General features: G+C 30.0%; 2 protein-coding genes across 6 annotated transcripts; one reads left to right on the top strand and one right to left on the bottom strand.

Annotated features, from left to right (window-relative positions):
• Nucleotides 1-17257: 17257 nt before the first annotated feature.
• On the bottom strand, nucleotides 17258-23109 carry LOC129302245 (uncharacterized). Of its 5 annotated transcripts, none has more exons than XM_054940975.1 (4): nucleotides 22472-23109; nucleotides 20586-20737; nucleotides 19280-20086; nucleotides 17258-18701 (listed from the first exon to the last, which is right to left on the bottom strand). In XM_054940975.1, the coding sequence occupies exons 1-4, from the start codon at nucleotides 22737-22739 to the stop codon at nucleotides 17316-17318; spliced, it is 2613 nt and encodes an 870-aa protein (XP_054796950.1). In that variant the 5' UTR covers nucleotides 22740-23109; the 3' UTR covers nucleotides 17258-17315. The 5 variants fall into 5 exon arrangements, with proteins under 5 accessions (XP_054796950.1, XP_054796951.1, XP_054796953.1 ...); XM_054940976.1 differs by lacking the exon at nucleotides 22472-23109 and adding an exon at nucleotides 20884-22434; XM_054940978.1 differs by lacking the exon at nucleotides 22472-23109 and having other exon boundaries at nucleotides 20241-20729.
• Nucleotides 23110-51553: 28444 nt separating this feature from the next.
• On the top strand, nucleotides 51554-59622 carry LOC129303946 (cytochrome b561 and DOMON domain-containing protein At5g47530-like). Its single transcript, XM_054943541.1, has 4 exons — nucleotides 51554-51984; nucleotides 54174-54500; nucleotides 56826-57083; nucleotides 59119-59622. Exons 1-4 carry the CDS (start codon nucleotides 51580-51582, stop codon nucleotides 59440-59442), a joined length of 1314 nt encoding a protein of 437 aa, XP_054799516.1. The 5' UTR covers nucleotides 51554-51579; the 3' UTR covers nucleotides 59443-59622.
• The last annotated feature ends 12467 nt before the right edge of the window (nucleotides 59623-72089 follow it).

Genomic DNA, 72089 nt, shown 5'->3' with positions numbered 1-72089 from the left:
CATGAATGATGCTTGTTATTGTATCAATGTTACTTCTGTTGTTACTTATAATCACAAATAATGTGTTGTTGTCAAAATTTGAATGATTTGTTGTTTATACAGGGTGAATACTTTTTTCATTAGACTTATGCTATCAATCATCAACAAGTATCCATTCACGTTTTAATAATAACTCATCGAAAATTGTTAACCATTCAAACTTTAACAAATTAAAAAAATTAATAGGATAAGCTTAATTATACAAGTATTAGTCTTTCATCAATAAGTATTCATTCAAGTTTTAACAATAACTCATTCAAAATTAACAACAATCCATTCAGACTTTAACAAATTAAAAAAACTAACAATATAAGCCTAATGGAACAAATGTTCATTCTACATAAACAACAAACCATTCGAGTTTTGACAATAATCAATTTGTGATTAACAACAATTTATTTTAGTTTTAGCACAAGATAGAAAAACTAAATTTGGAATTAAAAATGCATCGCTATATTCTAAGAAATATGTATCTTGGAACCAAATGTATTACCTATATAAATATATTATTTTAATTACATTTAAATGTCAATTAACAATTAATCAGAACTTGTAAAATAAATGAATTTTTAATGCACCCAATTTGTAATTAATCATGTCAATTAATAAATAATATTAATAAAATAATAAGTGTTGTTCAAGAATTAACAACTCATTATTATGTTATGATATAAAAGTAGTTTAAAAACTTGGATTAACACACACACATATTTTACCATATATGATTAAATGAGTTTGGAACCTTTTAAGTAGCTAAGAGGTTATGAAACTAAACCCCCCTTGATCACCTTGAGAATTAATTTAAATTAATTGTCACAAGCACCAAAGCTCTAATGATGGGCGTACCACAAGTGGTGTTTTGGCATATGGTATGAGTGGCTCATTTTAAAAAAATATATATATGAGGAGTATTTTTTTCACATGAAAATTTAATTGCATTTTAGTCCGTTAGTCCTAAAATGATATTTTAAAATCTTTTTATCCTTAGTTGATCTTAAATCTCCTCAATGATCATTGAATAATATTTTTCCTATATGTAATGTGCAAACATGCATAATAATCCCCTGGTTAATTTTCAATTTTCTAACTACAAGAAATAAATAAATAATTAATATTCATAGAGCTAGGAGCAGAGACAGAGATAGATACTAGATCCAAATGGAGCAATTAATTTGAAAACTCACATAAACAATGGCGGAGAGGGGGGACTAGCAGAGGCCGCGACCCCCCAATTTTTAAATTTTTTTTTATATTGTACAAGTGTTATATATTTTTTATTCTCCTAAAATTTATGAAAACATTATAGTATATATATTTTTTTAATTTTCTCCCCTTTTATTCTTAAATTCTCACTTTGCCCTTGCATGTGAACAATACACTACTATAATCTTTTCTATGAAATTTTTGGCATTTAATCAATATAATCGATACCATTTAATGTTCAATATAAGATATAATGCAAATCATCACACCGTTCAAAATAATAAAAGTTAGGATTTAAAAATATCCAAAAACTTTTTCTTTTGAGAGTTTTTGATTTTCTCAAATTAACAATAATATATAAATACCTATTAACTTTATAAAAAATATCAACCTTTCCAATTCATCAAGTTCTATAATTAAAAATTAACAGTCAATATCAAACTATTTTAATGGATTGGAACAGTATTAGCTTTTTTGTTTATAAAATTAACGAATGCCCATGTACCATTAATATTGACATAATGAAGCCAGAAGCTCTTAGAAAAAAGTTTCTAGATATTTTACATCTTAATCCACCAAATAATATTGCGGTATACATTTTTCAAACTTTGTAAACCACAAGAGCCAATCTAGTTATATGAAAATATTCACACATTTGAAAAAGCAGTTAATTAGATGATCACATGAATTAAATTTCTTCTAATTACAAACTTTGGGTTAGTGAAGAGAAAAAAATGAGAAAGGTTCATAAAGTCAAAAGTGGACCAAAAGCATTGTGTAACTAAATTATATAAGTGAATTAATTAAATAATGGTGCATTCAGATAAAGAATATGAAGTCTAGTTAGTCGAGTCAAATAATTAAATCCTTTTCAGGAAGAATTTGGAATCGAAGTTTATTAAAATAAAAAAAAGTTTCGAAAATATATGTTTTAAGTTATATGTATTAGGGTAAGATGACACTTTAGTCCCTAAATTATAGGCTTAGTAATATCTGAGACCATAAATTCAATTTTTTGTGTATTTTCACCCCTAAACATTTTAAGCCATGGTAATAAATTTCTCCTCTACCATTAATTAGCTAAGATTTATAGAAAAGAACCCAAAGAATAGTTAATATGCAATTTAAACTTTAAACTATAAGTCCATAAGCAATTTAAATCATAAAAATTTATTTAATACATTATGAATTTTAAACCATTAAAGTTAGGACATTTTTACTATTACCATTAAAATTAAACAAACGCTAGTAGTTTTTAAAAAATGGGGCCTAATATTTAATTTTTTTCAAATGAGAATAGGAGAGAGGAGGAAATAAAATTTAATGAAAATCACACATTAGGCCCCATTTTAAAAAAAGCCAAATAGATATTGTTTAAATTTAATAATAGGGGAAAAATTATCCCAACATTATTTTATTGAGATTCACAATATACCAAATAAAAGTTAAGGATTTAAGTTACCCCTGGACCTATAGTTTAGGGTTTAAATTGCATATTAACTCTCCAAAAAATTACAAAAAACCCAAAATTATATAAAAAGGACCAAAAAATAAAATTTGTAATTTTTAAGTCATTTTATTTTTTTTAGAAATTTTCTGTAATTTTGGAAGTTTTTTTTTATAATTTTGTAGTCAGCTAACCACCAAAGTTAATGGCAAGAGAGAAATTGCCTCGATTTTAAATGTTTAGGAGTGAAAATATATTTAAAAAAAAGTTTAGGGTTCCAAAATATTCTTGTGCCTATATTTTATTGGCCAAAGTGTCATTTTATCCTATATATTATATCCACATAAAAATAATAATTTTTTCTGGTATTCTTTGACTAATTCTTATGTGTTCTTGATAAGTCCCACCAATTTTGGATAGGTTTTATTACTTCTTGAATAATTTTTACTGGTCCAATATTCGGAATTCTATCAAAGGTTTAATATTGTTTAATTTTCTAACACTGAAGATATAGAAAATAATATTTCAAATCAACGTGTTTACCATATTCTTTTAAATTCTTTGGATAACAGGCTTGTCCTTCCACTTGATTAATTTAATGTTGCTTATAGCAAAATAATGAAATAGCTTGATAAGTATCCACCTAATTTATTTGGAAAAACAAGGATATATAATTGGTCAAAGTCTTGCAATTTTGTTTATTATGGTGACTCGAATTTAATAATGATTATTATTGTTGTTATGAATTTTCAACACTTTAATCATTGATCTGTTCATGCACAACCATGATCTATATTCAAATTAATAGAACACATGTCTAATGTTTTAATTTGATTCTTCTGCTTTAAAAGTATATTCTATTTTAAGATTCAGATGTTGAAAGTTCAAGTGAAGTGTCATATCAATAGTACTATTTGAACATGTTGTCTCTAACATGATACATTTACACAATTTTTCTTTTGCTTTTTTAATTCTTCTTCTTCATTCACAGCATTTACACTTGGAAACCTCAAATTTATCTAATTCAAAATATATATATATATATAGATATATATAACGTGCAAACAAATATAATAATCTGACGAAAAAATAATTTTCCTATTTTTGATTGTTTGTTTCTTAATTATATATCTTTGAATTTTGCTAGATACAAAATTTTAGCAGTGAGGTTCGTCAAATGCGTAGAAAAGAAATATGCATGTTATTAGTATAAGAATTAATAAGTCTCTAAATAAACATATAAAACTTGGCAAACTTCCATAATCATCGGCAGATTAATTAAGATAAATGAGTAAATTAACCTCTAAACTATAAATCCAAAAATGTTTAGAAGTCTGCTATTATCTTTTGAGCAACATTTCCATTCAACTTTTGCAAAAGGTGAAATCTGACCCTTGTCATTTAATAAAAATTAACTTTGACTATTAGTTGATTAGAAAATGACCTCAAAAATTAAAGAAAAGTATCCAAAAAAAATTTTTTTGGTCCTTTTATATAATTTTTAGGGCTTTGTCTTAACTTTTTGGGTCCATTGTTATAATTTTTGAGGTTTTTTTTATCATTTTTTGGTTAACTAAAAATCAAAATTAACTTTTCTTAATGATAAAGATTGCATTATTTTCAAAAATTAAAAAAAATAGTGTAGAAAGCATGAGTTTAAGGTCTCAATTATGGACTTACAGATTAGGGTCCTCACTTACCTGATTAATTAAGGTCAAATTAAAATTTAAAGATTTGTGCATTCAACAATATACAGCTTGATAGAGATTTCTGTAAACCATAAGACTTGCTTAATTAGCAACAAGGATTGACACGTTCAAGCTTATAGATTTTTTTTTTTTTTGGGCATGAACATGTCTCAAGCTTGAAGTTCAGACACAAAAATATCTAATGTGCTTCTAAAGATAACGCAAAATATACATATGATTGGAATTATTCATATTAATTCAGAAAGATCTAAATCTTATTATTATTTTTATACAATTTAATTTTTATTTTAAAAAAAGTTTATATCAAATATAGACAATATAATCCAAATCAAGTATGCACTCCTTGCTTAGTAAAAAATGAAAGTGTTATCAATCCCATATTGAGAAGCCTCACAAATGAAGTGAGGTTTAAAAGTTTAAAGAGTTCTCCCTTCTAATAGACTAATTTTTTCATATGGCATTCTTTTTTTTGCCTGTGCTTGTAACATTAATATTTTTACTGAGAGTTTGGTGTCATGAAAAAAGGCTACCTAGAATTTGTTTTAATTTGACCAATGAGAGGCTAAGTGAAGTGCCATAAAGTGGGTCCGCAAGAGATGTTAGTCACAAGTGGCCGAAGTGAAATTTAAAATTATAAGAAGCTCTTTTTCTTCCTAATGATAAACTAATTTTTTAGGATGGGCTCTATTTTTAGATTTGTGTTCGTGTACAAAAAGTCCATAATAAGTAGAGCCAATAATTTGGGCCAAGCCCAACGAGTCAACCCAAATTCGTTCGAAAAAAGTTAAAGTCAAGCTTAGCTATATGAGTTTTTTTTAAGAGAATTGGATACTTTAAATTCGATTCAAATAAGTCTAACTCGAATAAGCCTGATCATTGAAATTTTCACCTACATATATATATATATATATATAATTGATAATTTTATCCAAGTCTAACATTGGCCGAAAAAAGTTAGGATCGATCTTAACTATATGAATTTTTTTAAGATAATAAGATACTTTAAATCTAATTTGAATAAGCTCAGCTTAAATTGAACTTGACTCAAGTAAGTCTAGCCTATCTAAATTACCGAGTCTAATAATAAGAAACCCTTTTTCAAGTCAAAAGTGATAATTGGAAGTAAACATGAGAACGTTGTTGTTTATTAAAGTGAATTAATTAACTACACAAGTGAGAGAATTCATATATAGTTTATTTGGTCAAGCCCACAAAGTTCATTCCTCACGGAAAAGCAAATTAGTGATGCATTCAGATTAAGACTGATTATATATAATCAACATGAAGTCTCATTAGTTAGGTCAATAAAATCCTTTGGAGGAAGAATTTGGAATCAAATTTTATCTAAATTTAAAAATAAAAATAAAAAACAAAACAAAATAGTCTAGATCTTATGAATGGAAGTGAAAGGTTTGGATTAGGTTATAACTCCTCAATCCATATCACTTGTTAATCTTGGTCAGATGTTTCTCACATTCAACCCATCATTTTTTTTTATTGGTAGAGATATAAATTTAAGGCTAATTGGTGTGATTATAGGTAAGTATTTGTATAATATATATATATATATATATAACATGTCATAATTGAATTATTATATTTTAATTATATGTGACATGGAAATAAAAATAATAATGTTCACCTGTTGACCTATTTGTTATTTATTTTTGCTAGGTTTTTATGGGTTTGGATAGGTTTATTTAGTTAGTTGTAAAATATTAAATTATTCAATTTATTGGCGAGAGAAACACTGTTATTTATCATATTAAGACTTGTTTGAATAGAATTTTAACCTAATTAAGAAGGGGGAAAATAGAGAATAAGGAAATGAATTCTCTTCGCTGATCCCTTTGTGTTTCTTTTTCACTTCCTATTTATTTATCATCTCTTACCGTTCAATGGGTTGTAATTCTTCTTCTTTTTAATTTTATGACTTCGCCTAAATTCATTTTATAAAGGATTAATGAGTAAATAAAATCCTGAACTATTACTCAAAAATTATTTTAAACCCTAAACTCTTAAAATATACAAAATAAACTCTAAATTATTAAATTCCTAATAAAATAAATCCTAACTGTTAACTTTTTAATATTATTACTATTTACGCAAGTACTGCTCAAGGTTTATTTTTCTACGAATTTAACCCTGACTATTACAGTACCCACGTGAATAGTAATGACATTAAAAAAGTTAATGATTAATGTTTATTTTTTTACTAATTTAAAAGTTTAAAGTTTATTTTATATATTTTAAGAGTTTAGAATCAAGGATAATTTTTAAACAAGAGTTCAAAATTTTATTTATTTATTAACCTGTTTTTAAATTAACGATCCCACATTATTTACATGTCTGTGTCTGTTTTAAGCGAAAAGAAAAAGAAGTATCAATTTTTTTTTATTTTGAAAAAGAAGATAAGATAATAGGGGAGTGAATAAATTTAAAAAAAAAACACACACACGCACACAAATAAATAATTGAATGTTCTATTTTTGATAAGTATAACATATTTTACAATTTATCTCAAATTTTATGTACAGAACCACCTCTTTTTAATTTGGGACTTATATTTAGTACTCATCAAAGCGATGAACACCACATGCTCATTACTCTTTTAGGTGATCATAGCCTTTCATTTTATCTTTAAATGATCTCTACCTTTTATTTTAAATTAATTTTTTAAATATTATATTTGTGAAAACAAAAATTTATGAAAATGATAAAAAAATTATTATTAAATTTGGACTATTCAACATATACCTAAATAGTTCATTTGCAAAAATTATAAAAAATTAAAATTAAATTAAATTGTCTAGATTATATCAATACAACTTAGAGTATAGTTGGATAGTTACTTTCTAAAAATTATAAAAAAATTATATTAAATTATATCGTTTAGATTAAATTTGTATTGATCAAATTAGTGATGAATAAATTTATTAAAAAATTATATTTTTTATATTTTTATTTTGATAAATATAAAATAAAAGTAAAAAGTTTAAATCTAAATTATCAAAATCTGGTCAAGGTCTATGAGTATCCTGTGCTCATCCTTTAATAAGTACAAAAAATAATCTAGATTTAATATTAATTTTTATAAATTTTTATTTTTACAAATATAACATTAAAAATATTAAAAAATTAATTTAAAATGGATGACACAGACTATATTTGAAGATAAAATGAAAGGTCAGAATTGTCTAAAAAGGTCATGAGCACTTGATGAGAACCGTACCCATTAATGAATTATGGCTGAAAATAGTTCAAAACCATTGGCTTAATGAGGATGAAGGCAATGAAGTCAACAAGTAGACATACTGAAGGATGGTGACACGCTGACAGCACAATAAGTGCTTTCATGAGACGTACATGACAAGCATTTCATTTGAGATTGGTGAGTCTTATTCAAATGACCTATTCTTTGATGAGGTCATGCATATCGTGCTCCAGCAGTTTAGTCTCCATGGCTTAATATCCACAATCGCTTTTTGTATAAAATATAAAAAAATTATATTTTTTTATTTAAAAATATAAAATATTTTTAATATAATTTTACTTCTTAATAAAATAATTATTTACTTTTAAATTGATAATATTTTTTTATATTTATCTTTATTAAATACCCTATAATAAATATAAAGCCATTAATTAATAGAAACACTTAAAAAAAATAATGATTATACTTCAAAAGATTAAAAATACCTTATATTTTTTAATATCAAATTCTTTAAAAAAATATTTTATATTTTTAAACAGAGTGAGTATATGGATAAATTTTATTTGCATATTTGATATCTATTTTTTTTTTCCTTTTTAACTTCCTCCCAACTTATCATCTCTACCATTAGACAGGTTCTACTACTTCCTTTTTATGACTTCACCTAAATTAATTTCATGAGAGCAACTCCACACATTTCATATCAGTATCGCATTTTTGTTATCTATAGGAATAATTCACAAATAATGTTATAGACTTAAAAACACATATACCAACTTGAGTGTTGTTTCTTGTTTTAGGCAATTGGTTTTTTTCATTTAGCCAAACCGTTTAAAAAATTGTTCCCTAAAATAATTAGAATAGGAAACAATTTTTGCGAGACATATTGCAATAGTTTTAGAATGTTGTTTATCACAAAATAAATAAATAAAAGTATATAAAAAATTATCAAAAATTAAAATATTTTTTATGTGTAAAAACAACAAGAAACATTTCATAAATGTTGTAAAAAAGAAGACTTATAGAAAATATTAATTCTTTTTGTTGCCTATTATGATAAGGAATAGTTTTGAAATGTCACAATAAAAACACTTTTATGGGAAACCATTTTATATTTCCTATTTGAAAACTTTATAGAAATTATAACTATTGGTTCTTATATGTAACATACTCATCCTAGAGGAAACCTGTTAGAATGTGTTTTGGAACTTTGGATATCCTTGAAGATAGGTTAGATAAATTGGATGAGAAAAGAAGGCTTTTTGGGTGTCTGCTCAAGGACGTGACAGTGGAAAATTACAAGAAAAATGATAGAAAAGTTTTAAAAAATTAATTAATTCAACTCAAGTTTCAAACAGTAAACTTTAAGAATTTATAATTTTATTTTTTAATTTTACAACTTCGTTATAATAAACTTATATTTTAAATTTTAATAAAAAATAAATTTATTTATTATTTAAAATGGTTGTTCGATCATTTTTTACTATGTTAGGTGCTCTAAAAGGGTGCTATATTTTTCTACCATATAGACGTGGACTAATTGTTTAAATTAACCATGTTTTAGATTTCACTATTGTGTGACTTGAAATCTGTTGTACCGTACTAGAGCTCATGCTTAGTTGATTAGTTGTTTTTTATATCATTGCAGACCTTTATAGTGTTTTCTTTGTTCTACCATGATAGGTTTAGGAGATTAGTTTTCTACCATAATAGTTCATTCATTTTCTACTATAGTAGGTAGTCGTGTTAGTGTTAGGATGGGGTTCTTACACTGTACTTTTATTGCGTTTTATATTAGTCCATATCCTTTTTGGTCGCTTCTAATCCTTTAAGTTTCATTTGTTTGAGACATTAATCCTTATCATTATTAATAAAGTTAAATCTACTAATGTGTATCTAAGACATTATTAATCTATGGTCGAGTTAGTAAAATTATGATAAATTAAATATTATATAAGTAAAATAGCTACTAATTTTTCTACCCATTACCCTAATTCCCTAACTATTGTGTCTTCTTGTAACATCAAAATTTTATGTCTAGGTCTTATGTAATATTAGGAAGAACTTATTTTATGATAAATAGAAATTTCATTGTAATTATTCGAGAAAGGAGAATTTGCCCGAAATGGATTAAATTTTACTGACTTAATTCTATGCCATAATTTTTAGAAAAGAAAGAAAATAATTAAGGTTAGATAGAATTAAGTAAAATTATTTAAGGTATTCTTCCAACTTAACATATTATAAAATATTTAAAAATTCTAATCATTGTGAATGACTAGTTCTTTCTCTAAGATTCAATTTTCATTGCTAAAAAACTAGTAAGTTGAAATTAAGCATTTTTGCAAAGAAACTAACAATTGTGTTTTTCTTTTCTTTCTTTTTTGGCTTTATAGGATATCTCTATTCAAAAAATTAATCCTTTAAAAAATCTAAATGTTATTTAAGAAATTGTCCTCTTCTAAGCCATACTCTCCATATGTACTTCCATGAATCAAATCTTGAAATGATATTTAAGAGTCTTATACTGTTACTATACGTGCCACACTCACTTTGGATCATAATGCTAAGTGCTTTTATGATTATTCTTCTAGAAAGCCTAAAATTTATTTCATTAAATATAAAATAAAAGTAAAATAAAATATATCAATACTTTAAGAACATGCATAGTATTATTTTATTGAAAATGAGTAAATCCTATTTATGACAATCATATCTTCAAGCTACTAAAATAATTACTCTATACATGTGTAAAAGATTATATATAAAATTAAAATGAAAATTTAATTTAATGTTTCATAACTTTTATAATACGCTAAGAGAGTTGAAAATATATAATTTTTATATTTTATTAAAAACATTAAAAAGTAAGGAGGGCCGTGGGCCCATGGCTCCTGTCGGTCTCCACCCCAAAAGATTTGTCTCCTCTAAGCCCAGCTGGGTCTTTTTGTTAGTCTTCATGGGCCATTTTAATATTTACCTGTTGTTTGCCACCTTATAATTTTTATTTTTTTTAAAAAAAAAACGTGTTTCGGCGCGGGCCGCAGAGCTGTAAGGCATACCCTCATTTTAATCACCTTTTCTGCAAATTGAAATGGGAGAATCACATATAGATATTAAGACGATTAATTAATTTAAATTAAATTTTAAAATATTAAATTTTAAAAATTTATAAGTTCAACTCTCAATTTTATAATTTTATGATAATAAATCTATAACTTATTTTTTAAATTTAATACAATTAAAAAATAAATAAATTTATTTTTCTGTTAAATTTTTTTAACACTTTGAGAGTTAATTTAAATTAATTGATCATCTTCAAATCTATCTGTCATTCTCTCAGTTGAAATGGTATCGCTTATTTGGCTAATATTTTAATTTCTTTTGATTTAAAGCAATGTAATGTATTAATAATAGGAAGTTAATCGCATAGTTTTTAAAATAGCAACAAGGATAAATATTCATAATACCTAAGCAACAAAATCTAAATTGTGATTTTTGTTGATCCACTTTTAGATTGTAAAACTAGATTTTAACTCCTGTGTGTTACACAGGAGCGTAATGGAGTAAAGATAAAATGTAAACATTTTAAGTAAGAATTAAACGGAGCAATAATATTGTATCAATTTTTTTTATATGCCTTCATAAAATTAAATGAAAAGGTAAAAAGAAACTTATTGAAAGCAAATGTACACATTAAAAATTTAAATGACACTAAAGTAATGTAAATGAAATTGTTATCATCTTAAACTCCTAAATGGTTATCGGTTTAAAAAAAAAAAACTCCTAAATGGTTCAATTTTCCTAAATTATAATTCCTGCGCGATGCATAGAGAGCACAAAGTATCAAGAATTACCAATAGGATTAGAAAAGGAATTACCATTTGATCATCTAAATGGAATTAAATGGATAAATTTGCAATTCTAAAGTGCTCGATGCTTGGTTACACACATTGCACGGTATAGCTAAGATATAGTGAAAATAAATATTAATAATTATTTTTAGAATGATAAGACCAAAATTTAGAGCGTTTAACTAAACTTCTTGCAACAATATGGATCATAAATGCCAAGGTAACACAATTAAATATATAAATCAAAGCAAAGACATAAATAATGTATATTATTTATCACAATTTTTTTTTAAAAAGTTAAAAATTAAAACTATTTCAAGTAGCAATTGGCATCATATTTTTCTGACAAAAAGGACAAAAGTTTTACTGACCCACAGGTAAAGGTTGCGGTTTGTACACTTTTTTGATTTAAAAGTTATTTAATATTATTTTTTAATATAAAATTACATATAAAAATTTCTATAAAAATATAATCCATTAAGTCATGTCATAATACCAAAAGTTCTTATATTTAGGCAAAGGAATATTGTTTGGTTTGGGCTTGAACAAAAAATTGTAAAGGATGATGATTGATTTGAACTCTCCTGTCTGTTCGTCTCTTTCAAGTCTTTTTTTTATGAATGCTATTCATTTTTTATTCCAAAAAAAAAAAGTTGTAGAGGAGGTAAAAGCAATAATTTAAAAATTAAATCAAATCAGATGATAGATTGATAGAACTGTCAACTAAAGCCATTAACAATTTAGTTTAGATTAAAAAATAGTTTTTATGATTGACTCGGGAACAGAGTTGAACTGTTATTGGATCAAAAACTGAAGTTGAATTACGAACTAGAACGGTTTTCAAAAAATCAAACAATTTTAAACATAATATTAAAAAAGCTTAAAAATTTTAAGAAAAAGTAAAAATTTTAAAAATTAAATCCTATTAAAAACTAACTTTATTTTTGAATAATTCACATGTATAAAATATGATTTGAGATATTTTTTTCTATAAAGATATTGACAATTATAGAGCAAATACATGTACTTTTGAGTTTATTTATATTTAATTTAATCAAGATTCACCTATATTTAATAAATTATAAAATTATAATGTATAATATTATTAATTTACAGTCATGTTATATCATTGTATTAACATATTATATATTTTTTTTCTTATATTCATTATATATGTATATTTAATATTATTTTTTAATTATTAACTTATCAATTTAACTATTAATCTAATTTAATTTAATTATATAAACAGTAAATTATTAACTTTTTTGGTTTAATCTCTAGCCTAGCTCTGAAAAAATTAGGTAAAAGTACAGCCACATATCCTGCTCCCAATGCCAGCCTAAAAATACTGACACAAAGGGGGGAAAAGAGATGAAAAAGTTACACCTAAAGAGGTTAAAAAAAAAAAATCAAACATATATATTAAAAAAGATGCCAATGGTGGAGAAGGAAAAATAACCAGACCAAAATTATACGTGGAGTACATGAGAGGGGAAAAAAAGAAATCAACTTTAGAAAAGAACAAAAACAATGCATTTCACCCAATTCTTGGCTTGCCTGTGTGTAACTCAAAAAAATAAAATAAATAAATAACAATGCATTCAGGCTGAATGACTATTGGTGTCTGGTATATTCCCTCTATTTAAAAATATAAAATATTTTAAATCAAATCTCACCTCTCAATAAAATAGTTACCTATTTTCAAATTAACCCTATTTTTTTATATTTACCCTTATTAAATACCCTATAATAAATATAAAATCATTATCAATAGGGGCACTTTTGGATAAAAAGGCAATGATTACATATCAAAAAACTAAAAATGCTTTATATTTTTAAACAATCAACTCATCAAAAAATATCTTATATTTTTAAGCAGAGGGAATAGTTGTTTTCTTCTATGAACTAAAGACTTAAAATACATCCCTAAGAGATGAATTCAAGGAAAAGGAATAATTAACCTGCTTGCACATTCAAAGCAATAACTAATTGAATTTTGAGCAAAGTATCACTTGCTTGAATTAGAAAGTAGAGAGATACTACAAACTGCACAATTTCAAGCCCCTTTAAATTTCAATTGAATATAATTGATTATAAAAATAATTAATTAATATAGTTGATTTTAATTATAATTGATTATGTTATAACGCAATATGTTTAGATACTGTTTTTTTAAAATTAATTTTAACAAAATTGAACATGTTTAGATAATTTAATCAGAATCAATTTTAATTATACAAATTACCATCAAAGACATTGCTTTTTAAAATTAAATTATTAATAAATTTGTACCTAATATTATTAAATTTGTTAAATTTTATTTAACACAAAAATAAATTATTGACAAATTATTTATTATTAATATGGTAAAATGAGAATCAAAGAAGCAGGTATATATACAAAAAAAATTGATGTTAACCTCATTAATCGATTATTTCATGTTTATGCTATTTGGGTAATTTTCTTTTAAAAATCAATTTCCTCTTAAAAAATCAATTAATGAGGTTAACTAAACAGGCTGTTCCTCATGGATAATTCTGAGCAATGATTTAAAAATTGAGCTAAACTGGATAATGGAATTGTCAATCAAAGTTGTTAACGACTTGGTTTGGACTCAAAAAATTATTTTTATGATTGAGTTGAATTGGACTAAAGTTGAGTTGCTATTGAGTTGAAAACCAAAGTTGAACTAGGAACCAAAGCGGTTTTCAAAAAACCAGATGGTTTTAAACATAATATTAAAAAAACTTAAAATTTTTAAAAAATAGAAAAATTTAAAAATTAAATCCTACTAAAAGCCAACTTTATTTTTGGACAATTCACATACATAAAATATAATTTGAGACCATTTTTTTATAAAGATGTTGACAATTATAAATCCAAATACATATACTTTTGAGTATGCTCATATCTAATTTAATTAAGATTCATTCATATTTGACAAGTTATAAAATTAATTTACAATCATATTATGTCACTTTATTAACATGCTATAGATTTTTTTGTATTTATTATATATATATATATTTAATATTATTTTTATTTAGTTATTATGTTATCAGATCGACCATTGCTCCAACTCAATTTGATCATGTGAATAATAAATTGCTGACCTTTTTAGTTTAATATTTGATTCGGTCCTTAAAATATTGATTATGAGAGACTTATAATGTACTGTATGACACACTTCAACATTTTATCTTATATTCTTCCTCATATCCTTTGAAAACAATGTTTAAACTTACCTCTCAGAAGAATGAATTTTTTCTTTTTTTATAAATCTTCTTCCATTTCCAAACAATAGACACAAATAAATAAATGAAAAATAAAAAAATTATATATATAAACAAAAAGTGTTAAATAAATTGAACCAAAATAAAAACAAATACACAAAACAAATATATCCCTATACATAATTTAAAAATATTAAATAATTGATATATTAAATCATTCTAAAATTTTTTTTAAAAAATATTCACCATATCAGAGTATAAACATTTTCAGTTGTAGATGTTTGAGATTTGTTCATGTTTGGTAGTAAAAAAAAAAAAAAAAGAGATTTGTCAATCCTCTCTCATCAAACACGAAATTCCAAAACAGAAAAGCATTTTGGATGATAAAAAACCAAATTTTCCAAAAGCATGCGGGACAAAGGTACAGATTTTCCAAAAGCATTTGGGACAAAAGAACAGATTTTCCCAAAGCATTTGGAATAAGAATACAGATTTTCCAAAAGCATTAATTAACAATTAATTTATTAATTTAAATTCAGAAAATTGAAACACGTGCGCAGCTTCACTCATATCCCCAGGCTTCCTTTTTCTCTCTCCCCTAATTTCAGCTTTTGCTTTTTCCTCAAGCTATTGTTACCAGAGATGAAGGATGGCAATGAAGATTGAAGAGGAAAGAGATCAAACAAAAATTATTTTGGTAAAACATGGCTTTGGATCCTGCATTTTACCCTAATTTTACTTTTAATTTTTATATTTTTTTAGTATTTTAAATTCTTATACTTTATGTATAGAAAGACTTAAAATAATAAAAAATAAAAGTGTAGAAATTTAAAACACTAAAAAAAATTGTAAGGACTAATATTAAAATATGAGTAAAGTGTAATAATTAAAAGTTATATTTTTTTAATTATTTTTGTCTCACACACAAGAGTATGACCCCTTGTCTTCTTCTGTTTTCTTGTTCATTCTGTTAAACTTCATCTTGCTCTCCGTCTCTCTTTTTTTTAATGACATCATCTTGCTCTTTCTTTCTTCACCCTTCCCTTTTTTTCTGGTCCTCCTCTACATTTTGGTAAAATTTTTCAATATCAAAATAAAGTACAACAAACAGTAAGCAATGCAAATAGTAATTAAAAAAAAAATTAATGAATGGAGTAAGAAGAACTTGTCTCAGTTTTACTATTGTATGATTATAATGACAAAGTTGGCCAAAAAAAATAAAAAGATTATAATGACAAATGATTTCAATATTGAAAAATCTGGTTTCTAATTTTGGCTATCTATATAAATATAAAGAAGGGGATATATCATCGGTTCTGTTCAACCACCATGATCTCGTTGTGTTTCGAAAACTCAATGTCTCTAAAAATGTGACAAAAGCATCCTTTTAAGCTTTGCCTGGGAAGTGCATAACCGAGTTAGATGCAATCTATTGGTTCTCTGATTTTTGGCCCTGTTCTTCATGACATTCAATCTCAGTCCTTTGTTGCCTTCCGTTTTTGAATGTGCTCCATGTTTCTAGCCATGGGATCCTGGGAGTGATAAAGAAACGAAGATCCATCATCTCCCAAAATCAATGGAAACCAAAAATTTGAGGAATTGTGTATATGAAGAGAAACTGATGGGATTGGAAAGAGAAACAATGTAGGTCATAAAGAACATGCGCAGATGAAGATGGAGAGGAAAAAAGTTGTGAGTACAAAGGGAAAAGGGAGTGTCATGTGGTATTGGAAAAGCTAACAAAGGGTGAAAAAGTTTGAAAGTGCACAAATAAAGAGAGATGAATTCATGGATATGAGTCTGTGAAAGCCGAGACCAAGCCATGAGAAAATGTGAAGCCAACATTGTAGCATAGAACAGGGAAATGAGTCTGGGACTGATGAAATTGTCAGCTTGCATGGAAGAGTATTGGGGGATATATTGATTCTCTTAAATTTTAACATGATTTGATTGTTGTACTTTACACGGTTTATCATGACGTTTTTCTAACCTGTGATAAAACCTTATTTTTCATGTTTACCATTTTCTGTCATCTTGTTAACATGAAACAGCTAGTTGAGATGCCTCTAAGAACCAGGAACAGATTTTGTGCAGTAAAAATGGTGCAGTGGCTGGAAGGTTTTTTTTAAACTACAGTTGGGAAGAGAGGAGTACCAAGAGAAAGTTTTTACATGCAAAGTATTCAATCAAATCACATCTATCATGATGTATAAAAACAAAAATTTATAAAAAAAATTTATATTAAATATGGACAGCCAAAAGTACATTAAAAATTAATTTATACAATTTAAAAAATTATTTAATTGGACGATTTCAATTAATCCTGTAATGTCCAGATTTTTTTTATAAATTATAAAAAAAATTATCAAACTTGATTGTGTATTTTGTGAATGAGAAATCTTTTTATAAATTCCTTTCTCTCCTACCATTAAATAAATTTTGAGGATTGCCTTACTTCCCAGCACCACTTTTACTGCACAGAATCCGTTCCCCTAAGAACCACACTAGAAATTAGATGAAACCCACAAAAAAAAAAAAAAAAGATGGAAATAGTCTTGAGCCAATTGGAACAGTGAAATTGACATTAATAACGCAATTGTCAACCTATAGCATTTACATGGTGGCCATCAACATGGCTCTGATTTTGGCTCTAAGCTCATCAGAAACATCAGTTGTTTCAGATGGTTGCGATGGCTCCCTTGAATGGCGATATGATTTGGATAATTCAACAGAAGCTTCCCTGTTAGCTCTTGACTGGTCAGGTTTCATATTTATCTCCCCCTCTTCTAAGTCTCTCTCTCTCTCAGCTTGAGATCTACTCCTATGCTTTCCAGCTCTGTGTCGGTGCCGATGCTCACCATCAGAGGAACTATAACCCCTATGCTGCCGCCGAGAACGTTGATGTTCATCGTCAGATAAGTTACTTTCTCTATGCCATCGCCCAGAGGAATGATGCTTTTCATCAGAGGAACTATCACATTTATGATAATCTTTTGAGTGATGAGACTCATCATCATCAGAGGAGCTATCATGCTTAGTCCTCTTGGCATCTTTGTCCTTAGAGGATGAGTGTCTTCTCTTGTGCTTGTGCCTGTTCTGGTCCCGGCTGCTGTGTGATGAACGATGGGACCGGTGTTTTTTTCTGGATCGTTTGTGATCCTTTTTATCTTCTCTCTCTTCCTCTTCTTCATGTCTACTGGATCTTGAGCGGTACTTGCGTTTGGATCTCCGTTCAATGCTGTCATGAAAAAGTTTCTCCTCAGACTTGGGACTTTTGTCAGAATAATCAACCTCCTGTGGAACAGAACTTCCTTCCCTTTCTTTGCCAACAAGATTCCCAATCTCAGTACCTGAACCAGATATCCCAGATCCAGGTGGCTCAGCTGATACACCTCGTGCCGGTTCGCTTTTCAGTGGTGCAGCTCCACCTTTTATCATCGCCGCAAACATTTTTGCTCGTTTCAACCTCTCCGCCTTAAGCTTCTGCTCTTTCGACATAGATGCTTCAGAGGAGTCAGCCTCACCAGCCGCAGCAATAGCAGCAGTCTCTGCAATAACCTTGGCAACAGGGACAGAAACGCTAGCCTCCGCATTCTGCTTTGACTTCTGAACGGAACTCTCTGGTTGGGATGAAAGCAGACTTCCAAGGCCAGACAGATGACCACCATCATTACCACTTGAGGTCTTGGTAAGAATTTCAAAAGACGGATATTTAATACCCCTAGTAGCAGCCTGAAGAATAGCTGCAGCGGCTGCGGCGTCCATACTCACTCCCATCTGAGGCTGAGGGTCTTTGGAAGTTGGTTCTTGTCCATCCTTCTTTGATTTGCCGATAACCATTTTGAACTTCTCTTTCCGGTCAATGTCATGGGGTAAATCAGAACCCACTGATCCAACTGAAACATTGTCACCTTCTTTGAGTGAAGCAGATCTCTTGTCCCCTGTGCGACCTACTGGATCATGTTTCTCAAGGAGGAAACCCTTGCCCATTGACTTAGACTGTAAGAAACACAAAATTAAGTTGTAGCTAAACTCTGGTAGCTACAGCCAATTCTAAAAACAGTAAGGGAGACTCAATTTTGCGATGTGCTAAGCACATTGCACAAAATAAACATGATTACTTTCATGTTAATATAAAATTAATTTCAATATTTCACAAATTAATAAAAATAAACTTAATATTACAAATATTAGCAAAGTTGCAACAGCCATTTTTATAATCACCAAGTTCCCCATTATAAGGCAAGATATCATGTATGCAAAAATTAAATAATATCAATTAGATACAAGCATGCACGTCACACTTACAAATACATAGTTGACAAACACACTCCCTAATAAGCTTAAGAATTAAGATACGCTATATCATTGCTGATAATGTCTATTGATCATAGTATTAGTCATTGAGGTGGGATAGGGCAAGAGTCACTCAATTACCCAAAAAATAGAAAGTGATTAGCCAGTATCCGTAGGTATACAAGGTAAAGAAGACCATCTGATTTCTAAGGCATTGCATGGACCACATAAACATATATGGAAGTTAGCAGAAATGAGTTAAATAATTCTGAGAAGCATACCTCTTGAGCATTTTGAAGGACTTTTACATAGTAAGGATGGTATTGATTTGATGGCAGAAGAAATGGGAACCGTCCATGAGCACGGTCCTGTTCAGCAAGAACAGATTCAAACTCCTTGCCATTCTTTAAGATGAACTCTACTATCTTCTCAATAACTCTCTTCAAGGCAGACGGAGGTTCCACAATTGGTTTTTCAATCTTAGTTGTACTAGACATAGAAGTCAATGACTTGTCTGCTGCAATGGACAGTGATCCCAAGGCATCAACCTTTTTTGCCTTGGTTGTAGTTGCAGCCTTCACAGTATTGATAGAATGATTTCTCTTTATGACAGGAACTTTCTCTTTTGAAGTAGATATGGAATTCTTGGTTGTACTTCCATCCTTCTTGATTACATTCAGTGAATATTCCGCCTGTTCTGTTCCTTGAGAAGAAGAGGTTTTTACATCACTGATGGCTTCCTCACGTTCATTTCTTTTCAATTCAGGGATTTTATCAGTGGCTCCATCATCATCATCTCCAGATCCATACACAGATCCTAGCAAAGACAATGCACCACCTGTTTGATCAAGCTCCTGATTATCATTCTTGTCTCCAGATGAGTTGCCATCATCAACGCCAGGTTTCAGAAGTTCTTGATGATCAACAAGAAATCTGAAGTATGCATGAAGATGATGATCAGGCATCAAAAACCCAAATGTTGGATTATCCCCTTGTTTCACTCTTAGAATAATTTCTGACTGGCCTCCATGTTTGCTGACAAACATAGCAGTTCTTGCAATAATCTGATGCACCTTCTCATTTGGAGGCTGGAAAAACAAGCAAGCAAAGGTTTTTTTCAATAAGTTTAAAAGTCCACTGTTAGCTCGACAACAATTTAAAAAAGGATCTCGCCAGGCAGAAGTATTAGAATTTAGATAGATAAAATCGTACTAAACAAACACAACATAACCTCACACATACTTCGATAACCATAAAGATCAAGAAACAGAACTTTATGAAGATAGTTTTCATCCCATTTGCTCTCAAGTTAAGAATGAACGAATTCCTATCATCCTAATATCACCTGCACGACCCCTTTTCATGACACCAAAAGGAAACAAGGTGCCTGTGAATGGGCTACCTTGAATCACAAGAACTCCATTTCAGCTCCAAGCATCTGAAACTTAGACACGGTAAGCCTTAGAATAACATATGCACTCTAGACAGTTTTCACCTAGCCACATTGGTTAAATAATGAAAGGTCAAATATATCAATCTGAAAAATAAATTATAAGGAAAGAAATTAATTAGACTAAAGTTACTCACCACGCTTGAAAGCAAGCCCTCAGGCACTGGGAAGTGCGGATGAAAACCAGAGTCAGTATCATTGTTCTTTGTCTCAATGGCCTTCTCAGGATTTCCATATGAAAATCCAACAGCATGAAAGCCACCCGAGATCACTGGCTCAGAATCATTATCTGAACATCGACACACAAGATGATATCCATAATTAGTATTGCTGGCAATACTTGGAGGCAACAATATCATCCAACACAAACAGTTATGGCACTGCAACAAAAGAATCTAATGGTAAAATGACCAAAACAGGTGAAAACATTCTTACTTGTATTCTGACAGAGGAACTGTAGCAAATTACATTGCATCCTGCATGTCTGGACAATGTTGTGGGAAAGGAAGAAATAACACTCAACCAAAAAAAAAAACTCAACGAAATTTTAGACCCAAAAAAGTATCTTCACTGTTCTGAAATTCACTAAAAAGTTTATCTGGCCTGAAAAAGCAGCAATGCATCATTTACCACCACGTAGCTACACTTTGTTATCTAAACCAAAGATAATCTGTCCAAAGCGGCAAAATACATAGTAAGTCTGACTTAGTTAACACCTAGCGATCTAAACCAGATATATTAATCTGTCCAAAGCATAAAAATAGTAAAACTGACTTGGTCAATCACTTAACCTTCTGCGCCAATTTTTTCAACTGATATCGGCTAACTACTTGTAATCCATCAAAAAGCATATGCTGATATGGTTTACAAATTTGTAGTCCCAGAATATGTTCAGTTCCATTCATCATTTTAAACAATGCTCTAGCTGATCCAGCTTGTATCAATAAAACTCTAGAAACTCTAGTTTTTCTCCCTGGACACTCATATTGCCAAGCATTATTGTTTTTGCCATTACTTGAAGAAAGAAGGAACACTCATCAGGGAAAAAAAAGTTGAAACAAGAACTTTGTAATTTTCATGAATTGATGCTTTCAGTAAGAACCGATATAAAAGAAAATATTAGGTCCAACATATTGCCAATTTTACATGCACGTGCATTGTATAAAATAAAGCTGATGGCTTGTTAAAACTTAAAAGTTGAGAAGGTTGATGGAGACAAATACTGTGAATTTTATGCAATACATAAGTTAGTTATATTGAAAATAATCACCAGAAACTAACGGCAAGGCATATTCTAACTGAGATTACCAGTGTCAATTAGTCAAGCATTTCTTCTCAGAATTCAGCTCCAATTTCACATAAAGGTAAAAGAAGTTTAAACATGGCAGTTTAAAATATAAGTCATCTGTCCACGCTGTTCACCCTATTGGTATAGAAGGGTGTATTATATTACCCATAACATTCTTTTCTGACAAAATTTTCCAACATTAATCTGACAAAATCTCCATCAATCAAGCAATCTGCAGTGACTCTCTTATTGTTGCTTTCTTCAATTTTCAAGACTCGAACAGACTATCAATCCCCACTTTCCTTCCTTTTCCGGCAGGCAAAGTATAATATTCATCAACGATAATTACTTACAAATAGCATCCGGGCACAATCCATTATCAATCAATAAGCATATAAATCTCTGTTGTTGGACACGACTTTTTAAAGGACTTGATTAAAAATGCCGACAGATGGGATAGCTTTTCTTCATGATTCAGTTTCTATCTGCTATTTATCTGTTGCAATTATCACGTAGTCTGAGAAGACTGCTTCAAACTCCTCTCATTCTTTTTAAATTTTTTACTTTACTTTTTTCCCTTCGTGATGAAATTTTTCTATAACCTAAAATAGACCACAGAAAAGCATAGACCATATTTCCATAGCATCATCCAAACATGAACTAAGAATAAAAAATACAACCTCACACGATAAATTTAAACATAAATAAGAAATTTGGGGTGGGGGGGGACGTTACCTTGCTCTTGCTCCTCGGAAGGTGAAGGTAGATCCAGATAGCGTTCATAATCCAGATCCACCTCGAGAGACGAAGAAGCATCATCGGAGTGATGAACAGCACGGCGCTTGGGGCGGGCCGGAAGAGGGCCAGGGAGCAGGTGGCGGACGTCGTAGCGATCGATCGAGAGGGAGTTCCACTCAACAAGAGCTTCGCTCGAGTTCACGAACGCTGACATGGCGTCATCATCGAAGAGCAAAGCATGACGGCCAGCCACCTCGAGATCCATCGATTCCCGAATCGCCGGATTCGTCGACGGCGGCGGAAAGAGGGGTAATCAAGAGATTCTAAAAGATCTATTTTCTCACGACAACACAATCTAATTGTTGACGAAATTGCTAGTGTTTACATATTCTGGATTGCAATTGTAATTTTGCATCAGAATTTTGGATAATTAGTGGGTTTGGTTGATTTGAGAAAAACAAATTTTGAAGCTTTTTTGTTATTTGCAAGTTTTTAAAGTGGGGTTTTGTTTGTTAGGGCCGACCCAAGCTTTAACTCATAGATTTTGGTATTGTGTTTTCCATGGTTGGCGTTCTGTCTGGTTGTTTATTTCTATATATGGTTAGGGTTTTTTTGGGTTCGACGAAGGACGAACAAGGAAGATTGAGAGCCCGCTTAGTTTCTGTTTGCTGAAAATCCGTTTATCAAAAATTTAGTTGATCAAAATCAATTATTATAACAAAATTTGTATTTGAATAGATTTTTTTTCAACAGTCAATTTATTCAATTAAATATTATTTGGATATAATATATAATAATAAATAATTTGATATGTATAATTTTAAAAAAAATAACACATTGATTTTACGAAATAGAATTTTTATTGCACACATACAGCATATTTGAAATGTTTGGAACACATATATAATTAAAATTTTAAACAATATAAAATTTAATATGTTAAATAATAAATAATAAAAATAAATAAATAAATAAAGTCTCTTCATTAACCTTCTCATTATTCCCAATCTCATAAATTACTTTCTTTTATTTGTTTATTTGGTCAATTAAATATGAAGTAGTAATTATTTTTCTTAAGCTAATAAAATTTCATTTACTGTTCATAATTGCTGATTTACCCAATCTCCTTGCAATTGTGGTTTATGAAAAATTACATGCTTAACAATATATCAAAATTACATGTTTGGTAAATAATCATAAAGTTAAAGTTAGAATAGTAAAATAAAATTAATCACTCCTAAAATTAGTCACTCCCTTGTTAATACCTAAACTCCAACTTCAAATGTAAACTTTTTGTTTTTTTTGCCAAACTTAGGTTAAAGTAGTTTTGAAAGAACGGACTTTTAATGATTTTTTCAAAGGACTTTGGAAATTTTTTTTGTAAACCAAACAACTTTTACATTTGAAATTTCTTAAAAATACTTTCCAAATGTAAAAAGTTTGTTACCCAAACACACTTAGAGTAATGACTTGTCATTAATCCTTAAATAACTCTACCAACCAACAACCTTAAATGTAAGGATTAATCATGGTTTTAAAGTTCATTATTAATAATAAAGATCAACCTTAATATTGGGATCCCAAGATATTCAAAAGGGTAAATAATATTTTTTAAAAATCAAAGTATTTAAAAATATATGGAGACATGGGATGCAAAACTTAGCATTAAGAAATGAATGATGGAAATGAAAAAATTAGCCATTTTAGGAAGAACTACAGAAGTTTGCTTTGGTTAGTAACTCCCTTATCATGACTAATTGTGAGTTGACACATTTACAACAGCTCGTGCACATTTACCATGGCACAAGGCACAAACGTTGAAACCCACGACTCTACTTGCTACAACTAACACACTAGTAATTGCATTGAAGGCTTCATCTACTGAACCTTCTTGATCCTTAGGTGCCTTAGCTTAAACAGGTTCTTGTTTAGTTTGTTTCTTAGTACGTTGCCCTTCTTCTTTATAGTAACACCAAAATCCCTATGACCCTCAAATTCTTCAAGATCCCTCTTCTTAGAGCCTTAAGAAGAAGTCTTAGTTGTGTGCATAAATACATGTTCAAGAGTAGGTATTTGAGGGTAATTAGCTCTTAGCATTCTCTTAATTTCCCCCAGTGAATCTCTTATGTTGTTGGCTTAAGCCTCAACCAACTCAACTTCATATTTGAGATTTTGCAACTTAAATATATATCCTTCATTTTGCCTCCCAAACACATGGTAAACACTTTAGATAGAGTTTTGAACCTTCTATCTAGCCATGTCACTATATGAGCATCTATGTTAGGCAATGGCTCTTCTTCTTGAACAGGCCTAGATGAACCAAGCATAGAGGTATTAGGATCAATTCTTCTCTTCTTACTAGTAGAAGATTGCATCAGAGAAGTGGATTTGATGGAGTAGCAGATGAGGAAGCTTCTCGTTAACCTTCTCTATCTGCTAGCGTATGCCTCATGATGTCAACATAAACAATCTTCTTCCCATCCTATAGATATTTGATTTTCTAATCACCCAGAATCTTAGAGATGTGAGAACTAAATAGAAAAGACTTGCTAGCTCTTTTATGATCCAGTGAGACTAGCAACCTTCTCCAAGATAATATTAGCTACATTAATCTTCATCCTTGTAATCATCACAATCAGGTAGATGAAATCTTCTTGAGTTAAGGCATTGAACTTAGTCTACTTCACCAAGATTACTCTAGTCATAAGATGATGAAGGATCTTGTGAGCTGGAGCCATAGTAGCTGGCTTGGTTATAGGAGGATTAATTGACTCCCAAGAAGGTACCAAGTTCTTTTGCATTATTGGCTTGGTGAAGTTGAAGTCAAATAATCTCAACATTGACCCATCCATAGGTAACTCCAATAACTCAATGAGGTATTCCTTTATGATGTCAAAGTGATAGTCTCATATTTTTACCTTTAAGATCTTGCCATCATTAAAAGACAAATAGAGCCATAGAAAGCTCTTATAACTTCTTCACATATAGGATAATTGAGCTCAAGAAGCTTTTTATAGGGTTCAACAAATTTCTTCACATCTAACTCATTTTCTTTCAACACTTAAAATCCATAGACTAACTCAATCTTAGATTTTTGAACTGTATTTTGGCAATTGAACTTGCACAATACCATCATTTAGACTACCACAATTGTACTTAGAACAATCTACTCAAATCTTCAATTTTTCCCTTTGCTCTTTCTCTTTCTTTTGCTCTTAACATTAGACTCCTTAAGATTGACATTCTCGGGAGTTCTTTCAAAGGACCCAAAACCTTAAGACTCAAAAATAGGCACAGGAATTTGATATTTACTTAGACTGTCCTTAGGAGTGCTTTGTGAATCATCAATAATCTATGATGTCTCTTGAATTTGAACACATTTACTAGATTCCTTCTTTTAGGCTTTTGCAAACTGCTTTACTTTCCTTAATACTTCATTGTGTTGACTACCAGCTGAAGTACTTCGACTTTGTCATTATTTTTGAACCGTAATATGCTTAGGCTTGAAGAAATCTTGAGGTGTAAGCCCTCATGCTGCCAAGGGTTCAGGAATATTCTTTGTGCAAGCCATTCTCTTCAAGGTTCCAAACATGATTGAGTAGGCAAAATGAGAGATTAAATGATTGTTTTATATGGTAGGTTTACATCAAGAGGCTAAGTTGATGGAGTGTTTGAGTGGCATTTGGAAGGACTAAGAGATTTTGAGAAGTTTTCAAGAGGCCAAGAGACTTAGGGTTACTTCGAAATAGGCAAGAGAAAAAGATATGAATTTAGCCTTACACAGAGATGGTTTATTTTGAATTAAATGCCCTCTAGTCTAAATTAAGCAACTAGCTGTTAAGGAATTTTTAAAAAAATTGAGTTTGAAATGTAACTTACTATTCTGGAATAAGAATAGGTAGTTTGGAATAGGTTATGTTAGTTTGTTATAATGAACTTTAGTCTAAAGTAACTTGTCTCCTTCCAAATAACTTATTTCGGAATAGGTGACCTTATCCCAGAACACCTGTAGTTTGTTCAAAGTGAACTTGCTATTCCCCAAAAGCTTCCTTTCGACACATTATCCACAAGATAAGTTTTCAAGTTATTCTTTTCAAGTATTTCTCACACATAATACGTCAAGAGAACATCTTTCAAATTTATACATGTGAGAAATTATTATCTTAAATGTTTCTTACAGTTTATTAGTAGTGAGAAATTCTCACTGATAATTATTGTAAAAAAGTTATTTAAGTGTATATTTATTTTCTCAATAATTTTGTTAAATAATATTAATTAACTAAAAAATTAGTTTTATGGAAAAAGCATTTAAGTGTATATTTTTTTATTTTATAGGAAGTTTATTACTAATTAATTAAAAAATATTTAGACAATATAGATTTTGTTCAAGATCAAACCATGAATCTTTTTATCTACATTTTTAAGCATAGAAATTTTTTATTTTTATTACAAATAAAATAAATAAATAATTGATGCAATAAAATAAAGTACATATAAAATTTTTTCACAATTTATATGTCAAGAGAATCTCTTTACAAACGAAGGACTTATGGTGATATATAGAACTTGTCTTAAATATTTTGTTCTGCTACACAAATTATGTGCATGTTGAATTGCTATGCAAATTGTTATTTATTTCTCATTTCTTCTATTCTCTTCAATCTTGACATGCTTTTAGCTTATCATCCTTTTTTTATGCTTTTGTAACTTACTCTACTTTCTTTTGACCACTGTGATTTTTTTGGATCTTAAACATCAATTATATTAACATAAGCTTGATAATTTGGTGTCAATTAACTGATCCAGGAACATTTATTTAGAATATGGTTGATGTCACAGACCATTTATGTTTATAAAAAATGAAATTATGAAATTTATATATACAATTGTATGGGTTCTATTTGATTCTCATAGATTTCAATTTCTGAATGCACCAAATATTTGCAGGCACTCTTATCTAATTCAACTCATTATGTCCAAGATATGCAACTACTTTACAAAAGGTCTTACAAAAGCTAACTCTAGTATCAATTGGTCATAGTATGTCAACCATTTTGTTATTGACCTTTAATTGATGATTGTGGTGTATAGAATGTCGTAGGTGTTGTTCTTGTTATCTTTTGTTGAGATAGGGAAAGGGGTCACCTTTATTGAATAATGCATAGGTGAAGGTAATAACTTAGAGCAGTCAACTATTTTGTTTCATACTATGAATTTAAACTACTTGATGTCATAACTATATTGTATTATGAAAAGTAGTGTGTGATTTTTAGTTATTGCACAACTAAAATACTTATTTAACATTGAAAGACATTTAAACGAAGCAAACTCACTAGCCAACTAGAAACTACTATTAATATGGTTAATATTTGGGTCTTAAATATATTGTTAGACTAATTAGTTATAGAGTATGGTTTTCGTGACTTGAGAGTTTCCCTAAAAGGATTTATATGAATAGGTAGGTGTTGAGGTTAGTTGTATTCATAATCACATCTAAATATTAAAGCATTAAAATGGCTTAGGGATGGGAATTGGTGCAAATTATTGTAACATCCTTGTATTATGTCAACTTGATAGTTTATCAAGCTAAGATCAATGAGTTTCTAAATTGAAGTCTGAAGCAAGTTAGGTTTGTGGATTGTTTTGATAACATGTTGACTATATTATGGCAAGTCTGCATTATTGATTATGCTCTTAAAAAGAAGTTTGAAAACATATGCCTTAGATATATACAATAATTAACATGTCTAACATATAACAAGTATGTGTACTTAGTGATGTCATTTTGATAGGAATTATGAAACTTTTAATCCCTCAAGTTTGTCTAAGTTATTAATTTGGTCCCATAAGTTTAATTTTTATTAATTTGATCCCTTGTATTTTCTTAAATTATCATGTGAACCTTTTAAGTTTTAAAACACATATTGACTCTCAAAATAATATAATATGTAGAGTACATTGATGCTTTTGGCATGTATATGTAATTAAAAGAGAGTAAATTAATACTCAAATGAGTTTAATTTTTATCATTATAATCCATTACAATGTGTTTTGTTATCTTTTTTTTTAAACTTCATAGTCTATTTTTTTCATACCTAAATAAGTATACTCATTTTCATTAATTTACAAGGCTACCATTAATATTCTATTATTCAAGTTAGCAAATTTTAACAATATAACCTCTATTTTAAATAATAAGAACCAAATCGATAATCATAGTAAACTTAAAGGACTAAATTGATAGAAATTAAATTTAAGGGACCAAATTAATAGTGAAGACAAACGTGAGGGACTAAAAGTTACATTATCCCTATTTTGATATTTTCTTTTGATTATTAATTCTAACTGTATTATAGCATTATGATAAGGTTCATTTAGGATATGAAAATTAGAACGCCCAAGATTTTTTTTCAGAATACTATGATATTGTTGCCTAAAAAAGTCTTCATACAACATAGTTTTATTAATTTGTTTGGTGTTTTGTAGCTATTCCCAATTTCTTGGACCATGCTTTAGCAATAATTATACCCTTACTTGGGTGTCATTGAATTGGTACTGGCTCTGGCTATTGAATATGTTATTTCAAATTGCATGCTATTGTAGAGGACAATTTTTAGGTTAATGACTTTGTTGTTGGATGCTTTTTGTCAATAAGGATGTTTTCTTTGTAAAGGATATGGTTTGTGGCTCATTATATTGCTCTTGACATTAAACATAAGCAAAGAAGGTAATTTTTGTACATAATTAATTATCCTGTGAAGTGATTCTGGAGTGATTATGCATTGTATCATCCAACTTTTGAATTGGATTTGGCTTGTATTTTTCATTTACCTCTCACTAAGGCATACATCAACTAGTATCTAAATAGAATCATGATTTGTAGGGTCTATATACAGGTTTACTCAGACAAGCTACATACACAATTGTTCAACTTAGATCATTCATGTGAGTAAATCAAGGTATATTGGAAATGAGCATCTCTCTAGCTTTTCCTACTAGCGACTTTATAAGCTTGCATTGTTTATGCAATGAGTAACTTTTATAACCCGAAGGCACATTATATTGTATGATCTTGTATTGTAATGACCATTTTCTTTTTTTATTTGTTTATCGTATATCCATTATCATTTATCGTTCTAATTCTGAGTATTGCATCATACTATACAATGTTATCTGTAGTTTTGCTCCTTTAAATTCAATTATAATCATCATTCATCCCCAAGTATTTTCAACATAGATTACTATTTTTCCCAGTCTCTTAAGAAAAAAGGCTTGAAAGTTGGCACTGAAAAGGAGAAATACAAGAACAATGAAAAGAAGTTGCTTACCCCAATAAAGGTCCTATTACTTTTAGTCAAGAAGTTTTTTTTGTCTAATATCAAAATAATTTATTAACATTTATGTTAGAACTGTCAATGATTTTCTACTTTAGTCTGTAAACATATCCTTGACTAAACCAACCCTCCCAAAATAAAAAAAAACAAAAGGGTGGGCATCTTTTATGTGTTTACTGTAGTATTATTGTTAATTTATACTATCTATATTCATTCTAGTACATAAGTTCATTTTTGAATTCGATTAAGACAATCAAGTTATTCATACTCTAGTTATATCTATTGCAAAGAATTTATTGTATGAGTTTTGATATAAGTCGTATCTTTTATAATTTACTTCTTACTTTTGCAATTGTTGATCATTATGATTTTAAGACAAACCTGATTATGCATACCCAAAGAGTCTCTTCCATGACCTTTTATTAAAGAAGGTAGACTTATATTTAAGAGAGAATTTTAGTTAAGGACCTAGGAAGAGATTCAATCTCAGGTAGCTCCAAAAACATTCTAAAATTTTAGTTCAGTTTAGGGGAAAAAAGTCAAAATAATTTTAACTGTGAAAAGACCAAAATGCCCTTCATGTATTATGCAGAATCACTTGTTGCTAATTTTCTTACTGCACTTGTTAATTTACCAGTAGCACTTGGAAATTACATTCATTTGTCAGACAATTAGTAACAATAGTTGTTAATTAGCTAACTTTACTTGTTAATTTACTAACATCAGTTGTAAATTATAAGACTTGTCAATAATAATTAATGTTAGTAAATTACATGACCTGTTAGTAATTTACAACTAATGTTAGTAACTTAGCAAGAAAAGTTAGCATTTTAACAATTGATGTTGTTGCTTATGATTGAAAAAACTGATGTTAAGTCTTATATAATTATTGACATGTCAACTCATGTAATTTGCAACTTATATTCATAAATTAATAAGTGGAGTAAGAAAATTAACAACTAGTGATTGTGCATAATAGGTGAAGGGCATTTTGGTTTTTTTACTGTTGAAATTCTTTTGACTTTTCTCCTCTAGACTGAACTAAAATTAAGTCTATTCCTTGATCTTTTACTAAAATTCTCACTATAGCTTTTTTGTTGAAAGTTATTGTATGGCTAAGACATGACATAAAAAAATGTTGCAATTATTGGTTATCTATTTGATAATGTATTTGATTGGACTATATTAAAATATGTACAAATTGGATCAAGTTTCATATCACGGGTTAGTACTTTTTATTCTATATCTTCATGTGTGAAAGAGGCAAGAAATATAACTTTGTTGCATCTTTGATAAAAGATTCTTATTAAGCATAATTTTGTCCCATTTTCAACAACTAAGTGGGAAACAAGTTATAAACCAATTTATATCATGAGTTAAATTTTTCATGTTATCATATTTTTAGTGCCGTTAATTTGTTTTCAATGCACTTTCCCAACATCCAATGACCCTTTTTTGTGTGTTTTTTAGTTTCAACAAGTTGCTCTGCATATTTAGGGGAGATTATGCTTACTAAACCTGGGATGCATACACGAAATGGAAGAAAAAAGGACCTGTTGCAATGGTAATCTAGTACACATGGCTTTGTGTTTGGGAAGGTTTATTTTGTGACCTTTTACTTCATTTGTAGTGAAGTGTATTTTTTGTTTGTTCTATTACGTTACTTTGTGAACTATTTTTGGAAGACTGCCAATTCTTTTATTGTTTTATGTAGGTTATGTTCTGATGATTATCTTTTTATCATATTTTGCATTTTTCTATTATTTTTACATGATTCATAAACATGTTGATAATTGGATTATTTAGTTTTTATGCTATTGTTATTCTTTTTGTGGTTTTTTTGATCTAGAGTATTTATTTTAAATGCCATGTCGTGGTTTATTTATTAATTAAGTAATAAGTGATCTCAGTAATCAATACTTATTCAAGTTTTGAGCATTGATTAATTGATCAATAACATAACTTAATAATAATTATTTAATGAATAATAGTTTTCCTTACTAATAGTTAATATATGACATTCAGAAAAGCAGACAACAAGAAACTGGACACTTGCCATGTGTGTATTTTGGAATCTTAAGATAGCTCAAGTGAATGCATAGGCAACTACCATGCTTGACAACTTCTAGGAGGCCTTACTTGAAAAATATCATGTTACTTGACTTGTTTCCTTTATGTTATTTGAAGTTTTTATATTGGATAATTTTTTATTTTATTTCTAGACATGATATTATGAAGATTGTTGTATTGTTTTTTACTTTTGTGAAAATTTTTCCTTAATTTGTTCATTGCATTTTTTTCGTGTAACATATGCCATCGTCATGACATTTTAAAGATATTTCACAAAAATTCATATTTTTCTTTAAAATATGTATTGAACTAATGAATTTTGATATAAATAATCATGGGCATTAAATTTTGGAGTCATCATATAATAAAATATAAAAGAATAGAAAATTGTGAAATAGATTATCAAAAAACAAAACAAAAGAAAATTGTGAAACAAAAAATTTATTATGTTTTTTAAATTTGCATGGATAGAAATAACAAATAACACGACAAAGTTTATTGGAGTTGTTTTTTTACTAATGTTTTATTTTGGGTAAAGGGGTAGAAATATATAAGAAAATGTCTATCAGAAGTATCTGGTAGTCTAAAATGAGGAAATGTGTGCGAGTGCTTATGAAGTTATTTTTTCAATGCATTTATAACCAAGCTGTTAAATTTCAATGATGTTGGCTGTGGATATGAATTTTAACAATGTAATCACAGATGCATATAAAAAATAACTTTATGGGCACTTGTGTATTTTTCCTCACTTTAAGTTATTGGATGCTTCTGGCCAATGACTTGGATTTTTTACTTCTATACCCTTTTAGTTTTAGTTAAAGGAGGTCTATGCTCGTATTTTCATGTAGTGAGAAGTGTTGTTAGGTGTGCGCAAATAGACCAGTTTCCTTTTTCTGTCAAGGCTCTGCAGGAAGTTCTCCACCTACAAAAATCTTTGGAATTTTTATGATTTAATAAGAAATAAATACAAGTTCACTGTACGTTCACATTGTTTCTACCTCCATGATCACTTAATCTATAGATTATTACTAGGTGAGATGTTAAAGATATAGAGATGAAAAATAACTTATTAGGATACAAGAAGACACAGAATAAAAAAAAGTAGTTGTAGAAAAACCTATTAGCAAGAAATGGAAATACGTTGTTGTTATAATTTGGTCAATATTTAGAATAGAGATTTAACATGTACCATAGATGAACTCCAATTTGGATGTAATGCTAATTTGCCATCACACAAGGTTGATCACACTAGTTATAAGTATTTTAAACCTATGTCTAAGCTACTTAAAAATTAATATACCCAAATTATGTCAAGAAGTAAGGGTCATCAATTATAACATCTTAAAAATTTAAACCCTATTAACTAAGCTTAATTAGGGTAATTAAGTTAATTAATGTGGCATGTGGCCAGAGGGGTCTAATTAGTGCGATGATTGTGATTTTAGTCCTAAATATAAGTCCAAAGTAAAGTTGGGCTACTCAAGCAATAAAAGGGTGATAAAAACTCAAGAGGAAGTCTCTGTGCCACATGCCGCAGCGTGTAGTACGTCCATTACAGTGCACAAATGGCAATAAGGGAAAGAGACCTCTCTATGCCATATGCCGTGGCACGTGATGCGTCTGTTACAATGCATGGCTAATTTTCCTGATAAAGAACAAATGAACTAGATTGAAAATCAGAAGAAGAAAAGGGAGAAAATGAAGAGCACTAGTTAAGCTCTATTAAGGCTTACTTCATTGAAGGATTGAGAGCATTTTGGAGCTAAAATACATTTAAGGTAAGGTTCCTAAACTACTTTCCTCTCTTTCTCTACCATTTTAATGAGGATTAAAGTTAGGGTTTGAGTTTTAATGGTGATTTTTGATCCATATGAGCTATAGGTCCGAATTTATTAACTTAAAGTTAATGAGAGTTGTTTAGACCATTTAAACCTAGTCTTAATGGTTTTGTGAGTCATTGGTTAGTGGAGACCATTAATATCCAAAACTTTTGTGTTTGTGAGGGTTGTTGGAAGTGTTTAATGGCTATTAATGATGATTGTTGACTCACTAATGATAATGTGAGTTATTGAAACTTAGTAAACTTAATGGTTATCATTGAGAGTGAACTTGTGATTTTGATTAAGAGAGAATGTGGAGTTAGAATGTTGGAAAATTGATCAAAAAGGGATATTAATGAATGTCCTTGTGATTAGTTGTAGATTATCTAATTTTGGCACCATTTAAGCTAATTGAAAAGCTTGGAAAGTTATGTTTCAAGGGGTAAACCTTTGACCTCTCAAATAAGAGAAATTTAACTTATGCTTTAGTATGTTAATTAATTATGTAATTAGAAGATTGTTTTTAAACTAATTGATGTTTGTAAACTTGTGTAATGAAAATTTGACAATGTGATAGATTATGTAACGTGCAAGTATGCATGTAGGTTGACATGAATGAGTATATTAATGATAGAGTAGAGCATGCATATTTTTAAAAATGAATATTATGAGTTATTATGCATACTGAGTTATAAAGAGTATGATGGAATCAAATTGTGATGGGTAAGATATAATGTGATGTGAGTAAATATATGTGCATATTATGTGTTGATGTATGCATAACATGATCATTAAGATAGGAGTTTGCTTATAGGGAGAGTAGTTTGGCAAGTCCATGTGGTAATAACAGCTTACTATAAGAATTGGAAGCTTGCTTTGGCACTGACAGTTGGAATCAAGAGGTAGCCATTATCTTATGATTGATTTGAGATTATCTCACTTGTTCTTCAAAGGACTTGAACATGACTAGACTCCACTAGTTTATTAGGAGGCTAAATTAGGGGTACGACACCCTATAGTTGTTAGTATTAGGGAAAACTGTGAAACACAAGTGAGTGAGTTAACCCTAGCATAATAGCTCCTCATAAGTGAAAAGCTAGGATAGTTTGAGTTATAGACGTAGCCACTAGATATCCATCGATATCATGTCAGACGTAACAGGAGGGTATAAGATTGGCATTGATCATGCATTCTATTCTCAGCCATATAGTTATTATTATTGTGATCCATCATTTTAATTAAGGGTGCATGGTTATTATTTTTGTAACCCTGTGATGTGCATAATTGAGATATATCTGGTGATATGTGTTATACGCTTGGTTACATGGTTGTTATTTTTGTGGCTGAGACTATATCTGATATATGTGTATATGATAATTGAGTTTATTACTAATTGCATATATAATTAATTTATATGCAACTGTATAGGTTAAATTGACCTTGGTTACTGAGTAGTTGAACTCATCCCTCATTTCTTAACATTTCAAGGCTTATCTTATCAAATCTCGATTAGGGAAAACGACTAAAGGCGTATGATTCTGAGTAAATCCTACTTGTAGGCCTCCTAGTTTAAATTATGTGTATTTAAAACATTGTTAAATTGCCAACTAGGGTTTCATGCAATTCTTTTGAATACTTGCATTATAGTTGAAAGTATCTTGTGTATTTTGTGCCTTGAGCTGTCGATATGTGATTGTAAAGCTTAAATAGGGCTGAAATACTAGTGTAAGTAAGGTAAAGTATATTTGGTTGTCTCTAATAGATATTTAATTATTTTATACAAAGTTAACTCCCCCTTATATTTTTTCTAAATTAAGGGGTTGAGTATTGAACTTATGAAATATGTGCATTTGATTGATTGTGGTGTGTTACATGAGTCCATAATGGTCCATTAAGTGTGATCTATGGATTGTTGTAGGCTTTTGGCACATGCGTTGTGATTTGGACACCATAGTTGTGTTATTGTGAAAAAGGAGTGAGATTTTTAAAGGGTGTTCAACTTTTGATAGAAAAATATTTGATTGTAAAATTAATGCCATTAGTTAGAGCCTGTAGACACCTAGATGACCTTAATTGAATATCAGAATGAGAAGTGAGACATTTTGAAAACTCATCCTAGGTGCTGTCAATTTGACGGTAAAATGCTATCCAATTTGTGTGATGCATTATGGCTCATGGCACCTATGCCATGATGTATAGCACATAGATGGCATGTCGTGGCACACAAGTGATATGCCGCAACACATTGCCATTTTTGTCAAACTAATTTCCTCACTTCTTTTGTAAATGCATTCACTTATTTTGGATTCCTAGCTTTTGCATATGTTTTAAAACTCTTATTTATTAATGTTGAAAGTATACATGAGTATTTTAAAATTATGAAAACTTGGGATCCCCACTTGTGATATTTTACAAACTTAGTTATTATCATGGATTTAGGAGATTATAGTGGATTAGTAAGGGTAACCTTACTTGTTTGCTATTGACTTTGCGTCAATCATGTTGATACATTTACATAGATGATCATTCCCAAGACACAAGATCAAGAAATCACAAATGCGTAAGTTAAATGTTTGGCATATGCAATGGAAACATGATCAAAACATGTATAATCCCTAATGTTGGTAATAGTAAGTATTCAATTACACCAACTAAATGGCTAGAGACTTTACTTATGTAGTTCATGTCTCTAAATCTCAATACTTTCCCCTTTGAATTAACCTTAACATTCTTGAAAAAATATTAACAAATAAGAATGAGATTATACAATCCCACTAACCAAGGAAAATAAATTCAAGTATATAAAAGTGTGGCAAATATAAGCACATCAGGTAAGGAATCGCCAATAACAACATTCAACATGTATAATGAGACTAATGATAATAAACCAAAAGGCATATAATGCAATGGTGATAATTTTATACATGATCATAAGCATTCCATCCTTATTCCTCTTCTTATATCTTCTGATTGAATTCATGAGCTATCAAATTATATAGGACCAACTTGAATGAATGGATTTGGCCTACTTTTCATTTTATGAGGGGTAGCTTAGTTAAGGCCCCATACTTACTCTCAAATTATGGATTCCACCATTTGAACTCATGGAATGTCATTTTGCCTAGTCTAAGGCAATAACAAGTCTAAGATAATATCCAATCCAAGGTAATAGTAAAGAACTAAAACACCGAGGCCTCATGGTATTGGTGAGTATCATGTGGATTTCTTTACCGCCTTACTCTCCCGTGTGAACTCCTACCTATCCATAATCATACAATATACTCATGTTACTCAATGACATATCATAGATTTAAACTTGATTAACTTATCTCATAATCAAGCACATATCATCCGGCTATGCATAAATAACTACTACTAAAGCTTTATGACGATATCATGACTCATAATCAATAACATATTATAATATCTTGAATTTCAATCTAGAAAATTTAGTTACTAATCAAGGATAAATTAGTAATTAGTGAAATGATTGTGGTTTGGATGTTGAGTTGAGGTTTTGTGTTGGTTGGTTGTTATGTTAATAAGATTGAAGGGTAAAATGGAAATGTAGGGTGAAACGCGCGAGCACAAGCGAGATTAAACTCACTATGCCACACATTGCGGTAGAAGTTGCATACGCTGTGATAGTTGTATAGAAATTACTTAAACGTAAGTCAAAACTCATGAAAATAGAAAGAGAAAAAGGGGAAAGCAACTAAGAGGTGAGGAAGGATTGGCTCTGCTAGGGCTTACTTCATTTAGTGATTGAGGGTTTGTTTCGGCTAGTGACTTATCGAGTAAGTAATGTGCAGTCTAAAGCTTCATTTCTACCCCATTTTCATTAAATTTGATCGGTTGAGAAATCAAATTAGAAAGTTTTAAGGTGTTTAAATCTAAAAGAAAGGTTTAAAACATGCTTTCGAATATAAAACTAAGGTTTTGTGACTAGTCTGGAGTTAAATGGTTGATCTTTAAGAATTTAAGCTTAAAATAACCTAAATAGTTAGGTCAAAATGGTGAAATTTGGTTAATAAATGAGTTAGGAGGTTGTTATGGTCATTTGACTAGCCAATGACTATTGACAGTGGACTTATGAATTTGAAGGGGTCTAATTAAACTGTTTTGTGTGATACAAGATTCGGTTTAGCTGAATCAATGACTATTTTAAGTGTTAAGAATTGACCTGAGGACATTATGCTATGTACATTGAGCACTTGAGAAGTTGCTAGTAAGAATTTACACCTTGAAAGTCCTCTATGATTGGTAACCTGCAGTAATAAGGGTGAAAAGTAACTAGAGTAACTCTTTTAGTTGTTCGTTTGTGAACTTATTTACAAGTATATTATATAGCTATGTGTATTGTGATTTATGAATTGATAGAGTAGCAAAATTGTGAAAGTATATGTGTGTGGGTGTGTGTGAGTAATGTTTGAGATGTATGAGACGAGACATATGTATAGACATGTGCATCGCATCCACGAGAGTACCCTAGACTAGGGTAAGGGGTCGTGGCCCTACTCGAGGTAAGTTTAAGAAGTCCTGATAATCCGGAGCATAGAGCTTGACTCCGCTACGACTGACTTAAGATATGGAATGATCCACGAAGTTACTCTAGACTAGGGTAGTGGGTTGTGGTCCTATTCTATGTAAGGCTAAGAAATCTTGATGATCCCGAGTATAAAGCTTGACTCTGCCATAACAAACCTAAGAGACTACCCATACGTGAAGAGGATACATGATCTGAATAATTATATGATGGGCCTTGTTCCATGTGATTGGAAGTCCTGGTCCGAGCATACAGATTGCTCCGCTAGGTGGAACCAGGAATGCATGAGCATAAGCATAATGAATGGATGAGTATCAAATGGGTGTATATGCATATTATACTATTTTATTGAAATAATGTTGCATTATCTCTTGTTTATGATTTTGTTTATCAACTGATATTTAGGTTATATCCAAGTTACTAGGACATATATCTCACTCCGTTACCTTTACACATAAGTAAAGAGAGCACAAGAAGGCCCAGAAAAGAGAAGCCTCATTTGGTACTGGTATGACTACCAATTGTGTATTTTGAATGTATATAATTGTAATTAGAACTTGAGTTGCCAATTAGGATGCATATGAGTATGTGAAAATGAAAATGTGAATGTGTATATGATTGTGAATGAGGTATGTTTTGAATTGTATCTCGCTGAGAGTACCATAGTAGTGGGTACATGGGTAGGCCTAAATGCCCATTAAGCAAGTATATGTCATTATTTAACTTGTTCTACTCTTATTGAATGTGATTTGAATGTGAAATGATGTGTATATATGAGAACTTGATACAAATGATGAGGCTGAGTCCTATTTGAAAGAGTTGAGTATATTTATGATTCCCGAACATATGGCGAGGTGGAGCCCTATATGTAAGAGTTAGATAATTAATAGTGGAACAAGTCTATGTGTATGTATGTGTTGTATGTTGTGCTTCATATAAGTCTACAACTGTGTAATGTGGCATTAACAGGTCAAAATGAGTATATGATGTGATATATGTGATGTGATGTGTTAATCAGTGTATATAGTCCTTTTAGAGTTAGCTCAAGGCCCAGAGTAGTCGAATGGGATAAGAAATGAGAATTGAGCACATAGAGTGCAAGTTTTAAAAGAAAAAATGACTTTTTGCACCCGAATATCCAATTTTAGATTGGACCATCAGTCGAGTCTAAACTTATCTCATTAAATAAATTATGTTATAAGCTTTGTGTGGGTGCTTGAATTACTCCAATTAGATATTGGATGTGGAAATGGCACATGATGGAAGTTCATCTTCTGACTTGTCATATATGCTGTAGCGCATTGTGTGCCACACCACGGTATATGGCACAAAAAAAGAACAGTCATGGCTCTATACCACATGCTGTGGAATATGGTGGTGTGAGCCGTGACACATAGTCCTTTTTAGGGTAATGATATTGTGTTTTATTGAATTGTATGATTGCATTGTACTTCCGTTAATCCTCTTATTTAAATATATATTTTAAGAAGTTGGGATCCTATATTTTGAAAATAGATAAAGGGCTATTATTCTGATATTGTTTTGTGATTTATTTGTTTGGGTGTTTTTGGGATGGTAAAGTCCAGAATAAGTAAGGACTTTACACATATCAACATTATATTCTTTAAAAACTTGGATCATGTAACAACTCAACTCTTAGCATTTCACTATAAACATATAATTACTTAATCATGCATCCACATCCGTTGTTTATAGATTCCATATTTCATATGTCATAATTAATACTTATTAAGATATGAATAATCACAATACTATACCCACATTGTGCTTAAGAAATTTATTCAGTCATGCCATACAAAATCATGCCATTATCAACTTAACATGGTAAAAACCATTCAACTCCAATCAAATCAACATTTTCATTTTAACATCAACAATCTCATAACCATAAATCACATGTTTCAATACAGTCAATACTAACATGCTTGTGTAACTACATTATCATTTTTATCACAATAAATAACATATAACTCATAATTATAACACTACTACAAAAAAGGTTTTTACGTCGCTTTTAGGGCATTTCATGTCCCTATCATAAGGGACATGGATCTGAGCGACATAGAAAGTTGACTTATCCACATCACTTTTATGAGAGACGTGGATGGGCCTTTTTATACAAAAAGGGATGTGGTTTTTCCAGAAAAAATATTAAAATAATTTAAATTTAAATATCTATTATTCTCATTTCATCATTTCAGCTAGCTATAGATTTCACAGACCTAAAAACAAAATGAAAGAAAAATAAAAACATACCAAAATTGATGAAGCAACCAAAGATAATGGAGAAGGCTTAAGAAGAGATTAGAAATATCTACAAAAAAAAAAGAAGTTTGTGGGTGAAAATGATACTAACCAAATATTGTTTACTAGCTCAGGGGAAAGAAGACTGTGGATCTCGGTTGTAAGGTCTCCCTTACTTAACTACATTTAACTTCAAATCATGACAATCAAGGGATTAACCCTCAAAGAATTACCAAAATATAAAATTTTATAAAAAAGGAATTTCTCAAATCCTTTTTGAAAAGAATCTCAATTTCAACAATTCAAATCTCAAATATTATTTAATAAGTCTAAATCAGAGTTTTGAAAGAAATGTGGAAGCTTGAAAATCAATTGGGACCTAAAATAATAAGTTTTAAAACTCAAAAATAAATTTTGTGCAAAAAATGATATGTGCGCTGTGGCTCACGATATTTGCACCGTGGCTTGTCTTCTCGATGCCATACACAATAGCGTGAGGTGCCATACATCACGGTGCATTGCACGAATTTGACAGCATAGTGAGCGAACTTTTGGTGCGTCCTAAATCTCCATCTGATGTCTGATTGAGGTGGTTTTCGTGTTTACATAGAGCTTTCTCCTAGATGTAGCTAATGGCACTAGTTTCACATTCAAATTTATTTTCTATAAAAAGTTAAACACCAAAACCCATTTTGACTACTTTTCACAAAATTTCACAAATGAAGTGTCCTAACTCCACCACACGTGCTAATAGCTTACACCAACCATCTGACCACACTCAATAGACTAATGGACTCGTGCAACGCACCACACACAATCAAAAATATACTTATAATAAAATCATCACTCAACCTCAATTTTCACAAAATACAAAAGGGGAGGAAATGTTGCACAAATTCATCAATTTCATTTAAAATACATATGTATCTACTTACATAAGTATTTTGGCCCTATCCACGAGTTTACAATCAAAAGTATTTAACCTAGAGTATAAAATACACAAGTTATACACAAAATAATGCAAGTAGTATAAAAAATTAGCATGTGATCCTAGTTGGCAAATACAATAACATATACACATGGAACCATAAAAAGGAGGCATATAGAGGATTATTCCACAATCCTAGGCCTCAGTGTAATTTTCCCCAACTCGAATTCGATGAGCTAGGTCCTGAAAATATTGAGAATTGAGGAGTGAGTACAACCACTTAGTAACCAAATTTCACCTAAGCTATATAAATTATAGAAAATAAATTATTTTAAACTATTAATTTTTAGACATTTTTCACATCGCTTTTTAAAAAAGCGATGTGAATAACTTATCCATGTCATTTTTTAAAAAAATCAACATTAATAAATAGTCTTATATATTTAATACTTATTTACAAAATTGTCACCACTCTATTTTTTATGTCACTTTTATAAAAAGTTATGTACATTTAGGGATATAAAATATATATTTTGTAGTAGTATATATAACAATTATCTATAAGAGTTTAACTCTCAATTACCTCAATTCTTAGGTTACTACCCTAAGAGTATGCTTTTGGATTCCACAAGAGCTCTCAAGCAATCAACAAGGTCCAAGAGTAGTCAAATCTACAATTAGAATTATTAAACCTCATTAATGGCTAATTATCATTAATTAGCTCTTAATCACAATTAAGGCCTAATACCTCCATTAAGCGTGATTAAGCAAAATCAACCCCACCAAAACTCACTTTGTAATATCCCGAAATTTTAAGACTCGGATTTATAAAAAATAAAATAAAATATCTATAATTAAATTAAAATTTAGAATAATTTAATAGAGGCCAAGAGTTTGAATTTTACTAAGCAAAAGTTTGGTTTTATTTGATTTTTAACTATGGGAAAAATTACCAAAGTTGACCCGAGCTTTTGTGCAATAATAAAAAATGTTGGGGCCTTTCTTGTAATTTTCCCCAAACTTTTTGACCAGCAATTTAAAGGCCAAAACTGATGCAGAAATGCAGAAACTGAATTGGAAAGGAAAGGAAAGGAAACGTACTAGAGGAAGAGAGGAAGAAGAGAAGAGAAAGGGAGGGAGTTAGGCTTGGATCTAGGAGTCTTTATGACCGTTGCAAGCTCGGCTACACGATAGGTAAACTCCCTACTTCAATCCTCTTCCCTTTCTCTTGATTTTCTTCAATTTTTAAAAGAGGAGATTTTTGGATTTTGATCCCAAAGGCTTTATTCTTGTAAGCTTTTATTTCTTTGGATTCTAGGGAGCATGTTTTGAGTTTCTATATAGTGATCTAATGTTTTGAGTGAATAATTGGATGAAAAGAGGTGTTTTGGGCACAAAATAAACCTTGAGAAATTGGGTTTTTGCTCCTCAATGGTTTAAGCCTATTGATTTAGTTATAATTTTGCTATTTGAGCTCAATAAGATTTAAATTAAGGTTTGGTTTTCATTATAAGGGCTAATGGTGAAAGTTGGTGGCACTAAGTAAAGGTTTTTAATTGATTAAAAAATTATATAAATTGAAAATTAGCCTAGTGATGGCTAATAAATGGTTTTGGTGGTTAAGTGATACTATATGAATGGTTGGTTTAATATATGGACCATTAGGGTGGATTATGACTCATTGACCTAAGTTGTGTGGTATAAGTTATAGTCTTTATTAATGCTATTTGTCATGATAAGTGATGTGGATTACTTATATGTTGTAGAAAATTGTTGGTGGAACTTATTGAGAAGTAAGGAACAAGCCGAGCCCTATTTTGTACAAGGGGAACCCTTTTGGTACCAAAGGGTTGAGGTAACAGGAGAATTTATATTTCTTATTACTTTGTTTTAGCTATTTTTGAATAAATATTACTAGTTATCATGCATTACATGTTTTAAAAGATTAAATGTGCTTTATAAGGGGTTATGGGGTACTACTTTGATTATAGTGCAAATATGTTTTCTAATTGTTTAATAACAATGTTTTTATGAAAATGAGATTTATAAATATTATACTACTTTAGAGTGTTGAATGGTCAATACTCAGGAAAGGTAGACAAGAGTAAAAGGCATGATCTCGGTGGGAGTTCACCAATGAGAAGGTGTGGATTTTTGATATTCTATGGCACACTGTCAATACTCTGTGTTGTCTTACGTATTGTGGGCTCAGTGCACTAAAGTGGTTAGTGTATTGAGTGTTCGACACCTCTCAGTGGGGGAGGGAATCCAACATATGAAGTGTGAAGTTGAGTGCCTAGGCCAAGGTAGCCCTCACATGGAGAGTAAGTCGGGCTGGCTCTGGGAGGGAGTTAGCTTTGACTGCTCAGGATTCACGTCGAAGGGGCATAGGCGGTTCGGTGGATTAGATCATGCCTTAGATTATGTTTTGTGCCTGTGGAGGTACAAGTAAGTATAAGGTTTACCTGCGAGTTAAAGAGTGCCAGGGGGCATTCTGTTGGTCATGAAAGGCCATACCGGCCTAGGTCATGCATTCATGCATTTTAAATGGTTAAATTATATACTATGTTGAATTTATTATTCATTTATTTGATTATGGCTTACTTTGTAATAATCAATGTAAATTTCTCTGTTACTGAGACTGTGGTTGTCTCACCCCTTTCTTTTCAATATTCTAGGTCCAGGCGAAGGATCCAGTGGTGGACGGGGAAAGGAGCAAAGCTAGGGGTTTGCTTGTAATTTATAAAGAACTGCAACCCCTTTCTTTTGAGCAAATATATTGTAATGTATTTAAGATTAAGGTGCCAGTAGGATATGATTGTGTGTGTGTGTGTGTGAATATGTGTGGATTGTGTGCTTGTGTATGAATTTTTGTCTGTTTGTAGACTTGTGGCTAGGAAACTTGGTTATGGTGTGTGGTTTTGATGGATTTACTTAGTAGACCAAGTTTCTATTACAAGCAGATCTTTATTTTGATATATATGTGATTTTATAAGCAAATGCAAAGTGGTTGCATTGCAAATGGTGTGCTATGGGCAAACATATAGCTTGGATAGAAAGAGTGGGTGCGTGGGCCCCACAAGGAGTTCTAAGCCAAGTGAAAATGTTTAGCATATGTATTTATATAAATACATGGTATTTGAATTGATTTGTGACCACTCTTGTATGATTTGTGCATTTTGAGGGTTTAGGGTCCATTTTGGGAAATGGCACCCGGGTGGTCAAATTTTGATGTATGGGGGTTTTCCATCATTTGAATGTTCTTTCAGGTATTTTTAGTCTTATTTGACGTGTCCAAAGTGTTCCCACAGGTTTGTGACCATTAGGATGAGATTTGGACAATTTTGAAAATGGTTTTTACCAAAAAGCTGCACTTTTGCATCCGGGTGTCCAAATCTTAATCCGACCGTTGGATTTCTCTAAAATTTGGGTCACAAATAAAACCTTTTATAAGCTTTGTGTGGGATTTAGAATCACATCGATCGGATATCAGACAGAAAAATGACGCACTCCGAAATTTAGTCTGGAGGTACTGTCATGACAGCATTTTAATGCTGTCATGACAGCTACAATAGTTATATTGTAACCTGCACAAAATTCAATCCGTCCGTTGGATCTTTTCAAAATTTGGTATGCTAATAGTATTCTTAAAAAGTGACTTGTGAGCTTTAAAATCACTTCGATCGGAGATTGGAAGGCGGAACGGCGCCTCCCAGAAGTTGACCCTGGAGGGCTGTCATGACAGCAATTTAATGCTGTCATGACAGCATATTTTTACCCTTCTTTTATCTAACTTGCTTCCATGCGCTATAGGTAGAACCTAAAAATTTTTTTTTAAAGGCTTTAAATGTTTAATTTTTCCATTGTATATTTGCTTAGTGATTTAAATGGTTTGTTTCCTAAGTTGGTTTTAGGATTAACTCCTTAACCACACTTAGTTTATTTGACTTGTGTAATTTTGGATAACACTCGAGGCAAGCGTTACACACTTCCATTAACTTATTAATATTTAACCTTCATTAAACTTAATAAACACTGTTAGCTAACTTTATTAACTTAATCTAACCCAAAACAATTTTAGGGCTTTGGATTTAAGCATCCCATTATGATAACTATTATCAAAATCAATTAAATAACGCTTATTTAACTTCAAACCTCCCATAAAATTCACATCTTACGGCTAGAGTTACTTTAAATTTGAGCCCTAACCTTAATCACTACTAAAACTTTCTTAAAGAGGAGATTTGAGGATAGGAGATGGATCATAAGTGTTACCTTGAGTGATTAGGAGCTAGAATGCATGCCCAAATGTTAGGAACTCCAAAACCCTAGCAGAGCTCTTCAAAAATCTCCCTAAACCTCTCAAAACTCAATTTTACATGTTTAGTTCATGAAAAAACATTTAAGTTTGATTTTTGGTTGTTCGCCAAGGCCAAAAATGCCATTGGCTACAGCCAACTGTATAGTTTTGCTAGTCTATATTCAAAAATTCATAATTAATTTTACACATCTTTAAAAATTATGAATTAAGATCCTATAGAAAGCTTTAGTTGTGTACTTTCTAATGCAAAAAGAATTACTCAAAAATATTATCATTTGATCTTTAAAAATCTTTGATTAGAAAAGAAGCTCATTTTTAGCTGCTTCCAAGCCCTCATTGATTATAAAATCATTTTTCATTGTATTTAAATACCCTTAAACACTCTTAAAACATTATTAACCCAATTAAATTAAAGGGTAATAATTTGGATGTTACATGTCCTCTGTGACAAGCATCTGTTTAAACTTGTGATTTTAGTGACAACTCTTAAGTGTGATCTTGATAACTGAATGTAAGCCAAATGGTTAGGCTGAACCAACATAAATATCTTGTCCAAAGCTTCTTCTTCCCTTAACTTCATTTGATTTAGAATGCTCTTTATGTCTAACTTTGTTTTGATTCAAACTCTATTTTTTTTTTGTTAGCTAAAGTTTGTGAAAATTTTATAGAACACCCAATTTACCCACCCTCTTGGGTGACCAGCTTAACTAACACAATGTACTTTATGGTGAGATATGATCAAAACAGTAACCATAGGTCAAAATTGAAAACTATGCAAAATCTATATCTCAATACTCAACTTCAAACAACCATAACTTTTTCATTAAGGCTCTATTTTGAATAAATTAATTATCATTAAAAAGCTATTGTAGTTACTTTCAAATGAGATATATTTTCTATCAAAATTATCTTTATTGTAATAATATGATTAAAAACATGATCATAGGTCAAAACTAATTTTCTAAAGATTCACATCTCAAAACTTAGATTTCAAATGTTCATAGCTGTTCCATCTTAACTACACTTGGAGCAAATACAATAGCTTTAAAAAGTTTATGGAGTAAGTTCTTAAATGATATACGCTTTATGTCAAAACATTTCAAAGTTTGTAGGATATAAATGACCAAAAATAAAGAACATGATTATAAAAAATTATATTTCATGTTTTCTTTTGCGAACTAAAATGCATGTTTGATTTGAAATAACTTGATCCAATATTGCATATCCTTGCCTCTGTTCATGTTAGTGCATGGACAAAGTTAATAGAGTTCTTAATCAACCACAGATAAAGCAAGCCATAAGGTTCTTGAAGTCTCTATTCCAAACCATTTGTGAATGAGCTTGACATAAATCATGATTGCTTGCAAATAAAGGGACCTAGAAAAGACCACTCGCTTCTATTTCAAATTACTACTAGAAGAGGAAAGAAGGATAGAGGTCCGATCACAAACAAGAGATGAATAAAGTGTATGACCATATATGGATGAAGGCAAGGATGAGGAGTATTCTTCACTGATGCGTAGAAGAGCTATGACATGGCTTGGTCGTGGGAAGATGTTGACTTGAGATGCTTGTCAACTACAATCAAGGTAGGGAGTTGGGTCCTAGGATCACCAGAGTTAAGGCACACCTTTAGGTTTAAAGAGATCTTAAAGAGTTACTTACAAATTACCCACTAATAAGATCCTCATATTGATAGCAAGACTTAAAACCCATGACCTTATGATTTATGGGTCAACTTTTTACTAGCTAGACCTTTTATAATAGTTTTATTTATGATTTGTTATAATGTGAGCATGAATTTAAGAGCCATTATGAGATGGTCACTACTAGGATTCATTAATGAGAAATGAATTACTTTACAATTGATGTGGGTTACATTTTTTTTAGTTGCCTACCAGGTATTCGGAGCTTTACCCTAACTAATCTAGATTCGACTTGCATCATGCACCTAGCTATGGTGGGTAAGTCTCCTGGTGGGGGTTTTTTGCTTACACAAGGCTCAAACTCAAGACCTTGTGTAAGCAAAATTGAGCCACTTAACATTTGAACCAACCCTATTAGTTGATGTGGGTTACATTGTTTGGTAGAGTGTTGATTGTGAAAGGGTTTTAAATATGGGCTTGTGGTTGAGAATGTATTTTTTAGGCTTTGATTATGCCCTAGGCCCACTTTCTATTGTGAGTTTGAAATGTTTGGATTATCAAACAAGTTTATAATACTTTTTACAGAAAATATAATCTTGCAAGTTAATCAATTTTTTTCTTAATTAGAGGGGCATGCACTAACAACCTAAAATTATAAACAAGATTGTATACATGACCTTCGACTTACAAAGAAACTTACACGTAACTAAGCTACAAGGCTAAAATTTAGGTGTTACAAAATCTCTACATAATAGATTATTTTTCATAACATTTATAAACTATTTAAAAATAACTTATTTTTTATGCGTGAACTGGACTCTTAATAGAAAATTAATAATTGGATAGAGAAAAATAAAATTTTAAAAAGGAAAAACATACCTTTTGATCCTTGTACTTTGTTCAAGTTTTGCTATAGATCCCTGCACTTTTTTTCAGTATTTTTGATCCATACACTTTCATGATTCAAAATATCAAAAAAAGTGCAAGAACTTATAGCAAAACATGAGTAAAGTACATAAACTAAAATATATGTTTTTCCTTTAAAAATATGGGGTAGAATTATATATAATACAAATTTTAATTTTATGAGAGATATGCGTAATTTTTTAAAATGAAAATATCTCTTTAATTAAGATAAAATAGAGGATCTTAATTAATTTATTTTAGTCTTATATTTCAATTTCTTGTTTTTGATTTAGAAGCAAAACAAAAAACATCTTTACAATTTTAAATTAAAAAACACAATTATATTGAATAATAATATAACAAGTATGGAAAAATTTCATATAGTTAATGTATGTACTTGTTTTCAATTAAATCAAGACATGTATTTGTATATATGCACCAGGTAATTAAGTAATTATTTTTCAATGTTATCAGAACTAGATCGAACTAGCTGGTCTGATCGATTAAAATGGTGACCGGTACTAAGTCTAGTCTAATTACCGTAAAAAACTAACCATCTTAAAAAATGCCCAAGAGCATGTTGAACTAGTCTCAAACTAGCTAGAATTGCCATAACCAGTTGTTTGACTAGTTGAACTAGTCCTATGTTTTGTAAAAAAATTGTTAAAATTTTAATACATAAATTACAATTTACACATATTTATAACTAATAAGCATTGATAAATGAAAAAAAATGAACAAAGAAAATGTAAGATTTATGTATAAAAGTGTATATATTTTAAAGCTATAAATTATATATTATGAAATAAGCACATATATTTTGGATTAAAATGATGAAATAGGAGTGGATATTTCCTTCCTTTATTATAATTTATATCATTTTTAAATTAACAATTCACTTTTATTATTATAATTATTTATTTTTATTTTAAGCATATATTATTTAAACTATATTAATTTATTAATGCTTGGTTAAACCACAGTTCATACCATCGAACTATGAACCAATACTTTATTCGGTTTAATAACCAATTTGATTTTCTTAAAATTGCTATTTTCCATTATTACTCCCAAAGAGTGATATATTTGCAAAAGCAATATATGAGATATAAAATAATTATTAACACACTGAAATTCATAATTATTTTGATTTGATTCGATAGAAATATATAAAATATATAAAGTTCAGTACTTAAATGTTACCTAATAAGTATTATATATATGCACCACATAATTAAATAACTATTTTCCAGTATTACTCCCAAAGAGTGATATTGCAAAAGCAATATGAATATATGATATCATTTCTTTTGGGTGAAAGCAATAAAATGACATTCTTTGCATGTTGAGGCTTTAATTCCATCAATTGCTTCAACTTTTTCCACAAGGATATATTCCATTCTCTTATCTTACCAATAAGATCGTTCAGTCTCATAAAGTCACGACTGCTTCATGAACACTGCCAATTATTAGCTCTCGCACTTGCCTTTTAGCTTTGGCTCATCTGATGAATTCCCAAATAAATGTGGGAAGAAGGATCCCTTATCTAATCAGGCAAGAATATATCACCCGTTTAAGTTTCTTTTGAAAGAAAAAGAAAAAGAAAAATAAAATAAATTTATTTGCTGTTTTTAGAATAAAAGGAGAAAGGGATGTTATGTAGGAGCATGAAACACGAGCTTCCTCACTCTTCTCATGCAAGTTTTTTCTTTCTTTCTTTCTTTCTTTGTTTTCGAGAGAGAATTATGTTTAAGGACTTTAAATTTGTGAAATTATTTTGTAAGATCAAGGACCTTTTTCAAATAGAATAATAATAATAATAATAATAATAATAATAATAATAATAATAATAATAATAATGACTAAAATGTATATGAGGCAAATAATTTACCTCGTTTTAAAAATCACACAATAAGTAATTTAATACTAAGAAAGAGAAAATGTAATTGTCTTTCCTGCAAAGAAGTACTTCCTCCGGTCCCAAGAATAGGAAATTCTTAATTACATTTATAAGAATTAAGAAAAATTGTTAAAAATAGATGCATCATTAAAATGGAAAATAAATTATCACTACTTTCCTAGTCTACACCTTCCAATTAAAATTAATCTAGCTTAATTATCTTTAGGTAATTACTGTTTGGATTTATGAATTTGAATTTGGATTTTAAATTAAGAACCTTATACTTAAAAATCTCTCTTTTAAAATCCATACATTTAAAATATTTTATTTGGAAAATGTAAAAATTTTCAAAGCTAATGAAGAATAGAGATGGGTTGATATTCGAAGGAAAAATAAAAAATTAAAATGATAAACTTACTTCTATTTTTTAATTGATAAGAGATGAAAACAAAAAATAAGAGAAAGATGAGAGCAGTATAGAGGCATGGATAGTAAAAATATGAAGAAAAAAAGAGAGGGTTGGAGTAATTAAAATTTAAAATAACTTAGCTTAGAAAGAATTTAAAATTATAAAAAAATTATAGTAAACTATAATTATAGTAAATTATAGTAAATTCAAATCCACACGCACAGCTAGATAGATAGATAGATAGATATGCATTAAAATGAGAAGTCCGATCCAAATCCAATCCAAATGCAACATTAATATATTTCTTATATAATATCTTTGCAGTACAATCAATAAGGGCAATTTACAAAAAGAAAAAAATTTAAAGTTATTGGCTTTTTACACAATGTCCTACATTTTGGATCAACATTTAATGGTAGAAAATATTTTATATTTTGGACGATAGGATGTATAATGGTCAACAAAATAATTTCATAAATTTAGAGTAGTTCCTATATGTAAATAACTTGTCATTTTGATTTAAGCATAATTCTTCCGAGTTTTAATTTCAGATATATATATATATATATAAAATAATTAACAAAATGAAGCGTTTGATTCAAGTCAATTTGACTGAGCCATAAGATTCTAACCCTCATAAGGAAGCATGTAACGCACACCAAGTGAATCTAACTTTGGAAAAAGAGAAAAAAGTGAGGGCGCAACTCTTAATTTCTTATAAAACATTATAACCACTTTAGTTAAAGTGCAAAAACCCAAAAAGAAACTAACAAAGAGTTAAATTCACTTCTGCATGCAGCTTCCATCCAATAATATAACTGCCAGCTTTACTTACCTTTACCCTTAAGGCTTCTAAATATGCACATACATACATACACATATATATATATATATATCATGCAGATCCCTTCCATAAATAACAAAAACCAAAAGACTACGCTGAGAAAGGCCTAACGAAACATGTCGTTTTCATCTTCTTCTTCTTCTTCTTCGATCTCACCGCTGTTAATTCTTCTGATATTATCAGCCATTCTCTGTGGTACTGCGTTTTCACAAAACGACGTCCAAAGAGAGGCTTTTTCTTGTAGCGATTATTTTCCGAATCTAAACTGCAAAGAAATGAACATCACAAATGGCAAGAGTCTTCGGACTCTTGACGCCGTGTTCGGGTGGAACGTCGTCCTGGACCGCCAAAACGGCACCAACGGCTCGACGTTCGGCCTCGATGTGATGTTCGGCGCCACCCTGGAGATGGGCCCGCCGGCGTGGATAGCTTGGGGCGTCAACCCGGAAAAACGACCGGAGATGATTGGAACCAAGGCCATCATCGGCATTATTCCGAAAACTGAAAACTCAGGGATGGAGGTAAGGTAACAAAGCAAGCGTGCAGTTCCTCTCTGCATGTTTAGACTTATTTTAATTAATTGATTTATGTTGAGACTTGGGAGCTAGCTAGTATTCAAATTTTAATTTTTTTTAGAATAAGTTATATATTTTTCTTCAACTTTATTAAAATTTCATACAACTATCCTATATATTAAAAAAAACAAATTAAGGTCTTCAATGTTAGTATGATTTAGCTAGCCATACTATGAGTTATTTTTATTCTTTAATTTCTTCATTGGGAGATTATTTTGGAAGGGAAAACTGTGATTTTACTCGTTTTAGATTCCATGAGAAGCATACGATTATTTAAAAAAAAATTAAGAAAGCTTGTTGGTATGAGTTTTAAAAATATAAAAAAAAAGTTTGTGTTGTTGGTTTCAAATTCAAAAGAAATTAAATCAAACAAATTTGCTCTTGTTTTCAGTTTAAATTAAAGTTATCATTTAAAACGGCCGGATGGTTAAAATTTGTATCTTGTATGCGTTCTTTACTGTGAGCACAAGTGTTAGATAACTCAATCATATAAATTAAGTGTAAATTAGTATGTTGACAAAAAAATAAGTAAATTAATTAAGATAGTTATTTATAAAAAGATATATTATTTTTCCTAAAATGCTCCTTATTTTAGTTATTGACATTAGGTATCCCTATTAATTACAGGCATTGATGTGTGCAACCAATTGACGTAATTTGTAAAGAACTAATAAATATAAGAGACAAAATAGATTAAAGCCTAAACCATAGATAAAAATAATTTTCTCAACTAGCTTTTACATGTAAAACCGGAAGGAATACTCTGTAAAGTATTTGAAGGGATTCAAACTAATATATATGGCTCAATGGTCTTAAACTAGTGGTCATGTATGTTAATTATACTTGGTTTTTCTCCAATGAGTTCCTTTACATAACGCTCTCATTGCAATTATGAACTGTTCAAATCAAATGATACATGTTAATTCATCATGCTTTTACTACAAACGAGGAAAAAAATGTGCAAAAGATCACCAAGTCGGTAAAATATTTGGAAACAAGGACTAATTATCTCGAAGTTAATTGGAGATTAAAAAAAATCTGCAATTAACTTTCAGGAGATCTACATGGATAATATTCTTAGTGATTGCATATATACAATGTACGTCTAATGATTGGTCCTTTATTTCTATCAAATATCTCATTCATTGGATTCTTTTACACAATTTTTTTAGGGTTAAATGGTAAATGTATCTCTATTAGGTTTAGTTTGAAATTCTAAACTCGTTTTTGATAAAATATTCTCCTTCAATATTTCAAAATGATGTAATATGACTCCTATAATTAATAAATATTAATAATTTTGACTATTACTTGATAAAAAATTACAAAAAATATCATAAAAAATTACAACAAAGAATCACAAAAACTTTCTTAGTCATTTGCTATAATTTTTGAGTCATTTTCTATGATTTTTGTGGTTCTTTTGTATCATTCTTGATATCATTTTCTATAATATTCTAATCAACTAAAAATCAAAGGTAACTTTTGTTAATGGAAGTAGTACTCCCACTTGTCTTATTTATAGAGTAAAGAGAAAAATTTTTTTTATCTTATTTATAAGTCACTTTATTAAAATTTTGTTATAAATTTATCCTTTTACTCTCCATTGAATGTTAAAACATATATATATATATATATTATTAAAATATATTCCCTCCATTCAAAAATGTAAGAAATTTTTTTAGCGTTTGCTTGTTCAAAAATATAAAATATTTTTAATCTTTTAAAATGTAATGATTATCTTTTTTTCAAAAGTGATCATATTGAATAAATAATTTTATATTTATTTTAATGTGAAACACCCTATTAAATAAGGATAAATTTAAAAATATAATATTAATTTGAAGACAAGTAATTACTTTTTAAAAAGTAAGATTCAATTAAAAATATTTACATTTCTTAACGAAAAAAATATATATTTAATAGAGGTAAAATTTAAAATTTTTTAAATTTTTAGATATAATTAATAAATTTTAAAATTTTAATTTTTTTATTTTTTATAAAATATATTAAAAGTAAGTTATAAACAAGATGAAAGAACTAGTTATCGAAGCTCAATCATCAACTTGCAATATAACAAAGCAATGAAAGCATCCATTGACACATATTATTGGGCATGTCTGAATATTTTGAAGGTGAGGACGTACGAGATTACGAAGGAGACGAGGATGGGATGCCACCTGGAAGAATCACCGCATCTTGCGGGAGTGCAAGTCAAGAATACGACAATATGGTACGATCAAGCGAAGGGCCTGTACATAGTCTCCGCAAGATTGGTGCTTAATGCTACCATGTACAACGTATCGAGGCTGGGCCACGTGTGGCAAATCGGGTACAAGTTGAGAAATGACGATAATAACCCTCAAAGCCATCCAACGACTCTTCGGAATGTTGATAGCACCGAGACCATTGACTTGATTCACAGCGTGAGCTATGGACAAAACAGGGCTCTCCTAAGAAAGGTATATTATATATATCACTACAAGATATTTATTCAAATAAAAAATTTTTAAAGGTTTTTAGTACTGAAACATGAAAAAAAAATACTGAATTTTTGAATTTTAGTTGTAAAGATATCTTAATTTAATATTAATTTTTTTAATGAGGTCCTTAATTATCATTTTTTCATTATTTTATTGAATGTTTTGTTTGTTAGTTAGCTCTTCTAAAAAAAGATATAAATTTTGAATATTATGATTTTCTCAAGGGAAAATTACAACCAGCTCTCAAATAGGAAAATTAATTATTTTCACAGTTTATTCACAAGTTAAATTTCAATATTTACATATCATATTTCAGTATTTACAAGTGGTTAGGTCTTAATTATAGGTAATTGATTTTCTGATATAGGACTTATATGTTATTCTTTCTCATCTTAAACTCTATTTTAAAAAACCTAAGGTATTTTTTGTGCTTTAAGTCATATTTTTCTTATATATATATATATATATATATATCTCACTACAAGCAATTTATTCAAATCAAAATTTTTTAAAGGATTTTAGTACTGAAATATGAAAAGAAGAGTAATGAATTTTTTATTTTAATTGTACAGATATCCTAATTTGACATTAATATTTTTAATGAGGTTCTTAATTATCATTTTCCCATTATTTTATTAAATGTTTTGCTTGTTAGTTAGCTCTCCTGAAAAAGATATAAATTTTGAATATTATGATTTTCTTAAGGGAAAATTACAACCAGCTCTCAAATAGGAAAATTAATTATTTTTTCAGTTTATTCACAAGTTAATTTTCAATATTTACATATCAAATTTCAGTATTTACAAATGGTTAGGACTTATAGGTAATTAATTTTCTGATATGGGACTTATATGTAAGTCTTTCTCATCCTAAGCTCTATTTTAAAAAACCTGAGGTATTTTTTGTGCTTTAAGTCATATTTTTCATACATTTTAATTATCTGGTTTTGTGTAATTTTTTTTTATCTCTTTCCCAAGTTTTTATAAATATATATTCCAAATGTTCACAACGATCTTCTTCCGAGATTTCATGCAATATGGGGCTGATTTAGTTAATTACACTGTCACAAGGGCTTAAAAAGTAACGGGGTGACATAATGATTTATAAAATCAATTTATTATTAAAATTATTACTCATGCTTCTTCAAACTATACATCCAAAACACTCGTCCCTTATAGAAAATTAATTTATAATTTTGCAGAGAATTAATGATAATTTGATTTTTCAAAATCCTTTAGTTAGTGTCATTAATAATTCATATATACATGTCCTTTAATATTGTTGCCCTTACTATTAATATTTATTCCACCTTTGATGCATTGAAATGAGTACTAACATATAGAGGTCAAAATCAAATTAACCATGCAAATTGGACTGCTTATATACATATAGAGAGAGGGGGGGCATATAATAATGTGTTATGTTATTTAGAAACATTATAATGGTGTGGAAAATAAGGAAAACATAATTTTTTGCCCTTATAATTTCATCAGGTTTTATTTTTAGTTCCTGTAGTTTTTTTCAATGTTGTCAGTTCCTATAGTTTTAGAAAGATTGGATGACATTTATTTTTCAAATCCCTATAATTTTCATTTTTTAATATTTTTATTAGTCTTTGTAGGGACTGAAAACACTGAAAAAAATTACAGGGATTAAAAGTAAAATTCAATAAAACTATAGAGATCAAAGATTATTATATTTTCCTTGAAAAATGTAATGTGACTGTATATATGAACAATTCACATTCTTATATTAATCTCCCCTTGATTCCTCGTTGAATGCATTATATTGGATCACTCCTGTACGTAGCTACATGAGATTCGAGTTGCTAATTAAATTAATTAGGCATATGTATAATGACTTTAATTTCATGAGTGAGGAGAAATCAAAGTTATTAACGATGAGTGGTTTTATTTGAAATGAAGGTAATTAACGTCGAGCATTGAATTTTCACACTTATATCCATCTTCCCTAGATTCTTTATTAATTCCCCCTTCGTCGTAGTTTATTTGGTCATTACCTAATGTGCATTTTTATCTTTAAAATTTTTCTCAACAAGCAATTTTATCCCTATACTCATAAATAGGACAATTTTATTTTTGAATTATTTTTTGAAGTAGAACAAAAAAAAAAAACTCTTCTACAAGGTGCCCAGCGCTTTAAAAAAAAAATAATTTAGAGATAAAATTGTTTCTCAAAAAAAATTTAAAGATAAAAATATACCTTAACTCTTGATCATTTATATATAAGACTAAGTTCATCAATGCAAGCTATTAACGGCAAGTGGTTTTAATGGGAATGAAGGTACATGGGGCTTTGAACATAGCAGGATGGGGAACTTTCCTGCCTATCGGAGTGATTGTAGCAAGGTACTTCAGAGTATATCCATTCCAGTGCAAGAAATGGTGGTTCTACTTACACATTGCCTGCCAATCTGCTGGTTACGTCATGGGTACTGCTGGATGGGCTATTGGACTCTGGCTTGGTCGAGCCTCCAGATATTATATCTTTCATACTCATCGCACCTTTGCTATCATTATCTTCACTTTCACCACTATCCAAGTATGATCTCTCTCTCTCTCTCTCTCTCTCTCTCTCAAATATAAATGTGCCGATGTAGATTAATTTAGTTCGTAAGGACTTGACTCATATATATATATATATATATATATAGACTCAAATCTTACAATTAATGTGAGTTATATATTTTGAAAATCGAATTAGTTATTGAATCTCTTGAGGGATTCATATCAGCTTAGGATACTGAAATTCTTTTAGCAAATAAGTGGGCTTTTTCTAGCAGATGTTTTGTTAGCATAGGCTTGGGTACGAATATATATTCTTTGGATTTTTTCTTTGAATAATAATTCTTTTAAATTTGTTTAAATTATATAATGGGTCAATAAATATCTTAGACTCTAAACTATTATGTGAATATCATCCTGAACTTCTAAAATGTGCAAAAACTCCTATCAACTTCTAAATTTCAAGTGTTTGAAATATTACTGTTAAGTTAGAGAAAATGGCCATTATTTTTGTATTTGTGGGGCCCAGTCGCATGTTAATATGACACTCAATAATTGACATTTTCTTCAACTTAATGGGGAGATTTTAGATGTACTTAGAATTTAGAAGTTGATGAAAGTTTTTATACACTTTAGGAGTTCAAAGTTTAGAATGATATTTGCACAATAATTTAAGATCTAGGATGTTCATAACTCTTATATAAACTAGCTAAATTCTATATCTCTCAAATATAAAGTTGGCGATATAAATTAATTAATTAGTTTATAAAGATTTGACTCATATATATATATATATATATATTCAAATCTTACAATTAACGAGAGCATCGATCGTGTTGGCGGATACCAGCTAATATTTTGAAAATTGAACTAGTTATATTGAATCTCTTGAGGCAGTAATTCATATTAGCTTAGGATACTAAATAGAAATGGATATAAGGGGCAAGGGAGGGTTCTTGCCCCCTCATACATTATTGAGTCTTAGGTGGAAATTTTTTTTTTCTTTGCAAAATAGTATAAAATAGATTTTGGCCCCTCATTTTTTTTATTTTCAGTTTAGTCCCCCAACCATAAAATTTTGGATCTGTCCCTGATACTGAATATTTCTTTTAGTAAATAAGTGGGGTTTTTTTAGCAGATGTTTTGTTAGCATAGGATACCAAATACAAATTCTCGTGGGTCCAAATACGTATTCTTTGGATTTTTTCTTCGAATAATAATTCTTTCAAATTTGTTTAAATTATATAAACTAGTTAAACTCTAGGCCTCATGTTTGTACGGAGTCTAAGTCAAGATATTTTGTTCATGGCTTATTAATGATGAGGTTTTCTACATATTTTATACTGATTATTGTTTTATTTACTTTTGAAAACTACTAGACCTCTAAAAATAAAATATAAATTATATTATTCGAACTTCTTATTAGTTTTATTAACATCACACATATAATATACCAACTTAGGTTTATGTAATGGCAGTAGCTTTAATTCATTATTATAAGGGTTATATGTAATTTGGATCCTAAATTATAGGTTTAGGGGCAATTTGAACCCTAAACTCTTATTTGGTATATTCTGAATCTTAAACGATCAAAATTAATGTAATTTCACCTCTACCGTTAAATTAAAACAAACACATATATTTTTTTGAAAAAAAATGAGGTCAATTTTCCTCAAAGGAGGGTAGGAGAGAATGAGAGATGAAGAGTGAAATTTGGTGAAAATTATACATTAGGTCCCATATTTTAAAAGTAATGAACATTTGCTTTAATTTAACGGTGGAGATGAAATTGCACTAACTTTAGTTATTTAAGGTTCAGAATGTACTAGATAAGAGTTTAGAGTTCAAATCACCCATAGACTTATAATTCAGAATTCAAATTACATATTAACCTTTAATATAAACAAGTGTTTTGTCATTTTTTTAAAAGGAAATTTTGCTTATACTTCGAAAATAGAGGAGGATATTGATGTAATTTCAATTTTCAATATATATATATATATATATATATTGTAATTTCAATTTAATCCGTCTTCTAAATTCACTTGAGTTGTTTGGTGTTGATCAATCAGATGTTGGCATTGCGATTGAAACCAACCGAGAAAGATGAGTATCGAAAATATTGGAATATGTACCATCATTTTTTGGGGTATGGACTTTTGGTGATCATAATCATGAACATATTCAAAGGAATTTCCATTCTGCAAGCTGGGAAGGGATGGAAATGGGCATACATTGGAATTCTTGCGCTTCTTGGGGCCATTATATTAGGTTTAGAGATTTTCACTTGGGGTAAGTTCTTGTATTACAAACATAAAGCGAAGAAGAGGGAACCAGAAAACCAACAAAAGGCAGAAGATGAGAACAAAAGATCTGAAGCAGGAGACAAATCCTAGCTGCAGCCATAAGAGAAATTAATAAACCACTTGTTTTGGTTTCTGCTCTCTATCATTTAAATATATAAACATTATATGAATGATTTTTTTGATGTATTGATTTAAATATACTTGATTGTTTGAATGTTGTACTTTTTTTTGTTTAATTATTGAAGAATAAGAACATGTTTTGTTTATTAATTTCTTCTTGGCCTATAGTAGGGAAAAAGATGGAATTTTTTTAATTTTACTTTTTTGGGTTAGGATGCAAAAATACTAAAAAAAATTATTCGGGAGCTTCTGATATCCTTAAGTCAATAATAGTATATTAATAACTATTAATGTTATAAAAGAGGCATGTGAACACTGTATTTTGTCCGAATAATTTTAAAACAATAATAATATATAAAATTGAAAAAAAATGAAATTTTAATAATAATATTTTAGCCTAGATAATCTTCTATAGCTAGGTTTTATTTATGTTTGTTAATTGAAACAATTAATTTGAAAATTTAAAAAATTAAAAAATATATTTTCTTTTGTTTTAAATTTTAAAAAGTAATAAAATCTAAGATTAAAAAAAGATCTTCTATTCTAGATAATCTTTTTTTTTAAAAAATCAAAGTTTAAAAATAATAGTTAAAATAGATCTAATAAATTTTTTAAGTTAATTAAAAAAAATTCATTTTAAATTTTAAAAGTGAATGAATCTAAATTTGAGATAAGATCCTTTATTCTAGATATTCCTCTTTTAAATTGAAAATATGACATAAAAAATAATAAACATAATTAGAAAGTAAAAAAAAGAGTTATAATTTAAAAACTATATATATAAGACTAAAAGGTTAAACCCTTCTGTTTGTTCACAACACCTGCTCCTAATATCACGATGAGAGCATAGCAGAAGGAAGGGAGAGGAGTGAAGCACACAAATAGCTTTCCACCTCATATGCAAGCTCTAATATACCCTTCCCTTGCTTCTACTTTCAAGATTAGACAAAGAAATTTGGCAAGAAGAGGAAAGATAAAAACTGACATTGAAGAAGGCAGGCATCGTAGGAGAGGAAATCCGATGCAATGTGATGAAGTAGAAGCCGAATCAGGTCAGAGGTTCACAGATTTAGGCGATCGAGGTATGATATTCATCTGTTATATAAAGGGGAGATGGTCTGAGCTATGGGGGAGGGAACAATCTAAGCTTTAAGAATGTAAGAGAGATTCAGAGAAATTTCTAAGAAAAGAGATGAAAAAAAAATAGAGGCTGGAGATGATCTGAGCTTTAAGAGGCTAAGAGAGAGGTTGAAAATCTGTGAGAGATATAGAGAGAGTCTAAATTTGAAGCAAGAGAGAATGATCAATGTAGAGAACAAGACTAAAGAAGTGGAAGAGGGAGGATTGATCGGACCAAGAGGTTGAAAGTGGAAGAGACATCCATCTTGGTAATATATTTGATATTAACTTCCATGATTTAAATTTGGGTTTTTGATTTCAAGTTTAACCTCTTGCACTACTTTGTAAAAAAATTGGTTAGTTTTGGAATGCACAAAATTGGTCTGTAGAGATGCTGCCAAATTGAAAAATAATCCTTTTGTGGTTCGGGAGATTTTTAGTCATGAATTTGATAGTTAGGAATTGGGTTATGGTATGTGTACTTATTTATTCATGTTTGAATAGAGATATGAATTAAAGGGCCAAAAATACTTCCTTTAATGTTTATCAAAATTGCTTGCAGTAGGTTGATTTCTTTAAGAAGGATATTGGATTCATACTACTCTATATGTTGATGGACTGTATGTGTTTATGGGTGTGTATAAGATACCAATTGCAAAAAAGATACAGGAAATTAGATGCCCTGAATTCTTGGATATATGTTGGTGAAATTTTCGATCATTTGTTACAGACTTAGGCATTCAAAGATGCTAATCTACTTGTTCTATAGTTTGGGTATCTAGGATATTCACCATTGAAGGTTTCTCAAGATATTTGATCATGTGGCTATATGATTTGGTTTGGGTCTTAATCTCTTGGGTGCTTATGAGTTATGGTGAGTTTTAGATGGTTGGGTGTCTCTTTGATCTTGCTATTTTTGACTGCCAAAATATGTAATTAGTATGATTGTTGATTATTATTCTCTATGTAGTTCAAGTGAGGTTGCTAAAATCAAACCTTCTTTCAAACTTTAAATATATTATGTGTTCTGGACGTATTAAAAAAAATCCCCAAGTTATAGTTCTCTTTGCTATACTAATTGGTTTGATTTTGTTGTGAGCATATTCTTGACATTTTTGTGTCTCAAGCTATGAAGTATTTCTTGTGATTATAAGTTAGATTTTAGATGCATTTTAGCATGAAAGAATGTGTGGACTAAGCCAATTTGTTGATGTTATTTTGCTGACTTCAATTTGGTGTTAATCATTTTTGGAGAAAAATTAGTACTATTAGGGAATTTTGCAATGGCTACTCACATCATTTATTGATTGTCTTCTTAACGGAAAAATGTTACTGCTTCATTTATTTACTTTTCTTCCTTTTGAATATCAATGAAGTATCAAGCCAAATATCTATGATCACATGGCCAAGTCAAAAGAAAAAAAAAAAGGTCTGCTCCTTGCTTATTGCTTCCATGAATTTTATGTTTAAATGAATGATCTTTGAACATGTGTACCCTTTTATGTCTGGATGGTAAACATAAATCTCAATCTTTAGATTTTGCCGTGTATGATTTTAAGAATCTCTGTAGGTATTTAAAATGATTTCATACCCTGTAAATCAATAAGATTTTACAACTATAAGGATCAAACTTATATATATATATATATATATATATATCAAATATGGGTTCCAACGACAGATTACCCAAATTAACTTTATATATATAATTTAAATCAATTAAAAACATTTAAATGGTATCATTTGTAACCTCCCTGAGGTTAACCATAATTAACTCCAAATCATAATAATCTGAGGTTTTAAAAGAAGAATTTCTCAAAATTATTTCATAAGAATTCCAATTTTCCAATTCAAATCCCAAACATAATTTAAGAACTCCAAATCAGAGTTTTGAAAACAAAACGGAAGCTTGGAAATCAATTAGGACCTAAAAATAATGAGTTTTAAAACTCAAAAACAAGTTCTGTGCAAAAATGACACGTGCGCCACAACTTATGGCTCGTGCATCGCAGTGTGTCTCCTCTGTGCCATGCACCGCGATGCATTGCACGAAATTTGATAGATCAATGCTATCATTTGACAGCACAGGGAGCGGACTTCTGACGTGTCCCAAATCTTCGTCCGACGTCTGATTGAGGTGGTTTCAGTGTCTATACAGAGCTTTCTCTTAGCTCTAGCTAATGACATAAGTTTCACATTCAAACTCATTTTTTATAAGAAGTTGGACACCAAAACCCATTTCTACCACATTTTCACAAAATCTCCCAAATAGGGTGTCTCAACTCAACCACACGTGCCAATAGCTTACACAAACCATCTGACTACACTCAATGAACTCTTGTGGACTTGTACAACACACCACACTCATTGAATAATGCTTATTTTACAAAATCACTACTCAACCTCAATTTTCACAGAACATAGAGGGGGAGGAAAAGTTGCACAAAATCAACCATTTCATTCATATTTCTCAAAAATACATATGTTCCTACTTGCACAAGTATTTTGGCACTATCCACGGGTTCACAAACAAAACTCATTAACCTAGGGCACAAAATACATTAGTTAAGTACAAAATCATGCAAGTAGTGCACCAATCATGATAATTGCTCCTAGTTGGCAAAGAAATTAACAAATACACACGTAAATAGCAAAAGAGAGGCATATAGAGGATTACTCCACCAATCCTAAGCCTCTATATGTTTTCCCCGACTTGGATCTGATAAGCTAAGTCCTAAAAATATTGATAATTGAGGGGTGAGTACAACCACTCAGTAACCAAGTTTTACTTAACCCTTACAGTTACATATTAATTGTAAATGTATGCAATTTGGCACATAAACACATATATCACATAGCATTAAGCCACAATTCACAAAACTAACAACCATATGACCGGACTTGCCACAAAACACCATATCATGATATTTTCAAAAATGTAACTTAAGGTCACAAAAATAATAACCATGCACTCTTAACACATGCCGGACCATAAAACTAACAACCATGTGGCCGGACTTATATGCATGATCATGTGCCAACCTTATATTTTTCTGTTACCTCCGACACGAAGCCGGTGGCTATCACGCGGCTACGTCCTTCACGGACTAACCTAGCCTTCCACTTGTGAGGAGCTACCGAGCCAGGGTTAACTCACTCACTTATGTAATTCGATTTCCCCCAATACTAACAACCATGGGGTGTCGTACCCCTAATCTAGCCTCCTCATGAATTGGTGGAGACTAGTTAGGTTTGAGTCCCTTATAGAATAAGTGAGACAGTCCCGAATCAACATGGGACAAGGGCTACCTCCTGATTCCAACGAACGGTGCCAAGGCTAGTTCTCGATTCCAACGATTACTGCCAATACCACATGGATTTTCAACCAATCTACTCCTCTCCCTAGGCGATTTCCCACTAATGATCATGCTATCCATATCTCACATATAATATGCATTTTAATAATCATTTCTCAACACATGAACTCACATAACACAAATACTCCGTAATTTAATACATAATTCATCACAATTCTCCACCTACAGTAATAAATCACAATTAATTTCATAAAACATCAAGGGTGGCAAAATCAAGGTTTTCTTTTCAAAACCATTTCACAAATCAACACTTGCCAATATGCATCATTAATTTGTTCCATAAATCACATTCACACACAATTAACATTTAACTATAAAAATTAAGTTTTCCTCGGTTACCTCAAACCTTTGAAAGGTCAAAGGTTTACCCCTCACTATATCAGCTTTCCCAAGCTTCAACGAGCTTAAATGGCGCCAAAACAAACTTCTCTACAACCATATCTTAAGGATATCATTATTATCTAGCTTTTAAAACTTTATCAACATAAACTCCACATACACTATTTTTATCAACTCATAATCAATACCCATTCTTACCCAATGGGCTTATTGGATTTCACAAATGCACATTATCATTAATAACACCTCAAATCATCATTAATGCACATTAACCTCTCCTAACTACCTCATAAATACTAATTTTTGGATATTAAATGCTCCTATTGACCAACCACTTCCAAAATCATAAGTATGGTGTTCCAATACATTAAACAACTCCCATTTAACTTATTTTAACCAATGAGATAGGACCCCAACTCCTATGGACTAAAAATCCATCTCCTAACTCAAACCCTACCATAAACAATCATAAATGAGGGAGAGAGAGGAAGAAGAAAGCACCATAATCTTACCTTGGATGTTTGGGAGCTTCAATCTATCAACAATAGGACCAAAATTTGTGCCCTAGCAGAGCTAAAACCAAGCTCTTCATTTTCTTCCTCTTTTTCTCTTCTGGTTTCACGTAGCTCGTGAGCTGATTTATCTAATTTTTTGGCCGTGCGTCGCGACGTACGATGCCCCCTGCCACGGCACATGGCATAGAGGAGCTCGTTCCGTTTAAATTGTCTCCGTGCGCTGCGACAAACCAACCATGCGCTGCGACGTGTGGCACAGAAAACAATCCTTCACTTTTTTTTTCATCCTCTTTCCTTGACCGAGTGGCCCGTCGTCGATTCGGACCCACTTTTAGGGTTGAAATCATAACAATTATGCCAAGTTAAGCTCCTCTGGCCACACACCTCATTAACTCACTAACTACTCTTATTAGGTTAATAAATCAGGGTTAAAATTTTTCAGATGTTACATTATTAAACGGTATCATGTGAGATTTGAAGAATCTTTGTAGATATTTGTATTAATCACCTTATCATATGGGATAATAAATTCTCGCAGATGTCGCGATTACTAATTTATATAATAAATAAATAAATGGATTTTCTAAATAATAATATAATAAACATTTTAGAAAAAACTAATTAATTAAATTAATGTATTTAAATTATAACCATATTTACACGATTAGATCTTTTATTCATATAAAATTTCTAAATCTCTATATACCTCTAGGATAATCGTATTATCATGTGAGTCAATAAGGCTTCTCAGGTATAATGATTAAGATTTTTTTATATAAAAATATAAGTTATATATATACGCACACACTATTCTGGTCCTATTTATAAGGCAGAGAGAGAAAAAAATTTGGTCCTATTTATAGGGCATTTATCAATTCCCAATGCTCCTCTTTACATTTTTTTCCTTATTAAATGCTTACCAGTAATGAGATTCAAAAACATTTATTAGGGATAGAGGTGAAAATTTGTTAAATTTTAAGACAAAGTTAATGAGGTTTAAGGTTTTTCTTGGTTTTAGTAAAACATGCTAAAAGCGACTTATAAATAGGACCCGAGTGAGTAATAAATAATTAAATTAAATTAAATTAAATATTATTTAATTCTTTTATTGCATGAGGATTTTGAATTTCTACATATATTTAGAAGAATTATTTTACTGTATAAGTTAATAAGGCTTTACAGATATGACGATTAAGATTTTTTTAAAAAAATATGTATATAGATGCTTAAAGAATTAATAAATAAATTAAGTTATTTGGTTCTTTTATCTTGTGAAATTTTTGAATTTACGCAAACAATAAGAATAATCATATTACCATGTGAACCAATAAGGCCCCACAGGTACAACGATTAAGTTTACAAATTTTTTTTAAAAAAGAAGGGAAATGATTTTAAATATTTTATAATAATATTTTTTATTTCCTTTTCTTTTCCTTATTTTAAAAATTCAAAAATTGGGAAGACAATTGAAATTAAATTAATTTTTTATGATTTAAAACATGCACATCAAAATTTCAAAAATTATTTTATTTATAAAATAGTAAATTATTTTTAATTAATTTTTATTAAAAAATATTTTCACCAACAAACTTATAATCTCGAACTACGTGAACTTTGATCTCCATTGTAGGGTACATAGGCCCTATATTTTGATTCTGGGTCAAGTCCTCCCTTGTAAATAAATAAATATTTCTCATTTTATTATTATCATTTTTGTATCAAACATGTGAATAAGAAAGGGGTAATCAAAATAACTTTAAACCCATATTAATTTAACATAATTAACTTCAGGTAACCGTTCTCACAAACGGGTATTGTGGGGTACCTAATACCATTCTCACGCTCAATCAACTCCCAAACCTATTTTTAATTTTGCAAACTATCTTTATCTCCTTTAAATAATTTTCCAAGATTTTTCTCAAAATTTTAGTGACGATTCCTATTTTTTTGATTTTCGCTCCAAAGGTCAAAACGTCTACTCTCACACACCGTCTGCATCACATTTTCTGGTGCGACAAGGGAAATACTTCACAATTTGTTAAACTATATATTAACAATCAACGTTAGGCTATTCTAATAAATTAGAGAATGTTGGCCTTTTTTTTAAAGTTAATGAGTATTTATGTACTATTATTGACTTAAAGATAATAAAAAATTTTAAAATTTTTTTCTAGATATGTTTGTACCTTAACTCTTTTTTTTTCTGAAGAATAAGAAAGGAGACATCCTGACATTTTTAAAATATAAATATTTTCTCATCAAATATTATTGTGTTTATAGTTAGAACTTTTACCTTTGAAATGAAATTTATATTCTACTTCTAGAGTGAAATGCATTTGAATACTGTAGATCTACAGTTGTAGGAATCTACAGTGATCAGATGCATTTTTTTTCTTCTTTTTGCTATTTGTGTTAGGTTTGGGTGCAGTAGTTGAAGGAATTAGGTTGATTTTTTTTTTGCCCATCTAGAAAAATGAGCCTCTTTTTTGACCAAAACCCGCTCCATCTCAAAACCCCCTATTTGTGCACATTTGCAAAGAAACTAAAGATAAGTTGAATGGGATTTGCCCCCAAAAAAAAAAGAGGGCTGAATGAGAAATTTTTCATTTGCTTTTTTATCTTGATTTTTAAGCATATACTCCTCTCGCGCCATTTTGTGTTCCAATCTTAGGTGTTGGCTCTTTCATATTTGGTGATTGGCATGCCATTACAAACCCTGTTTTCAATTGTATAAATAGAATTGCCTGATCATTTACTTCACAATTGAGAGGTAGAGAGATCGGCTTTGCAGACTCCATTGGTTTGGCATTTTGAAGGTAAGGATTTTTTAACAGAAATCACCTCGTGGATTGTTTAGTCTTTTGTACTTTGTTATGTTATTTGGAAAACATACAAGTCTTAGATATTACCTGAATAATTTGATTAAGAATTCCAAGATATTGTAAGTGTATCGGCCCTATAGAGGTATAGAAATTTTTCTTAACATTTTTTTCTTTATTCTACATAAGGTTTTCTACCAAATATTAGTATTTATTGGCTTAAACCAAATACAGTATTGGATTTTCCATGCCAAGACACAAGCTTTTTTTTTTTAGTGAGCTTCATCATGGCATTCTAAACATGTATGTTAATGACTTATCAACAAGAAATGAGGTTGGTCATAATAAGTTCATCAGCGTCAAGCTCTATTTTTTTTATTTTTAATTTTTTCCTCTTTCTTAACTTCTATTAGGTAAAATGCCAAGACACAAGCTTCTTGTTTTTTTTTCTTGGTAAGCTTCACCATGGCATTCTAAACATTTACTTTAATGGCCTATCAACAAGAAATGAGGTTGATCGTATTAGGTTCATCAAGTCAAACTCCATTATTTTATTTCTAATTTTTCCCCTTTCTTAACTTCTATTAGGTAGTTTGTTTCTTTGCAGTTAAAGAAATTCGATGGCTTCTCATTTAGATAGCGGTGGTGGTGATTATGTTGGTGGTAATTATGTTGATAATGTAATTGATTCTATTAACAGTATTAAGGGTAGTCATGTGTCAATAGTTATAAGATGAGGCTAATTTCACCATTGTCTGGCAATAGTTCATCAAGTGTAAATATGTATGATTATTGTTCTTCTCCTGGTAAAGAAAACAAGAGATATTTAATTAGGTTATGTGGATCATGCCTCAATCAGGTTTGTGTTATTTGATTTGGTTTGTGTTTTGTGTTGCTCCATTGTTGTTGTTTACTTTGTGAACTGTCCATGTGGCAGAAAGAGAAAAATTGGTAATGTGGGAGATTTATCTCTGAATTGTCAGTTTCTTTAAGGTTTTGGATTTTTATATTTTTTACCTATTTAATTTTTAAATCAAGGTTTGAACTCTGCCATTTAACCATTTGTGTAACCTACTTAAGTAGTTGATTTTTTGTCACATATTTACTTGTATAAAATCAAGGTTGAGAGCAAACTAGGAATGACTAACAAACTAAAATACATACCTACCAAATCTTATTCATTTTTGGACAAGTATATTATTTTTCATTTACAACAACAATCTTGCATGTAATGTTACCTTTGCTGTCTTATTTTCATCTCTAATCAAAAGCATAATGTTGTATGTCATATATTTCCCCCTTTTTGCTATGTGCTTAATTGTTTTTATTCATGAATTTTTGTTTATAAGTGTTGTATTTGATTTATAGATGGTTCGTCTTTGCTATCAAGAAAAGATAAAAGTCAAAGGAAATTATTGCCAAATTTACCAAACATGGCATCTAGAAAAGAATTGCGGTGGGGTCGTCGTAAATGTTTACAAGACATCAGTAACACAAGGTTTTTCTTAAGTTCTGATATTATGTTATACTACTGATCTATAGTAGATTGTGTTGGTTGTTGTTGCTTTACAGTCTCATTGTCTTACATATTGACTGTCTATGTTATTGCTATTCTTTTTTTCCCCTAAGGATAAAAACTTAGAAAATGCATCGTGTGATGGTTTATGCTTGGTTAATGCAACTGGGGACGGTAGCAGTATGCCCAATGGACTCTCTATAGATGGTGTTGATGGTGAGTTAGGCTATATATAATCTTCTTTGCTTTTAAGTGATAGACTGATCATGTTTGTAGTACCTGTTTAATATGTTTAATTATATTATGATGTTCTATAATATTATTTAGAGGTTGATAATAACGAAGAAATGCATAGTGATGAAGATAATGTTGTGGAATCTGCCCAACCAATTACCTTTAATGGTAAGTGAGTGTTATTTTTCCTCATCATCTTGGTGTGTTTATTTAGGATTTGATACAAATATAGCCTTTGCTTTTTTGTTTCGTATAATAATTGTCATTTAATAATTTTGTTTTGTTTGTTTCTTGTAGATTATATTGATGAAGGGGATCATTAATTTGTTTGTGACCATTGTGGTGCTTTGATGTGGCTTAATGAACAAGTAAATTATAGAGTTAGATCTGGGACTATGCGGTTCTCCCTTTATTGTTTGAATGGAAAGATTAAGCTACCTTCAATTGAGAAAACACCAAAATATCTCTATAATTTATTTTTTCAATTATAGATTTGATGATTAAAAAAAACTTTTTGACAAATATTAGAGCATATAATAATATGTTTTCCTTTACTTCTACGGGCAGGAAAGTGAAAACATTCACTGGTCGTGGGCCTTGTTCTTTTATGTTAGTTGGACAAAAATATCATAGAATTGGAAGCTTAATTCCGTGCAATGACTCTTGGCTAGTTTACTCACAGCTTTATGTATATGATATTAAGAACGAAATTGATAACAGAATATCAGTTGTTCGATAAAGATGATAGACCTTTAATTTTTTCAAAGATAATTGGTCTTCATGAGGTTAATGAAAAATGATATTATTCTTTTGTTTTCATAAAGATGATAATCAGGAAAATGCACTGCAACCACATGTAGTTGAGAATCTAATAACGCTATTCAATGAAGTCAATTGTCTTGTCAAAACATATCGCATGGCTTCTTTAGTGACAAGGCACGGTGATGCACAGTGTAGAGATACATTTGATTAGTAAAAGAAAGGGTGAAAGTCAGAATTATGACTTGCCCACATCATTTGAAATAGCCGCATTAATTATTGATGATTCAGATCATTCTTATCATCCCAGGGACATCATTGTTGAAACACAATCAGATGAATTGCAATGGATTCATGGGTTGCACATGTCATATCCTCCATTATAGTATCCTATTTTATTTCCACTTGGTACAGGCGGTTATGAGAACAATATCCCATACAATGTAGACAGATTAGAAGAGGATAAAACAAAAAAATTTGTGTCTATTCGAGAATTTTTGGCATTCCTATTGATGTCTCACATGAATGAAGTATCAATACTACTCCATTCCAGAAAATTACTTCAACAATTTTTTGTGGATGGATACACCATGATGGAAGCTTATCAATTGAGATATATTTGATCTAATCAATCAAAATTAAGAGTTGATAAGTATAATCATCTATCTGATGTTCTCTTGAAAGGAGAAGTTAATGCTACTCTAACAGGAAAAAGAATAATATTACCATCTTCATTTGTTGGAGAAGCAAGGTATCTTATTGAAAACTATCAAGATGCTATAGCGATATGTAAATCCAGATGTTACCTTGATCTATTTATAACATTTACATGTGATCCGGCATAGCCAAAAATTAAAAGATTTTATCATAGAGATCATTGGCAGCTGTCGATCAACCTAAAATCATTGCAAAAGTGTTTCAATTAAAACTCCAATCTCTATTGACAGTGTTGAAGTGAGAGAAACTATTTGGAAATGTTGTTGTAAGAAGACCAAATAGAGATTTGTTTTGGCTTTTCAATTACATATTTGAATACATAAAACTAAATATATAAGAAAAAATATAATTGGTTTTATTTAAACTTTTCTAATATTTTATCTTTTACTTTGTAGTTGTTTACACGATTGAATTTCAAAAGCGAGGGCTACCTCATGCGCACATATTATTGTTCTTGGACCCAACAAATAAGATTGAGTCACCATCATTGGTTGACAAATATATCTCAGCTGAGATTCCAGACAAAAATAAAGATTCTCAACTTTATGAATTGGTTAAGGCCCATATAATGCATGGACCTTATGGAGTAAGTAATCCTAGATCCCTTTGCATGAAGGACAATAAATGTAGTAAACATTTCCCAAAAAAATTTCATGCAGAAACTATTGTAGATGATGAAGGGTACCCTACTTATAGGAGAAGAGATGAGAGGAAGGTAATTGACAAAAATGGCATTAGGTTAGATAATAGATATATTATACCATATAATGCATATTGTCATATTAATGTTGAAAAAACTAATCATTCTTTGGTGATCAAATATTTGTTCAAATGTGTCAGCAAAGGCAATGACACAATCATTGCAACATTTTATAATGAAAGGAACTCTTTATCATTTGATGCTGTGCATTATGAAATTAAATAATATTATGATTGTTGGTATATGTCATCGTGTGAAGGACCTTGGAGGATGTTTGCCTTTGAAATTGAGTATAAATACCCTCCCATAGAGCATTTAGCTTTTCATTTGCCTAATGAATAGTCTGTGTTTTATTCAGACTCTAATTGGCTAGATGATGTGATGCAAAAACAAACCGTGAATGAGTCAATGATGCTGTCATGGATGAAGTATAATGATGATTATGATGATGGTCGGGATTTAATATATGTTGAGTTCCCAACTAAATTTGTTTATGATTGAAAAAAAGAGGGAACGACATCC

Source organism: Prosopis cineraria, unplaced genomic scaffold (assembly GCF_029017545.1).
Source record: "Prosopis cineraria cultivar Desert tree isolate PC_DT_omini unplaced genomic scaffold, ASM2901754v1 PC2, whole genome shotgun sequence".
Taxonomy (NCBI): domain Eukaryota; kingdom Viridiplantae; phylum Streptophyta; class Magnoliopsida; order Fabales; family Fabaceae; genus Prosopis; species Prosopis cineraria.
Note: the sequence above shows the minus strand (reverse complement) of the source record. Positions and strands in the feature narration are given on the sequence as shown.

Coding starts and splice junctions, on each gene's coding strand:
- LOC129302245 (XM_054940975.1), bottom strand. CDS start 22,739: ATGGATCTCGAGGTGGCTGGCCGTCATGCTTTGCTCTTCGATGATGAC. Junction 20,738..22,471: donor TTCCGAGGAGCAAGAGCAAG/GTAACGTCCCCC, acceptor GTCGATGTTCAG/ATAATGATTCTGAGCCAGTG. Junction 18,702..19,279: donor TCCTTCAAAATGCTCAAGAG/GTATGCTTCTCA, acceptor TGTTTCTTACAG/TCTAAGTCAATGGGCAAGGG.
- LOC129303946 (XM_054943541.1), top strand. CDS start 51,580: ATGTCGTTTTCATCTTCTTCTTCTTCTTCTTCGATCTCACCGCTGTTA. Junction 51,985..54,173: donor CTGAAAACTCAGGGATGGAG/GTAAGGTAACAA, acceptor AATATTTTGAAG/GTGAGGACGTACGAGATTAC. Junction 57,084..59,118: donor TCACTTTCACCACTATCCAA/GTATGATCTCTC, acceptor TTGATCAATCAG/ATGTTGGCATTGCGATTGAA.